Source organism: Stylophora pistillata, chromosome 8 (assembly GCF_964205215.1).
Source record: "Stylophora pistillata chromosome 8, jaStyPist1.2, whole genome shotgun sequence".
NCBI classification, from domain to species: Eukaryota; Metazoa; Cnidaria; class Anthozoa; order Scleractinia; family Pocilloporidae; genus Stylophora; species Stylophora pistillata.
In genome coordinates, this window is record NC_142526.1 from 2,067,048 (window position 1) to 2,139,136 (window position 72,089).

Consider the following 72,089-nt stretch of genomic DNA (forward strand, 5'->3'; position numbering starts at 1 on the left):
TTTTGACGAGTTCTATTTATTTCTAGTTTATTGTTACATTATTTTTACCATTTATCTTCCAGAAATCGATGAATGCAAGAATGATATCTTGCTCTGTGACGCCAATGCAATTTGTTCAAACACTTATGGCTCGTATAAATGCACGTGCAAGGAGGGATACAATGGAACTGGACATGAATGTATAGGTATCATTCACTTACTTCGGTTTGTGCAATTTTTTTCATTTGTTCTTCTATTCTCTGAAAGGAAAGATATAAATAATGAACATGGTGTGATGCTTAGATGTTTCTATATTTTCAAACATTCACCCTGATATCGATGAATGCAGAAATGGCAGCCATCTTTGTGACGCAAATGCCTATTGTACCAACATCCATGGCTCTTATAACTGTACATGCAAGAAAGGCTTTTTGGGAAATGGACAGATATGTTCAGGTATCTTTCGTCAGTAAACCGAAAAAAAAAAGTTAAAACAAATTTTCTGTAAAGTTGGCTAGAAGATATCTATCATCAAACTTTGAAATAGTCTTTCCATGACTTACTTATTGGCTTTTGTCCTGTAGATGTTGACGAATGTGTAAATGACAGGTTCATTTGTGGTGTGAATGCGACTTGTGTAAACACTAATGGCTCTTATGGTTGTACTTGCAAGGAGGAAGGATCAGTTGGAGATGGAAGTGTTTGTTCAGGTGCGTTAGGTGTGCTCAGTAAAAGGTATTACATTTGGTTACTATCCAAGTATTACACTCGAAGAGAAAGAAGAACAATCTTAATAAAGGAGAGCTTTCCCAGCGACCAGATGACTGCTCCCTACCTTCAGGGCAACATTAACACTGTGTTGATGTCCAAACCGGAACAAAAGCTTCCCACTGGTATCTGCCCCATGATATAATCTGATATTTCTCATAACGAGGTGAAAAATGTGTTTGGCGAGATGCCCACCTTACTACCTTGATGTCTTTCCTCATCGTAACCAAATTTGTTAAGGAAGCAATTTCAACCTTTGGAATTTTGTAGTTGATATGGTACCATCAGCTTTACTGTCCAAAAACAGGTAAGTCGTTCTTCATGTCAGAGACTTCTATTCAGACAAATTCGACTCAATGGTAGGCTTTTGTTTCTAAAAATCGTGCGCAGTCTGGATGACGGTGAAGTGCTAGAGGGAGTAACATATACATGAAAAGTTGCCAGTCTCTTAGGCCAAGATATTCAAATTGTCTTAACTAACAATTGCATCAATTGGAAACAAAGAAAGAACACCAAGGTTTCCGAACATAACATTTTCAGCTCAACAAATGCATCCATTGGAATGGACTTAGAGTGGGATGTAAATTGTTTGCTTTCCTCTTTGACGGGTAACTCGCCGCTGGTTCTCACGCCCTCATTCAGTGCACGTTAAAAAGTCAAACGGTAAAATCACAGAGATGCCTGATGAGCTTGTTTTATTATTTGCAAACCAAATAGGTGAAGAATGTCGATCCATTATCTTCAAAGAACCCATACAGGACAGAGTCATGAAATATCATTCAATCAGGCTTGTAGAGGTGCCCCATCAAGGCAGTTGTAATGTGCTGTGTTATATGGAGCCCAATTGTGTGTCCATAAATGTTGGGCTTTCACAAAGAGGGAACTACATTTGTGAATTGAACAACGCTTCGGACGAAAGTCCAAGCTCGTCCGACCTTCAGAGTAAACAAGATTACACCCATCTCAGTATCGAGGTAAAGTGACTTTTTTTAGACGATGAACAATTATTGTGGGCGATCAGTTTGAGAGATTACCTCTTAAACTACTCTTGAAATTCTTGTGCATCTATTGAATTGAAATGAAATGATTCCTTAGTACTGCATTGTGTATCCTTAGGAACGTTTTTTCCTGATTTCGATGGTGTGAAATTGAGAGATCTTTCCATACATAGTATTAATATTACATTGTTATAAACATTAGAGACTGTATACTTATCTATAAAATGTTATTTGTTTAAGTGTTCATTTATAAAACTATCGAGAAATACTTTGTAAAGCTATGAAATAACCCACGTGATTAGTACTAGTTTCGGTATAAATAGGTCAAGATTGGCCTATCTATCTCTTTGGTGAGCTTTCCTTCGTATGGTAGTTCTAGAAACAGAGATTGGAGGAGACCTTTCAAAGAAAATCTCAATCAAAAAAATCCTTCGACAACTTTTATTTATTTATGAGTTGTCACCTGAGGGGAGAATACCAAAGCTAAGATACACCAGTGGTGTCACAGTATAGTTTATAGTTTAGTTTATTAGCTTCGCCGATAGGCAGGGACACCGCAACAGCTTGCCCCAATTACTGCGGGCCCAGTAAACCCACCCATCCCAGCCCAGGGGAGGACCTCCATCACACAGTAATCTCGTGCGTGGGAAATTAACATCTCCTGCCCCTAACCCTACAGTAGACGGGACCTCCATTTCTTCGTCCCTATCCGAGAAGACTTGAATATCTAACCTTTCTTGATGTTATAGAAAAAATGTTAGAAAAAATGTTAAAAAAAATGAAATAACAAGATACACGTGGCTAAAATAAAGGGACCCATTCAAAATCGAGTACCGCGATTGACATATTTTACTGGTTTATTACATCCATTTTGAAATCACTGGTGGTCCCTATAATCTGATTGGCTCTTATTGATGCGATTTATTCACAAATCGCACCGTCTTTTGCTCTAAATTGTACATTTTACGCTTGACTGAGTTTTTGACACATGACGTCAAAGTCTTTCTGTTTTGCATACAAAATAAGATGTAAAAGCGTTCCCGGTTTCGCTTTTTATTTAAAAACCGGCTCAGTACTGCCTCAGTAAAATATTTCAATTCACCAAGTCCTGTATTTGGGCAATTTCAAAATGGATGTAATAAAGTGGTAATTGAACCTTGTGTCGTGCAATTTTGGTCTGAAATCATACTTGTGATTTCAAATCGAACTCGCGCTGCGCGCTCGTTCGATTTTGAAATAACGCGTATGATTTCAGCCCAAATTGCACTCCACTCAGTTCAATTACCATTATTTAATGACTGATAAAGTGTAATTAATTCTTGTCTTCTCTTAATTTATAAAAAAAAAGCTCAAGAAGGTACCGTTCCAGCAAGAATGTGTTCATTTGAGATTACATGATAACCCCGGGAAAGTAAGCTAAACTATGATTTTGTCCTCAACATTTTTGTCTTGAACAGAATCCCTGCAGCAGCAGTCCCTGTTTCAACAATGGCACATGTCAAGCTGGATACACTGATAAAGGATTTCGTTGTAAATGTCCTTTAGGATTTACTGGTGTATACTGCAAGAAGGGTAATTAAATAAAAAACCGTAGAGTGGAATTAACACCGAATGATAATCAGGGGAATAAAAGATCTAGGGTTCTTTTTTTTTTTTTTTTTAATGTAGCCTGCAGCTTTGACTTTGAAGATGGAATCGGCGGGTGGAAAATGACCGGCAGAGCTTTCATTTACCAGCCAACATTTGGTGACAATCCATTCCCACGCGGTAAAACCGCCCAGCTTCAAGGGGACTGGTGGGTAGGGGGAGCTGAGAAACGGCCAAATGAAAGCGTTCCCGCCGGAGGAATGCATCCAGATGGAGCCGACCAACCCCATGGAACTCTCACTTCGCCTTGTTTTCGTATCATCGGAAAGAATATCTCGTTTCTCATTGGTGGAGGATGTAAAGTAAATGAAGTTCGTGCGGAGCTTATTGTCAACAACCAGGTGAGATTATTCACTTTGATCATTATGTGTCCTTTGATTCCTTTAAAACAGCTTAGGTGCATTGATCAAGGTATCAGAGATTTGGTCTTTCAAAATTGCTAAACCGTTTTGAGCCTCGTGATATCCATAAAGTTCGCTGCGGTTTAAAATGAGATATTTAGAGGGATAATATATCTAAAAAGTAAAATCTAAACATTATTGACCCTTGGTCACCATCTGCGTAAGTGATGATAACCCTTATAACAAATAAATGTCGAAAATGTTTGGTTTTACTTTTGAAATATTTTTTGACTTAGAAATGGCTTATGTTGAGCTTACTTAGGGAAGAGTCTGCGAGATAACCAATTTCGCGTCTGACACTCTGCATAACCTTTTTATTCTTTAGCTCACCCTCATTCGAAGATATAGTTTTCCCCAAGTTCAAAGCATTGCAAGTGCATTAATCAGCAATCATCAAAACAAAGGTTTAAAAACTGTTTATGTTTGTCGTTACGTTTAGGTCGTCAGAACTGAGACAGGAAACTGTCGGGAGAATATGTACCGTAAGAGCTGGAACGTAGAGGAGTATATTGGTCAATACGCGCAAGTCAGACTTGTAGATGAGAGTTCTGGTAGATGGGCTCACATCAATTTTGATGACCTTAAAGGAGATATCATTTGTCCTCACGATTTAGACGAGAAAAAATGAGGAGAAAGTGGCATTAAAAAACTAAGTTATCAACTCAAGTCACCTTGAAAGTAGGGTGCAGCAGCCTTTGACGTAGCATAGTACTTGCTTTGTGCTGGCATAGATAGGCACAATCACTGTGTTTTTGGTCAACAGTACAAAAAATTATGAAACAGTTTTATGTACGTGACTGAGAAGGCTATAATTATACAATACAATCGTTATGTCTCACTGGTCTGCCTCCTGCCAGTGGGGATTTTTAAGCTCATAGCACTGAAAAAGGATAGGTGCTATATAAACATTTTAATTTATTATTGTTATTATTATTATTATCATTATAATTATTATTATTAATATTATTATTATTATTACTATCATTATTATTATTATAAGCTCTTAGTTAGTATACATTGTGGTTGAAAAGCATCTAAGGGGGAGCTTCAATTAACGTATATTATGACGCAGTTTATTGAACTTCAGCATGCCAGGGAAAGAAAGTTTCATAGGGCGCACGGCGTAACCTGTGAAACTACACATCGTTGCACTTATAAAAAATATAAAAACCTATTTGGTAGCAGGGAAAATCATTTAAGATACACCTAATACTAGTATGACATCGCTAATTTACAATCTATCATCAATATACATAACAACAACTAAGTCACGTTCTGTGAATAAGATTGCTGTAAAACTTATTAACTTAATTCTCTAAATAAATCGATTAACCTTCTAATATACAGAACTCAATATTTAAAGCTCCTTCAACATTTAAAAATATCCTTCAGTTTAATATTCATGCGTGGGAATAAACTTCATGTTTATATGATGTTCTTATAATGTTCAACCATTCAAAATTGTTTTGGTAGTTTTACTATTCATGTTATCATCTTAAAAAGTCCTTGCAATGTTTAACGTACTTGACACTAAAGACTTAAAACTAAAATTCGATAAAATACTTGCTTCGAGACACTAGCTTGCCTTTTTTATCCAGCGACAAATGCAGGTGAACGTTAATTAACTTTTAAACTGCGTTTAGTGCTCAAGCTCGGCCTGCTCTCAGTACAAACACTTACTCTAGCGGGCACCAAGGTATAACGTCCGACCTACTTGCCGCCATATTATTATTACTATTATAATTATTATTATTATTATAATTATGCAGTTTAAAACTTTTGTATGCTCTATATAGTAAGAATAGTATGACGGGGCGCATGAGCGTAGGCCATTAACTATATAATTATTATTATTACTATCATTATTAGTTTAGTTTAGTTTAGTTTAGTTTAATTTGTTCGCCACAGGAATGGCAGGAGAAAGGAACAGAAATTTCGTTCCAAGTGACACCTAACCCATTTTTTTTACCCACCCATCCCACCCTGCGGAGGACATCTATCACATAGCAATCTCGTGTGTGGGAAATTACCCAACCCTGCAGGAGACGGGACCTCCATTTATCGTCCCTATCCGAGAAGACTAGAAAGTCTAACCACTTGCAGATATTATTACAAAGGCAGCAGTTTCTTCTCAGTTAATTAAAGACCCCGAGTGTTGGTCCGGCCGGATTGAACTTACGGCCTCCCGCACATTATTATTACTATTATTATTATTATTATTATTATTATTATTACTATTATCGGTTTGCTGCTATGATGAGGATAGTCAATTGCCTTAGATGCTACAACCCCGGAAAAAACTGTTGAGACATTTCAATGCAATTTTTAATTTCCCGCCATGCAACAATCGCTTCCAAGAGGAACAAACTTGCCCCCCTCCCCACCCCTGGTACAATGTTGTTGGGGCTTAACAACTCGAGCATGTATTTCTTGTGTTACTGCAAACAACATTGCAATAGGGGAGGGGGGAAATAATCTTTGAATTTGCGACGGTAAGCATTTTTGTCAGGGTGAGTGCAAAAAAATAGGTACTTTTGTAATGTGTCTCAATAGGTTTTGTCCGAGGTTGTAGCAATCGCGTCCTGTTTACTTTTCTTAATATTTGCTTTGCAAAAGCCACATCTGTAAAATTTCTTAGTAGATTCTGTTCAGGATTAGAGGTTGAAGTCATTTTTGAGTAACTGCATCCAAACCAGGTTTCAAAATAGTGGAATATGGATGTTTTATTTGACTCTTGCAATGCTTAATCTTCGGTTATTATACAGAAGCACTTAAAAATTTATTATGTTCATCTTATAACTACCCACTTGAAAATAAGTGCTGGTCGTGCTGCTTTGCCTGAGCTCTGTTTGCTGGACCACGCGTCAATAAGCAAGCCAAAGTTGAACGTAAAGGACTATGGGTAAAAACCCAAAGCCAGTTTAATAAGTAAAATAAGTTCAATCCAGTAACAACATTAAAAATTGAACTTGCTTGAATTTGGCCAAGGAAGGTGAGGGCCAAACAAACGCCAACTGCATCTGGAAAAGGAGTTGCAGCTTCCCCTCCAGGCAGAATGAAACCATCCTTATAAGTTCTGAGACATAAGCATATAACTCACTTCTGCCCTTACAAGAAAGTGAAGTTAAAATATACAATATAAAGTTGTAAAATGTAATATACAATATAAAGCTGTAAAATGTAATGAACACATGACTCACAAAATTGTCAACTGAAATAAACAAATAACTCGTTTCTGCCCCTGCTAGAAGATGAAGTGAAAATATATAAAAAGTTGTTAAATGTAAGTAACACATAACTCACTTCTTCCCTTGCTAGAAAGTGAAGTTAAAATATACAATATAAAGTTGTCAAAGGTAAGTAACGCATAACCCACTTCTACCCTGACTAGAAAGTGAAGTTAACATATGTATGTATAAACATGGACGTCTTCCTTCATTAGGAAGTCCTATTATGGAGCTACAGGTAGGAAACATAATGACTAACTTCTGCCTTTGCTAAAGAGTGATCTAAAATTATCTCAAAACTACAAACATAGCACACTTTTGGGGGGGATACTATGATGTCGAATGCTAATGCAAAGTACAACTGCTGCCCTTGCTAGACAGTTGCACAGTGAGAAGGTCGTCATATTAGTACTAGGTAGGCTAATGTTTCAAGGCTGACAAAATATTCACTCGTATGTATTTGTGGAAAGCATTTAATTTCCAGCGGCCAAACATTCTTATCTGTGCATCGGTAAAACCTAAGGCGGCTGCGTGGAAAGCAGCACCGATACGGAAACTATGCCCTTTATAGCATGCTGGATCTAACCCACATTCTTTTATAGCCAATGACAAATAGTACGAAAAGGTGCTTCTAGGCACAGGTGCACCACTCTGGAGCTTGAAGAGTGGTCCATGGGCATAGTTACAGTCATTGAGGTATTCGAGAAGGCACGTTACAGGACAATAGCCTTCAGTTTGGCGATGTATAATGACTGAGAAGGGGTGCTCCTTGTAGTGGTGATTGTAGTCGCCAAAAGAAATCTTACATATGATGCACGATCCTCGCAGTAGATAGCGCTATTTAAGCAATAGTGAAAATCAGACCTGAAAAAAATCAGGCCTGTACGGGATTCGAACCACTGACCTCTGCGATACTAGTGCAGCGCTCTACCAATTGAGCTAACAAGCCAACTGGGAGCAGGCCGTTAAGTTGATTCGTAATAAACCCGTGAAAGTGATAAATGAGATACAATTAAATACATGAAGTTTATATATTTTGTACTGCGGTATTAGATACATATGATGCACGATCCTCGCAGTAGATAGCGCTATTTAAGCAATAGCGAAAATCAGACTTGAAAAAAATCAGGCCTGTACGGGATTCTCCCAGTTGGCTTGTTAGCTCAATTGGTAGAGCGCTGCACTAGTATCGCAGAGGTCAGTGGTTCCAATCCCGTACAGGCCCGATTTTTTTCAGGTCTGATTTTCGCTATTCCTTAAATAGCGCTATCTACTGCGAGGATCGTGCATCATATGTATCTAATACCGCAGTACAAAATATATGAACTTCATGTATTTAATTGTATCTCAAAAGAAATCTTAATTGGCTAAACTACATGGGATCTATTGCAAAGTCCGGTGACTTGTTGGAATTGCAAGGGGGGATTAGAAACTTTTTTTACCATTGACTGCCATCTGGCCTACCCTCAAAAAGGCTTAGAAGGCAACCACACGCATTGCTCGAAACAGATATGCATCGTAATGGGAAGAAGTGACTCTATGTGCTATTGATAAGAGGCGTTCAAGAATAGGCTGGGAGTCTGCTGTCTAATTGAAACCCTTTCTTGCCATATCCATTGAGCATTTGTACAATAAAGAAAACTTTTGTAGGGTCCTCCACACCCACTAGCTTATGGGAGTAACCTAAAGCTGACATAGGTATTGACCGTTGAAGACGCATATTGTGTGTCATATAGATAAGCAATGAACAAGGTTAAAACAGAGGGTGATATTGGGAAACAATGCAGAAGGCTGTAAGGAAAGACCAGGCCATAGAACTGGGGAAAAAAAGACCATGCCCTCCTAAATGTGGGAAACGAAGATGGCTGCAGGCTAGAATGCACAAGATCTTTAACTATCCTTGCCAATATTGTGGCTGAAGGTGTGGGGGGGATTGCTGTTGGCATTTAGTCCATGTGGGTTGGAGCAAGGTTCTTGAATTGTTGCACCTGCAAGCGAGACAAACTGTCGGCTAAGGTATTGCTGACCCCAGGAATGTGCTTGGCTCTAAAAAGAACGTTGTGAGTAGGGCAAATAGCAACTAATTTGCGGACAAAGGATATAAGAGGCTTATCCTGGCAAGATTGATTGTTTATAACATGGACGAGAGCCCCATTGTCTGTGAAGAAGAGAGAATACAACGGTTCTGCATCTCTCTCCCCCAAAGGTACAAGCTCAGGACAATGGGGCAAAATTTGAGGAAGGCAATGTTTCTTCCTAGCCATTCATATGGCCACTGACCATAGCACTTATGATTGCCAAATATAGCACCAAAACCTAGGGAGCCTGCTGAGTCAGTGTAAAGCTGCAGCTTGTGGGAGTTTGACCAGGTATCGTCAACAAACTGATTTCCCATTAAATTCCTCCAAAAAATTGAGCCACACACAGAAGTCATCCTTAAATTGCGAAGTAATCCTTATTCTATAATGAGGCGCCCTTATTCCGAGTGTAAGATCAATGAATCGCCGGAGGAAAGCCCTCCAAGCACTTTAAAACTCATTAATACATATTATTTAATAACAAACTCTCTCGTAAAGAGATATCCAATAACTCTCTTTTGATATAAATATTATTTTACGTTGCGGACAAAATAGTTTGGTTTTAACCTTCAAATACCACATTAAAATTTGCAATTTAAATGTTCTTCAGAAATGCTTACTCTGAACTTGTAAACACAGTGTCTTTTGGTAAAGAGAAAAAGTTAATGAGAATAGAGAAAATCACACACGAAACCATTTACAAATGAAAGTTAATTTCTTTTCATTCCTAAAGTAATCCCTCAGTAATTTTCCTTCTGCCTCGTGTTAGCAACCATTTTTTCTTGAATTCGAATTATGAAACTCTCATATTTCTAATCTGAATTCCACATTCTAAATTTCTTCATATTTTTTTTAAATGAAATAATAAGTAATAATCACTCATAACACTCAAGAAAAACAGCTTGAAACTTAGCTTAACAGAGTTTCACGTAAATATGAGCTAAATTTAAGAATATTCATAGCTTAAATCTAACGGGACAGAACACATGCTTCATTTGGCAACTTGTCGCACGAAACGATGTCAAATGACAGGTTATGTGTTGATAGACAATCAAGGAGTTTATATAAATTGAAGTTTTCTATGAATCGTCGGCTTTTTCGTGCTTGATATGTGCTCTTAGCCTTTATCTTGCGCCAAAATCTCTCAGATAAACAAGAATTTCCCGATGCATCTAAATTCGAAGAGAGTACCTCTAAACGCTATAAGTTGCTTAAAAGCTGCCGAGCACAATCAAGATGGACCTTGCAGGTTTTAAATTTTATTAATGAACGCGCTAATAAAGGTCGTGGGAAGAAAGAAATCCATTACTCTCCAACAAATGTGACTTGATTTCCCAGAGGAAATGCCAAAGATAAGAATATATTATTTTGCGCGCACATTTCTCAGATATATAAAAATATCACAGTGTTGTTAGACCCAAAAAAATTGCTTAAAAGTTCCCGGCCACAGTCGGGAAGGGTGTTAATTTTACTAAAGAAGACAGTAAGAAAGGTCGTGGTCGTTAATTGATATTTTTTAAGGGTTCCTTGGAAAAACAGATCCGGAACTCCTATTGTGAATGCAGAATTGTAAAGCTAATAGTGTTTTCAGTTTCCAAAGGGGCCTCAGGTGACCTTTTTTTATGAGCCTGTTAACAATTTATGTCGTCGTGGTATTACATTATCGTCAATCTAAACTGATCCCGAACGATCTGAGTGCGAAGAATCATGCGATTTACTCAGAATCATTTAGCTTAAATATTTGGAGAATTCTAGCCAAGATAATGATGTTGCTCTTAGAAGTTAAGAACTCCCAGTGGAGGTGTAATTGGACTGGTAAGTTTAGCGTCTACTGTTGAGCGCGCCTATGGAATTTATTCATCACCTTGTTATTAATCAAAGCAGCATCGTCCCACACATTCTAGAAAAAGTATATGAATATGCAAAATTGCAATCATGTTTTCTAGCCATTTCTGCCAACTTGTAAAAGAATAAACAATGACAAAACAAAGTTTAGTCATCAAACAGATAATCATAAATTATTTAAGGAGGCCTTAACCGAGTGGTCAACATTTTCGATGCGTATTTTGCTCAAGTATAAAGAAATACAAGAGTTCGTTCTTTAAAATTTGATCAGGGAAAAGTAATGATAATTTGTAGTTAGGAAAACATTAGAGTTAACCAAGCCCCGGTCAAAGAACTACTTATTAACTGTTCTAAATTTCTAAATAAATTTCTCTTTGTATTGACACTCAGTACGTCTGTGAAGAATGAAATAACAAAAAATTTCTCCGAATGCGTCCCAAGAGTAGAAAAAAACAAAGCTTTTTGAAAAGAAACTATTTTTTGTGCTGTCAAATATCATAAGGGATGTTGAACACCTAGCCGGAAAGGCATGATATTTCAAGTCCGTGGGGATCCGGGCTTCTGTCAAATTTTCATTCCCCTGGTGTTATCTTTTACAATTCACGATCATATTAGTATTAATCGAAGCTGTATTGTATTCATTATAGTTTCCCAAAAAGCACAGGCTCAAGCTGTCAGGCTTGCCTTTTAGTAAGGCAGAGGAAATGATTCAAGTATAGGTCCGTAATTTTTCTAGATTTAAACTATAGCTGTATAACGACAACCAACAACTTTGAGATATAAACTTACCGGATGGTAGTCAGCGTTAAAGAACACTCCAAACGACTGAGTGTTTGTATCCTCTTTAAAGGTAAGAGACCTTTCTAGTCTTCAGTTTTGATATGAAGTCGAGGAAAAATGGTGGGAAACCCGCACATGATTTTATCATGAGCCATTCATATGCTTCAATCTCACGACAATCTCTGCCCAACAATCGCTCGAACAGTTAAAAATGTTAACAACCGACAAATAAAGAGAAAAAGTAGATTCTCTGACACCTTTTTTTTGTTTACCGGTAATTGTTTAGTAGTGTAGCAATTGCTTGCATAGAACATTCTCAATTTCTCATACAGTGCAACAGCGAAACAAGAAGTTTGAGCCAAAGGGCACTCTGATCCATCTTTCGTTTTCTCTAAACTCACAGTATGGTTGATCTCTTTATAGACGTATACTGACGCACGAACCACTGAATTGTTATTCTTACAGAAAAGATGCCATGGCCCATTTTTGGTTTCTTCATCTTAGTTCATGTCGTGAACTGCGTATTTGCTAATGAACAATGCAAGATGGAGATCAACTTTCAAGGGATGAGACTTCAAAAGTTCATCTTTTAAAGGATGTCAGCATCAGCTCCTCATATCTGTGACATCCAATGTAAACAAGAAATCACCTGCCAAAGCTACAACTACAACAGAAAGGAGGAGATCTGCGAACTGAACAACCGCACCAAAGAGGCGAGGCCTGAAAACTTTCGCTCGGCCTCCACTTGGTTCTATAGCGGGCGTTTGAACGGAAGTGGTATGATTTTATTTCAAAAGAAAATTGAAAAAGAGGGATTTACAGACATTGTATTTTTCAGAGCGTAGTATGTAGTTACTGATGTTGTGAGAATGCCTTACTTGTACTACATACTTTGTCGTCTCAGTCAGCAGACATTTATCCCATGAAAGCCCTCACGCGGGTATATTTTGAAAGAAAATAGCGCGCGGGACTTTTTTTATTCTCCATTTTTTTCTTCATCTTATCGTGTTTCACCAAGAGAATATAAACTGTTCATTTTCTGTCATTTTACTCGTAGGCTCATGTATTGTCATGATGGGCAACTTTGACAGCAGCTTCTTTCTGCAATCCAGGTTTTGTTTTAAAAACTTCCATATTCAAGTTCCCTATTGTGTGAGATTTTTTTAACAACCTATCTAACTGTTCCTGCGTTGCCTGAGAAAATGAAAGTGTGACAAAAAATGAGTTGAATACGAGGAAACTGAAAGGTATTCATAAATACTATTTCTCGGTGATATTATATAGGGTATTCTTCCAATGTTTTTGATAATGATAAAATTGCTACTTTACCTTTAGCTATCCGAGGAAGGTAATGAAAGATTTCAAAGGAGATAGTCCACCACACTTAAGTTGATCCTCTTAAGTTTCTCACCTTTTTCAAGAAGAGATTTTAGGAAATCAACCAAGTAGTCATCTTCAGAATTTATTCTTTAACTTATTATCTGTTGCAGCACCCTTGGGTTCCATTCTGCAATTACCAGCACTTTCTTGCCAAGAAATGAAGGCAAGTGAGGGAAAAGATGCTATCAGCAACAAGTACTGGCTGAATCCAACTGGTAATGGAAAGACACAGTTGATGTATTGTGATCTGAACTTGGGAGCTAGGGGTAAGCTTGGTTCATTTGACCTCAGCCTATTTCCATCAAATAATTTGGATATATCAACCAAGTTGAAATGGTAAATTGGCCACCGTAACGATTACAAAAGCTGACGTTTCGAGCGTTAGCCCTTCGTCGGAGCGAATAGAGGAATTGTGGATTGTGTGTGCTTTTAAAGGCAGAAGATGGAGCTACGTTATTGGTGGGAGCATGGCAACGAGAAAAACAAGAGTAAATTAGTGGAATGAAAAGCGTTCGTTGATCCCTGTGGCATCCAGACTGTCGGTTTGAAAGATGAGTTGTTGTTCAAGATTTTTACGGCTTTTCGCGCTACTAAGTGTAAGGAAAGACCGCAGATTGCCATATGTTGCTTAGAATGATTAGGTTAATTAAAATGTCGAGCGACTGGTTTCGATGTGTCCTTGTCATTCCATTCCACGTCTCGAAGGTGTTCTCGGAATCGGTCACCTGGTCTTCTGCCTGTTTCGCCGATGTATATCTTTTCGCAATAAGTGCAAGTTATGCAATAGATTACATTGGCGGAGGTGCACGTGAAGTGATTGGTGATCTTAATGGATCGTTTAGGTCCCGATATTTTATCAGTGTTGTAAATGAAAGGACTGGTTTTGCATCGTGCACGAGCGCATTTAAAAGTGCCTGGTTGGTCATTAGTCTGAAAAGAACTTCTGACCGAAAAAATTGCCTATGTTTTTGTCGCGTTTGAATGAAATGAGCGGAGGCTGCGAAAAGATTGTGCTTGTCTCTGGATCGTTTTGAAATAATTTAAACTTTTTAAGAATGATGGATTTAACTGAGTGGTTGTGGGGGTGCAACGTGAGAGTGAATGGAATGCGGTCGGAATCTTCCTTATGCGACGTTTGTAGTGCTGAATGTCGAGCAATAAGTTGGGCGCGGTGGTAACCCGCTTGAAGGACAGAAACATGGTAGCCACGTTTATCGAAAAACTGGCACATTGACTTCGATTTGTGGTGGAAATCAGAGTCATCACTACATAAACGACGAAGTCTTAGAAACTGAGCGAAAGGAACGGAATTCTTAACGTGAGATGGATGCGAAGACGAATATAACAAGTAATTATGCGAGTCTGTAGGTTTGCAATACACACTGGTGCATCAACCGTTACCTTCAATTGAAACTTTGATGTCTAAAAAGGATAAGGAATTGTCAGAGATTTCCCAGGTATATCTCAAAGCCGGGTGAAAAGAATTGACTGTGATTATCAATTGGGTGAGCTCCTCTCTGGTAGAGGAGGTAGCACCGATACAGTCGTCGATGTAGCGACCGTAGAGTTCAGGTTTGGACCCGTTGTGTTGGCTGAGAAATTGATGTTCGACAAAACCTACAAAAAGATTGGCATAGCTAGGTCCCATTTTGGTGCCCATCGCTACACCATTGGTTTGTTTGAAGAAGTTTTTTCCGAATGAAAAACAGTTGAGTGTGAGCACTAGTTCGGCTAAGCGTAGTAGTGTTTCAGTTTTAGGTTCCTTAACAAAAAAAAATGTTTAAGGGCCAGAAGGCCTTCGTCATTAGGAAAGACAGTGTAAAGACACGTAATATCCATGGTGAAAAGAAGTTTGTTTTGGCCAAGGAAATTAAAGTCTCGAAGAATTTTAAGAGCGTGTTGGCTGCCTTTAATATATGATGGTAAAGTTTTAAACATGGGAGCCATCATTTTGTCTAGATAGCTGGAGATAAGTTCGGTAGGGCAACTGCAAGCCGAGACAATGGGCCGACCCGGGCTGTTAGGTTTGTGAATTTTAGGTAAAAAGTAAATACGAGAGGTTCTAGGAGGGGTTATCATGAGATTTTTTGCTGTGGCCGGCAATTCTTGTTTAGTTGAGTTGGTGCACAAAACGTGGCTCGTGCACAAAAGCTTTGAAGAGAAATCAAAGCAGGGCGACGTGCTCGTTATGCCTCAAGATCTTTCATTTAAGATGCTTTGACTCGGATTTCGGTGAATCTCTTTGCAATTCATGCTACCTTTCCAACCGCGACGGGCAAGTTAATTTTTGATCAAACGCGACAGGAAGACTCTCAACGGTATGATATCCCCGATCTTCGTGAATTTTCTTTGAAGAAAGGCCTTAAAATTCTGCACCAAAACATCAGAGGTCTGTTAACAAATAAAAATAATATCTGTCAAATATTGGATGGCTTTAAGAATCTACATATTTTCTCGCGTAGTGAAACTCATCTCTCTGCCGAGGACGAGGTTGAAGCACAAATTGACGGATACACGTTTATTGGAAAGTGTAGGAGTTCAGGTAAAGGTGGAGGTGCTGGAGTTTATATCTCCACGTCTGTGCCCTTCCACAGACGAACGGATCTGGAAGATGAGGTTATAGAATGCATTTGGATTGAGATTTTATTTCCAAAAACTAAAAGTTTTCTTATTGGAATTGTTTACCGTCCCCCGGATTCTTCAAAAAATCTTTGCGCAGATTTTAATTGCAAATTTGATTCAATGCTTTTGACAGTGTCATCAGAAGACAAATAATGCATTCCTACTGGTGATATAAACTGTAACTACCCGGCGCCATCGGACCACAAAGAAGTTGAATCGATCTTCGCCTCTTTTGGACTAAAACAGCTTATTTCAACCCCCACGAGAATTACACGCGAATCCAAGACCCTGATTGACATTATTTGCAGTAAAGAACCCGAGAACATTTATTCTGTGAAAGCTATCTCGGCTGGTTTGAGTGACCATGAATTGATCTGCTGTTCTCGAAAAGCAAACAACGTGAAAAACCATCCCAGAATCATCACCTGCCGAAATTTTGCAAATTACGATCAGAAGTTATTTTGCGAACAACTTGAATCCATGAACTTTAACCAAGTCTTTGCATCGTCATGTGTTAACACTGCTTGGAGTCTATTAAAGAACATTTTGCAGCATTGTATCGATAAACATGCGACGCTCCTTGAAAAGAAGGTTAAAGGGCGACTCTGTCCATGGTTAACTCAAGAGGTCAAACAGGAAATGAACTTAAGGGATGGTTTACTCAGGAAAGTTCGCAGGACCAGCTGTGAACATGACTAGTCTACGTACAAACGTCAGCGTAACAGAGTGACAGGTCTTGTTAAAAGAGGTAAGAGTAAATATCATCAAGATATTCTCAGAGACAGTGCTGACTCTCCTGATAAATTTAGGTCTGCCATTAAAAAGCTGTACCCTACGAAGTTAGCCTCAGAGCAAGGATCGGTATTTCAAGTAAACGGAACGAAGACAACTGATAAGAAATCCATTGCTGAGATTTTCTGTGACTATTTTACTAATGTTAAAACTGAAAAAGAAGTCGTTTTTGCTTCGTAACCTTGTTTGGAGCAACCCTAGCGGAATGACACTCCCACAAGTAAAAGAGAAATTCCCTTTTAGAGCTGTGAAAGAAGAAGAGATCCTTACCGAGCTGAAAAAACTTAAACGGAAGAAAGCGACTGGTTTAGATAATCTCCCTCCTGGATTACCTCAAGATGCACCAGGAGTCATCGCAAAGCCTTTAACATTTATAATTAATTCATCCCTTGCAACTGGAGTAGTCCCTACTGAATGGAAAATGGCCAAGATGATTCCCATCATTAAGTCTGGTTACATGGCAGAAATTGACAGCTATAGACCAATATCGATTCTCCCTACTATGTCAAAGATTTTAAAGAAAACGGTGCGCAAACAATTAATGAAATATCTCGAATTCAACGGTTTTCTCTCTAAACATCAGTTTGGATTTCGCTGCACTCGCTCGACGGAATTAGCAGTAACTCTCTTTACAGACCTTATCTGGAAGGAAGCGTACGGAGGTAAAGCTACAGGGGCGATCTTCATTGTCTTATCTAAATCGTTTGACACCATCAGCCATTCCGTTTTGTTACAAAAACTGTCTCGCTATGGAATACAGGATAATGAACTGAACTGGTTTACGGACTATTTATTCCTCCGAAACCAGATCGCTCAATTTAAGGGAGTATTAGAGACCTTTAGATTCGACGACGACTTCGAGGACGAGTGCAAGCTTTGGCCGCGCGGAGGCGGGCACTATTGACTGGCCCTCATAGTCGCTCTCGTCAAATTGCAACATTTAAATGTAGCAACGAGTGCGAGTTTTTTTGTTTACTTAGTTTCGTTCGCAATGTTAGGTCTCCTATGCCTATTTTTACCTTCCAAAAAATACCTTTTTTGCCAAGGACATCACAGACTAGGTAATCTCTAAGCTGTTCATAAAAGCTAAGGTTAAAGAATTATGTAAAACTCACCTTTGCAAACTCGTCGTAGAGAGGACGACTTCTGCCAGAAATCTCGTAGTCGACGACAAGCCGGCGACGAGTTGACCGACTTGCGTGACGGCGTGATGGCTAGTGCGCATGCTCAGTAGCCGCGCGCGGTAAATCTCGTACTCATCCTCGAAGTCGTCGTCGAATCTAAAGGTCTCTATTGTCAGAACCTAACCCTGTTTTCACAGGTGTTCCCCAAGGAAGTATTATCGGGCCGTTATTGTTTGTAATTCATTTTAACGATGTCCACAAGTCGCTCCGTTATTCTAAGATTATCACCTACGCAGATGGCTCAGTAATTTTCACATCCTCGAAAGACTTGGATATTATTCAAAACAACCTCAGCGAAGACATCAATAGCCTCGCCTCTCGGTTTGGAGATAACGAACTTATCATTAATCTCAAAAAAGGAAAAACTGAAGTAATGCTAATCGGAACAGCTAAAAGACTACGTGGTTTTGATTGCAAATAACTAAACCTCTCAGTAAATGGATCTCGCATCGACACGACTACAAATTACAAGTACCTAGGTGTCTATCTGGACCCTACATTGAATCTTGACAAGCACTTTTACAAAACATACAAGAAATCTGCAGGAAGAGTGAATTTATTACGACGAATCCGTTCTAACACTGACTCCTTAAGCGCTGAAGGAATCTACAGAGCAATGATAATGCCCACATTCACTTATTGCGGTCAAATTACGCTTGGTTGGCCAGAGACACGAAGGTGCCAAATAAGAAACCTGGAACAACGTAGTCACAGGATTATTCTGCAAAACTCAAAATGTCTAAACTGTGAAATCGGTCTACTCACAATTGAGATTTTCTTAAAGAAAAAGGCCTGTTTATTTCTTTTTGATTGCCTAAAAGGCAATGTTTGTAGTCCTTTCAAAGAATATTTTAAATTGTTAACCCACGATTTTAATACGAGGAACAGAGGGACCACCGTTGCTCTGCCGAAGGTGAGACTTGACTTTGCTCGGAAAGTTTTCATTTTTTAGGAGCATCAGCTTTTAATTTTCACCTTTAAAAATCAAGAAAATTAGCAGTGGGGTACCATTTAGGGAGTCTTCAGATCAATTTTTTGCATAGGGCATTTAGTTAGGTGCGTAGTCATTCTTACCTTATTCTAGTTTTTATCCTTAGATTATGTTATTTAGACAGGACCCCATTGATAACAATGCTCCTGCACTGAAGGGCTATCCTGTATAAATATTCGTTATTATTATTATTATGCAGTATACACGTTTGGATGCTAGTGAGCTAAGTAAGATAGGGCGAGAATTCGTAGCCTATCTGCATGATAGGACTGTTAACTATAATAATATCTAATACTACTTAAATATAAATGATCAATATAAAAAGATAAAAGTGTCAATTGGCCCAATACTAAGATGTGTTTTTTTTAAATGTTCATGATTTACTGTTCGGTTCTTAAAATATCCTTAACTTAAAATGTTCATAAAATCCTGTTCATAAAAACCAAATCATAATGTCCTTAAAATTCTTACGCTGTAACCAGTTTAAATGTTCTTGCAATGTTCAGAGTGCTACTTAATACAGCTTTCTGCATTCTCAGCAATACTTCTTTGTATCTTGTGCCAAAGAAGCCCTTCATTTCAGTTTCCATGGCTTTAGACCATCCTCCAAGTACATCTATAATGACGTTTACTTATGAGATCTTGAATCCTGGGTGTTGTTTTGTCAGCTCAAGTCTAAGTGATCCATACTTCTTGGTCTTTTCTTTGTCTTTCTTGTCTCCGTTGTTGATCCAAGGGCAGCTCATATCCACCATAAATACCTTCTTGTTTTTGTGGTCGATGAAACGTGCATCTACACCATTAGATTGTACATATGTATGATCAGCATCTACTGGTAAATCCCAGTATGCCTCAGCATCAGGTGACTTATAAAGAGGTTTGGGCTTCACATCTGAGAACCATGGCGGAGTAAAATCAGCGAGCTTTAGGTCTTTGAGCATCTCAAAGAAGAACACTTTGAAAGCAAAATTGTGCCTTTCTAAGTACTTGGACTGAGCTAATGATGGACATCCAGCAAGTACATGTGCCATGCTCTCAGGACCTTCGCCACACATTCTACATTTGACATCGTTCTTGTCCGTTATTCCAGTCTTGTAGGCCATGTAGACCTTTGTTGGTGTGAGCTGTTCGTACAGTTCCATGATGCCTGCGATACAGTGGGTAGGAGCACAGTGCCATTTATTAAGCCATGCCAAACAATTTTCAAGGCTCAGTTGATTATCTTGCCATCTTGCTTTTAAAAGACCTCCTTGCCACTGTTGATCTTCGACTTTCTTGACTAGTTTCTCATTTACAACTTTCTTTATATGCTTCTTGAGTGCATATCTTTGGTAGCTATCTCTGGTTCTTCTGTTGGGCTGCATGATGGTTCAGGGGTATTCAAGTTTAGACTTCTATCCAGTTCTTGTGAAAACTTCTTCGAGTCAGTTATAAGAGAGGAGAATCCCTTGACTATAGCACATTCTTCAAACTGTTGCACAGATTTCATCTTGGGGTCTAGACTTTCATAGAATTTAACTGCTGCTTTGATCTTGATCAGCTTATACTCTTGTTCAATGGCTCGTAGTCCTCGTCCTCCTTTCTCCCTAGGTAGATATAGCACCGCTATGGAGCTAAGTGGATGACGCCCTCCATTTTCGCAGATGATCTTTCTTGTTTGTCTGTCGATGTCACGCAACTCAGCAAGTGGCCAATGCTGGGTCCACATGGGGTATGTGAGTGCTGGAAGAGCAAACTGGTTTGTAGCAAGGACGCGGTTAAAATCAGGTAGTGGGCTCGTCCAGATCACGGATAGTCTTCTGAAATACACCTTTGCTGCCTCTGTGAGTGCTTGCTTCTCGTCTTGCATAACTGATTCTTTAATCCCCAGAAACTTGTAGTTGGATCCTGACTCGAGATTCTTTACCACTGACGTCTCGTTGAGTTTGACGTCTTTGGCATGTTGGACTTGTTGACTTCTACGCACATGAATAGCGCTACACTTTTTTGGGTTCCAGTGAAGTCCCATATCTTGCATTGCAGTGCAGGTTGATCGAGGTACCTGATTTAGTTTAGTTTCAGAGGCAGCAAACACTTTCAGATCGTCTATATAAAGTAAGTGTGTTATTCGAGCTGATAAGGGCTTAGACAGTCTGTATCCCTCTGTAGCATTCAATATCCAAGCAACAGGGTTAAGGCACAGTGTGAAAAGGCGTGGGCATAGGGCGTCGCCCTGAGGCAGTCCCTTGTGAAATCTGACGGTGGTAGACGTTTCGCTTCCTTGCTTTGTAGTTGCTACGATCTTGGTATTCCAGCTTGCACTCAGGTGTTTTATCCCTTTACCAATCCAGGCGGGTACCCTGTGTACTTCCATCATCTCAATCAACCAGTTATGATCAACAGAATCATACGCTTTCCGAACATCAACCCAGGCCATGCTTAAATTGCGTTTACCTCGATGACAGTCCTGAGTGACCATCCTATCGATCATAAGGTTGACAGTCGTTCCACTACAGCCAGACTTCGCTCCCCTCTGTTCGCCTTCCATAGGGTCATAGTCATTCAGGTGTTTATCCAACGGGGTCTGGAGGCATGAGGTAAACCACTTATAGATGTTATTCAGACAGGTTATGGGTCTTTGGTTTTCACTTGAAAAGTCTCCTGCTTTAGGTATTAAGCGTGTTTTACCCTCCGAGAACCATAGTGGAAAGTCTTCGTTGTATTTAGAGATGGATTCAAATGCACGGGTAACTCCCTCATGTAGTGAACTAGCGCGCTTCCACTAGAAGTTTTCCAATCTGTCTGGGCCAGGTGCGCTGAAGGTTCGTTTCGTGAGTAAAGTCTTGACGGCCAGGGGGGGTTTCTAGATTCCACTCTCGTTCTACGGTAGTTGGTACTTGTTCAGCGATAGCTTCTTTCATATCCAGCAGCCATTCAGTTTTCTCGTTACCAGATCCTCTCTTCTCCCACAAGCTCTGCCAGAATCTGCTTGCCTCGAAGGTGTTAGTGTTACTATCAGGATTAATGTTTTTGCCAACTCTTTGGTATGTAGGGCGATCTTGTCTATCATCCATCATCTCTGTAAACTTTGCATAGATCTGTCCTGCATCTTGCTTGAATTGGTTGTTCAGTGATCTTGCTTCATGTTGTTTCTTTTCTCTAAGGTACTTTGCCTTTAACTTTCTCAGCTGCGATTTTTTCTTTTCCATGTAGTTGACAAGTTCATCCGATGAGATTACTTTACATTCTTCTAGTAGGGTTGATCTATTCCGTTTCCCTTGCTTGGTCAATTTTCTGTTTTCTCTTAGCCTTTCTAACTCCGCCTTGGCGATAGATATTTTATTCCTTGAGTATCTAGGTTTGCCCTGAAATTCTCTCTTTTTTTCCTTCGGAGTTTTGTTTCCTCGGTGCGCCTTGTACAGTAGATCTTTTCCATCGTTTTAACAGTAGAAAAGCGGCTTTGGTTGAATAAAGTGCACAATTAACCATCCATAAATAAATAAATGGGTCTTCAGTCAGTGATACATTATGTTGATTAATTATTTTCAATGTCTTTCTTCGTTGGTTTTTCTTTAGTTCTGGTGTCGATTTCCCGATTTTCATAGTTACCTGGATCGATATGCAGTAGATCAAACATTTGCGACGACTTTTCTATCTTCGCGCGTGCCTCATCACTTAGTTGTCTTTGTGTCGGTCCCAGTGGAGTTGTATCTTGGTCGATATGCAAATGTTTTCCTTGTTCAGGCTTATTAGCATTTTGATCATTCGAAATATTGTCAATGCTTTCATTCTTTTCAGCAAAATCTCTTTCGATTACGCTCCTCTGCCGTTTTCCAACCTTATCCATAATATTGTTCATTGCGTTGCCCAGCGATTTCTCTATTCGAGCAGCTTGATTTGGTAGACTGTTTCTGAGTATTGCGAGATGTTCATAGCCTTGTTGATCCCAGAGTTCCTTCATCACTTCCATGTAACCTTTTTTTACGATTTCCATCCATAACTTCGGGCGCATTAGATTTAACCATTTGTTGGGCTTTCCTTTTACAATCGAGTAATGCTGAATTCATTTCGTCCGCCCACTTGAGCCTCTGTTTGCATGGAGGTTGTTGTAAGTTATCTTCCATATTGTCGTCAGTTAACATTATTGAAATTGTAAAGTTTGAGACTTTGACTGATTTTCCTGCGTTTAGAGACACCAAACATCTCCCTGTTCGGTTATTATTATTATTGCTATTATTATCATTATTATTATTATTATTATTGTTATTTTTACTATTATTATTATTATTATCATTACTGGTTGATCGTAATCTTGACGGAGTTTTCATTGCTGGCAGTGAGGTCTTTGTCGTCCTTTTGATAAAAAGAGGTGTCAGAAAGTTGCCGCAAAGCTTCTTTTTGGTAGAGGTCGGTGCGCCAAACAACGACTGAGCCGCCCTTATCGGCCGCTTTGATAACTATGTCTTTGCGTTTTCTAAGACTTTTTAGAGCCGACCACTCTTCAGAAGAGAGATTAGAAAATTTGATAATACGTTTGAAATTGAGTTTGTTGATATCGTGGTGGCATTTTTGATAAAAAAGTCTAATGATGCCAATTAGCCCTCTTGGGGAGTCCATTTAGACTTTCGAGTCTGAAGTGTTTCGAAAGTGTCTTTCTTCGAGGTGTTAGAATCATCCTCTTTGTTTTGCGAAACAGGCAGAAGACAAGGTGACCGATTCCGAGAACACCTTCGAGACGTGGAAAGGAATGACAAGGACACATCGAAACCAGTCGCTACACATTTTAATTTACCTAATCATTCTAAGCAACATATGGCAATCTGCGGTCTTTCCTTACACTTAGGTAACACGAAAAGCCGTAAAAATCTTAAACAAAAGCTCATCTTTCAAACCGACAGTCTAAATCCCACAGGGATCAACGAACGCTTTTCATTCCACTAATTTACTCTTGTTTTTCTCGTTACCATGCTCCCACCAATAACGTAGCTCCATTTTCTGCCTTTAAAAGCAGACACAACCCACAACTCCTCTATTCGCTCCGACGAAGGGCTAACGCTCGAAACGTTAGCTTTTGTAATCGTTATGGTGGCCAATTTACCATTTCAACTTTGTTGATATGTCCAAATTATTTCGTTACTCCCACCGACGCAGCCCCAAATAGTTTCTTTCAAAACTATCAGCCTTTATTTCCCTCAAAGATTATTTATTTAAATACTTCAATTGGCTTTGTCTATTTCTATTTTATCTATTCTTACACTATTTATCATTTATCCTCCAGACATTGATAAATGCAAGAGTGATATCTTGCCCTGTGACGTTAATGCAAACTGTTTTAACACTTAGGGTTTGTATAAATGCACATGCAAGAAGGGGTACAATGGAACTGGACATTCATTTGCAGGTATAATGAACTTAATTCGCTTATGTAAGAGTTTCACCTATGTTTCATCCTCACCTATGTTCTCCCACTGCAGTCTTTCAGCATTCGTTTCCATGAGCTCGAGTGTTGAGCTAAGGACGTTAGCCCCCATCTATACACTAGAGTATTCCTCTTTTATAGCCTGACTCACTTCCTGCAAAAAGATTGACAGTTTTCTCAAGACCTCAGAATTGTGAGGTCCGAAGGAGTTCTACTCTCTGCGAGAGAGGATGTCATTAATGAACAATATTTGATGCTCCGATACCTCTGTATTTTCAGATCTTTACTCAGATATCGATGGATGTAGGAATTTCACCTTTGTGACACAAATGCCGACTGCATCAATACCAATGGCTTTTAGAATTGTACACGCCGGAAGTGAAGATGGCTAGCAAATATCCATCATCAAGTTTTTACATTGTTTTCTTAGAGTTTACTTACTGGCTTTTGTCCTGTAGATCTTAACGAATGTGTAAATGACCGCTTCATTTGTGGTGTAAATGCGACCTTTGTAAACACTAATGGTTCCTATGGTTGTAATTGCAAGGCAGGATCAGTTGGAGTTAGAAGTGTTTGTTCAGATGCATCAAGTTTTCTTTAGAAAAAGAATGGGAATAAACCAAAATATCGAAAGCTCATTAAATGATATTACATTTCCCTGCTGTCCAAGTTGTAAAATCCATGAGTAAGGAGAACAATCTTGATAAAGAAGATTTTCCCTAGCAATCAGATGATTGCTATCTGCGCTAAGGGCAGCAATAATACTGTGTTAATGTCCAAACCAGAGCTGTAGTTTCTCATTGGTATCTGCCCCATGATATTATCTGATTTTTCTTACGACGGGGTGGAAATGTCTTTTGTAAGATATTCCCCTCTTCCCCCTCTCCTGTTCCTTCCCAACAAAAGTGGGGTCTAAAGTGGGGACTGTTGCTCTCCATGTCTTTGTAAAAACCGATAAAGTAAAGAATGGCAAGGAAAATATACAAATCATAAGAATGAATCATATAAAAATACAAGGAATGTTTTAATTACCAAGAGTAGTTTGACCGATGTGCCTGTACAGGCGAACCATGATTTCCACTCCTATTTCATATTTTCTTGCTGCAAAATACCCATTGGTGCTGTTGTTGGCGACACCTATACACACTGATTAAATATCTAATAGACTTATGCAACGGACATACGAAGAACAGTGGGTTTCTTTGTCGCTTTCAATGGTAGCCGGTCATTTCGCTAACGAGTCGGCTCGCCAACGTCAGTTCGCCAAGGTATAAGGTCGATTCGCATACTTATAATGTGAAACCGCCAACGTCCAAAATAATTGTAATTACAAATGACCATAGGTATAAAATTTTACTTTCGATGTATTCACTGGTGTTCGTAAGTTAGTATCATTTGAAACTGTCCGTTTCACTCTCTCCAATCTCTCATTTCCTCGACGGCTGATTATGTTTGAAATAGACTTTGAAAACCATCCCAGGCTTTTACCCAGTAGGGTATAAACATATACTGCAAAAAGTTTTTTTTTTTAAGTTGACTCCCAATATATTTCTTTGATTACGCGTGAAGAAGCCGTTGTTTATTATTCACTTGTTGTATTCGCAAAGCAACAAAGTCAAGGGGTCGATATATTTAATGATTACCTATGAATCTAGCTCTAGGCTTCCTATCTCTTTTCATAGATAGGTTCTTAGATTGTGTATGCGGCTTCTGCAATTTTTAAACTCTTTTTTTTCCCCGCAGGACCCATGTTGATAGCAGTTGTTTTATAACTAAATTGGTCATCCTGCATAAATATGTTGTTATTATTATTATCGCAGAGAAATCAACTGAATGCTACATTCTAATCAGGCAGCACAGGGCTTAAACCGTAACCTGTGAGCCATGGAGTAAAAAATAAGTGTACAGTAACTAATCCTGAAAAAACTTTTCCGTTGTGCATACGGTCCTCCTTCTAACAGGAACTCAAACTGCCACCATGAAAGTCCGGGCAATATTCAGCGTGCCCGAGAGCACTGCCCTCTGCATCTTTCGCAGTACGTCTGTGCTCCTGCCTCCCACCAGCTCGTGAACCATGACATCCAGCTCCCGTAACCACACCCCGAGGGCATCCATTGTGATTATTATTATCATTGTTATTATTATTATTATTATTATTATTATTATTATTATAATTATCATGGCATCCAGCTCCCGTGACTACCCACCGAGGGCCTCCATTATACAATGAATATATGAAGTTCATATATTTTGAACTGCGGTTATACATACGTATGATGCACGATCCCCGCAGTAGAGAGCGCTATTTATGCATTAGCGAAAATCAGACCTGAAAAAAATCAGGCCTGTTCGGGATTCGAACCACTGACCTCTGCGATACTAGTGCAGCGCTCTACCAATTGAGCTAACAAGCCAACTGGGAGCAGTTAAGTTGATTCGTAATAAACCCGTGATGATAAATCAGATACAATGAATACATGAAGTTCATATATTTGTTATCCTGTATTTTTACTGATTTTGTGAAATAAAAGTTATCATATATATTGTTATTATTATTATATTTATTTATCGTTATTATTATTATTATTATTATTATTATTATTATTATTATTATAAACAAAGTCCGTTGATCGATCGACGGCCGATTGTAAAACCTTTAAAGTCGTGAATCGATCGACGGCCGATCGTGTTTGGAAAAAATTCGAAAACCATCCACGGCTTTTACCCAGGAGATCTCCTGTAAAACTGTTTCATTAAACATCTGCTTAGTTAAATAGCCATTGACTCTAGGTACATTTCTTTGACCACGCGTGAAGAAGTGTTGTTCATCATTCCCATATTGCACTCGCATAGCAACAAAGTCGAATAAAGTCCGCTGATGATCGGCGGCCGATCGTGTTTGAAAAAAAATCGAAAACCATCCACAGCGTTGTTTACTCTTCACTTGTTGAATTCGCATAGCAGCAGAGTCAAACAAAATCCGTTGGATGTTTTTTAAAGTCTTTTCCAAACAAGATCGGCCGTCGAGGAAATGAGAGATTAGCAGGAGTGAAACGAACGATTTCAAACGATACTAACCTACGAGCACCCGTGAATACATCAAAAGTGAAATTTTATTCCAATGGTCATTTGTAATTACACTATTTCGGACGTTAGCAAACTGACATATAAGCGTTGGCGGAGACATTAGACGTGGACGAATCGACCTCATACGTTGGCGAACTGACGTTTGTGAACTGACACGTTGGCGAAACGACCGTCATTCCTTTCAATAGTTCTTTCCATCGGGATCGGCTTCAAAAGGGATGTAAATTATTTGATTTTTTTTTTTGAGGAATAACTCACCTGCAGTTCTCACAACTTGATTTAGTGCACTTTCAAAATCTAACGGTAAAATCACAGAGGTACCTGCTAAGGCAAGTCCTTTCCTTGGAAAAAAAAAACTGACAAGCAGAAGTTTCAATCTCGTGGTATACCTTAGCAGGGAAAACTTTTAAAGTTAAAAAAAGGCAGCAACAAACCATTAATCAGTGTCTCTCGAGCCAACTTAATTTCTAAAGGATATTACCCCGGCCTGCTATCATCTTATTCTAAACCAAAACTGTTTTGTTATTTGAAAACCAAATTGGTGAAGAATGCCGATCCATTGTTTTCAAAGAACCCATACAGGAGAAAGTCATGAAAGGCCACCTAATCAGGCTTGTAGAGGTACCCCATCAAGGCAGTTGTAATGTGCTGTGTTATATGGAGCCCAATTGTGTGTCCATAAATGTTGGGCCTTCACAAGGGGGGAACTACATTTGTGAGTTAAACAACGCTTCGGACGAAAGTCCAGGCTCGTCCAACCTTCAGAGTAAACAAGATTACACCCATCTCAGTACCGAGGTAATGTGACCCATTTTAAACGATGAACAATTATTCTGGGCTATCAGTTTGACAGATTACTTCTTAAACTAGCCTAACAATTCTTGTACAAGTATTGAATTGAAGTGATCTCTCAGTATTGCATTGCGCATCGTAAGGAACGTTTTGACCTGATTTCCGAAATCAAGTCAAAACGTTCCTCGAGATGTTCCTTATACTGTATGAGATGCTCTGAGCACCATTTCGTTCCAGAGTTTTTACTAATCTACCAAATGTTCTTCTTTTTTAAGTATTATACAATGTACTAGATAAAACTATCGAGAAGTATGCTGTGAAACGATGAAATGACTCTCGTGATTAGTATTAGTACGGGCATAAGTAGGGAAAGATTGGCCTATCTATCTCTTTGGTCACCCTTCCTTTGTATGGTACTTCTAGAAACAGAGATTGGTGGAAATGGCTAAGATGAAGGGACCCATTCACTTCTCAACAATCCAAATATTGAGTACCACGATTGGTAGATTCTGCGTTTTAATGACAGATAAAGTGTTGTTATTTCTTGCCTGCTCTTACTTTATCAAAAAGCCTCGAGGAGTTATCGTTCCATCTAGAATGTGTGCCTTGAGATTACTCGATAACCTGGAAGGGTAAACTAACCATGGATGCTTATGATACGCAGTCATTTTGTCTTGAACAGAATCCCTGCGGCAGCAGTCCCTGTTTCAACAATGGCACATGTCAAGCTGGATACACCGATAGAGGATTTCGTTGTAAATGTCCTCCAGGATTCACTGGTGTATACTGTGAGAAAGCTACTCAAAGACAAAACTGTAAAGTGGAATTCATATCGAATGATAATCAAAGAGTGTTAAGGAGGATGAAAAATTCTGTTTTTTTTTAATGTAGCCTGCAGCTTTGACTTTGAAGATGGAATCGGTAAGTGGGAAAAGACAGGAAGAGCTTTCATTTACCAACCAACATTTGGTGACAATCCGGTCGCGCGCAAAAGAGAAAGCGCCCAACTGCAAGGGTACTGGTGGGTGGGAGGAGCTGAGAAACGGCCCAAAGATAGCGATCCCGCAGGATGGCAGCATCCAGATGGAGCCGACGTACCCCTAGGAACTCTCACCTCACCTTTTTGGTATCTTTGGCAAGAATATCTCGTTTCTCATTGGTGGGGGATGTAAAGTAAATGAAGTTCGTGCGGAGCTTATTATCAACAACCAGGTGAGACTATATAACACTTTAACCATTATTTTTCCTTTAATTCTTGTAAAACCGCCTAAATAGATTGATCAGAGTATCAAAGATTTGTTCTTTCAAAATTGCGAAACCATTTTTAGCTTCGTGATGTCCATAAAGTTTGCTTATTTTCGGCTTACTCAATGGAGGGTTCAACTATGAGTCTGTCACACTATATATATTTTATTTTATTTGTCTTTGGCTTACCCTCGTTCGAAACGACAGTGTTTTTATCCTAAGTTCAAAGCATTGCCAGTCAATATATGATGTAGTCATGTTAGGTAGGTCAGCAATCGTCGAAACAAAGGTTTAAAAACTTTTTGTGTTTTTTGCTACGCTTAGGTCGTCAGAAAAGAGACAGGAAACTGTTCTGAGACAATGTACCCCAAGAGCTGGGACGTAGAGGAGTTTATTGGTCAATACGCCCAAGTCAGATTCGTTGACGAGAAGAGCTGCTGTTGGAGCCACATCAACTTTGATAACCTGAAAGGAGATATCATTTGTCCTCACGATTTAGACGAGAAAAACTGAAGAAACAGCGGCTTTTGAAACTAGCTTATCACGTCATATCAGGCTTTTTGCAAATAGTCACCTTGAAATTAGGATTAAACTGCTTTTGACGTAGTATAGTACTTGCTTTGTGCTGGTATAAATAGGCACAAATCACTCTGGTTTCGTCAACAACAGCAAAGCATTTTGAAACTATTTTATGCACATGTCTGTGAAGGCTATGGTCATATAATCCAACCGCTATATCGGTTTACTGCGATAGTAAGGAGGGTCCGCCATTACATATTAAAGTGCTTTTTCTCGTTCAAACGTCTGTTGAAGGCATTGAAGATCACACGACATTTAATTTCTAAACTCCATATCTGTAAAAGCTCCTAGCAGATTCTGTTCGTGATCAGATCTGTTAAATTAGGTCATTTGACAGTTGAAGGTTGATTTTTTGAAATGTCGTTTATAACACGAAATAAACGGGCGAATTTGGCTGTAATTTTGCATAATCGGCTACAATTTTCCAATAATCTAATAGCCGGGTTAATCCTATAATTTGTGCGTTAAATACTTGGGTTTTGGTCTTCAGCTATGTGTCTCATTAGCGTAATCACATCATATCTGCTACCGCTGGACGCATTAATAACCTGCTCAACCAAGTTATGTACTTGTGTGAGGAGTCACATGAGGATCTCAAACTCCTTGCTTACCAGAGATTAAATCTCATCGATGCTTTTATCGGTCTCCCCGATCTTGTTATGGAACTTTTTCATTCTCGTACACAGCTGGCGGAAGAGTGCCTGCTTTGTCTTTCGTAGTCTTCCTTCCAACGGTTCTCTACCTCCCTAGTCTGTAAATTTTTATCCATTCTATCCGATTTCCACCTCTTTTGGAATATTCTCTGCTGTCAAAGAGGTCATAAATTTAGCGGCACTGAATGGCATACTAGAGGAACAGGGTAGTACGCCACCGGATGTGTAAAATAACTGGCTGGCCACTTTGTAATCCGTATAAAGGACTCCTTTGAGATAGTTTCAAATTCCATAGCATACTGAGGTACACTAAATATCTTATGTTTGAAAATTCTGGATTTATGGTATTGATGTTTTCTATGAGACGTTTAATGCCTCTAAAAAGAAGCTGAACAGACCGTTACGTCTTTTGTGATACTATCCCCTGAGGACCTTTTCTGTTTGCCATTTCTTTCAGATTGTACTTCCTTGGAAACTTTTGATTTGAAATGTTTTATTTTTCTACTCACACTTTCCCGAAATTTTTGTGCTCAGCAATGCGTTGATGAAGGAGTCGGGCTGTGTATCTGACATAATCTGCATCATACAAAGGTCACATAAAAAAGATAACCAACACACTGCCTATTGACAATTGATAACTTATTAATTTCTATGGGTCTAAGATCTTGCCTCAATTTCTTGCTCACGAAAACTGGCTGCAAAGTAGGGCCAATCTTAAGGCTAAGATCGTGCAACTGCTTCCGAACCGCATTAGCGGCCACTTGACCTTTAAATGGAAGACTAATTCTTACTATGCTTCTTTCGTCATTGTTTCTTTCTGCTTTGTTAGCTGAAGTACTTTGAAAAAGAAAATTGTGGATAGTAGAATCAATAAGACTCATCGGAGAGTCAAGGTGACTAAATATAGAGCGCAACTTGGCACAGTCTCCATTGAAAGCTTCTGTTGTGGACGACAAGGCATAGGCACGATATATCATTGTCTTTAATAAAGAGTCTATAGCGTTTATCAGTGTGACTTTGTTAATAGGCAGTGTGTTTTTTTTTTCACGTGATCTGTGGGATGCAGATTATGTCGGATACACAGTCCGACACCTTCATCAACGCATGGCTAATCACAGAAAATTCGGCAATCGGTAGACATTTCATAGAAACTCACGGTAACAACAACCTCTTGAAAGAAAACCAATTCACAGTTTTAAGAAAGTGCCAGGGCAAATTCGATTGTTTAGTATTTGAAATGCTCTTCATCAAGAATCTTAAGCCTAATTTAGATATCCAGACGGACTCCATAGGTGCGAAACTTTTTGTTTAATATTTTTAATCATCTTTTACTCACGTTACAGCTTTTAATTACAGACTGGAACTCACAAACATATTTTGACTTGATAATAACGTTTGGCTAACGTCGAAACGTCGTCGTCTTTTTGCAATTTTTTAATCTTAAATGATTTTAAGAAATGTTTTATCGCAATTCTTTTTTATTAGATTCCGAAAAAAAGGCTAAAAAATGGAAAATCTCACATAACATGCTAATTGTTAACTCGGGTAACACAACGTGTCACGGTCACGCAATTATTCGTGTCTTAACAGATATTTTAAAGAGAAACGATTCGTCTGATATTGAGCTCATCTTCTGCCATTGGACGCTAACTTTTAAGTGCGTGTTGAAACGCGGAGCTGCGGAACTGGTAAAGTGTAAACTGGAAAATATTTGCCTTGTTATCAAGGGACATTTCTTTATTGGAAGTTGTTTTTTAGCTGCTTTATTGCCCCATGCATATGAAACTTTGTTAAGCCAATAGAAAGCGACTTTCTTACGCTAGATTATACAAGCATCTTTGCAAATTAGTCTACCTGATCATAAGGGTTGAGAAGCAACACTTCGATTCAATACGCTTCTAACGCTTCTCAATATGGCTCCTTCATGCACAGAAGTTTAGTCGCTTGTTAATAGTCCTGTAATAGTCCTGTAATAGCTCCTGAAAAAGTGACGTTTGTTTTACTTGCATTGTCATTTCACATTAGGCTAAATCTAGCTTTACATAAAACGCCGCTCGACACCTGCTCCTCGCTAATTTTTATTTTGTCGACTCGACAAATTCGTGATCGTGAAAAGCCTTGCTTTCAACGATATGTCATCATACTAACTTAATGATGCGTCATTAATTAGATACTTCAGTATTTCCAAGACGTTTGTTATATTGTTAGCCTTTGCTAAAATTGCCCCTCAAAATAAAGAGCTCCTTTTTTACATTAGGCAATCTTCGTCATTCAGTCGGAATAATAGCTTGGACCTTCATTAAGAATTAAGCCGCTATTTAACTTTGGTACGTGACGCTACACCATAAGGTTATATGTTTTGTGAGATGATACCGTATTTAGAGAGACATCCGCAGTTAAGCTTAACATCTTACCACTCATGCGATAAAATAACAGAAAATGGTGTTCACGGATCTTCAAATAGAGCTATTTTGAAGGCAATAACATTGTTTTACTCGTTGCTTTCATCTGATTGGCGGAAGAGCCGGGCTACTGGAGACTCCCCGCTGGCATATTTGTGACCAGAATCGTACATAATCCACAATCGTGCTTTGAAGCAGCACCTTTCTTAGCCATGAACAACAGCACAAATGTCTCCTTGGAAACAGTCCGTTGAAAAAGTCAACTGCAGTCAGTTCAAGTTTTGCGAACATTTCGTAACAAACACGACTGTGTGACACTTCTGCACGGCATCAGATAGTCGTAAATTGGAGCGTCTACAAGAAAGAGCCTTGAGACTAGTGCACAATACTACTACAGAAAGTTACGAAACCTTGCTGAAAAGAGCTAAGTTAACTACTTTACTAGACAGGAGGTTGCAGGATATACTCATTTTGATGTTTAAAGTTAAAAAGAAATTAACTATGGACCAAATTGCAGATATTTTTAACATTAATGAGGAGAATACTAAGAGATATAACCTAAGAAATGCTGATTTTGTCTTACCTCGGTTTAATACTGTTACCTATGGAAGACATTTTCTCAGATTTCTCGGATCACAATTGTGGTCAAAGTTAAGCAAGGGAGAGAGAAATATTGAAAATTTGGCAACCTTTAGGACTATGAGACGTAAGAAGGATGTAACATCATATCTGGAAGGATGTGGGAGGGAATGCCGCTTATTTTTTGCTTAACTTATGTTAGGGTTTAGCTGTAAATGTTAGAGAGGAAATGTAAAACTTACTCTTGTGGTGGCACTGAATGCTTTACTTGAGCGGTGTGGATTTTTTCCTTTTTTAATGTTTTAAAGTATTTATTTTACTTTTTTTTTTAATGATGTTTAGGATGTCCACAATTAGTGCCATTAATTAGTATATTAGTTTTAGAGTATTTATTAATTTTTTCAATGATGTATTGTAGTTTTAGGGTGTTCCAAATTAGTGCCTACAGGCACTAGAACGACTAGACACGTTAATAAAGGTCATGTATGTATGTATGTATGTATGTATGTATGTGAGAAAAATTGTCGAGCTCAAAGTTGCAAAATTATAAAATTGTAAATGTTTTAAACTAAGGGATGAGGGCCGAACTACAACCGGTGATATCTTATATGTAAAGTGATTAAGAGCTCTGACTGGGGGAAGTCAAACAAACATATTGAACGAGTGTACTGGAGGAGTCGCATTCGAGAATTATTTGTCTACCGAGTGGGCGATGGACTCGGGATTTGCAGTAAGAAGTGAATACTAGCACAATGTCTCCATAAATTAACGTACATATAATGGAGAAAAATTATGAGGCTTTGTTGTTTGCCTCCAGTGTCAGTGCTTTTATTTGCCTCTTACAACTGTTAATCTTCAGGGCCAGGTTGTTCAAAGCTGGGTTACGATAATCCAGAGTTAGTGTGAAATCTGATCTCAGATCTAAAATCTCCAAAAGAAAATCAGTATAATTCTTTTCGTCTTGAATTTGATGATTGAATGCTGTAATTAAAAGAATAGAGAAATTTATTCCAAGAAGACTTTTGCACAAAGGAATAAAGAAACCCGGTTAAAATTTAACCTTGGATTAGCGCTAATCGGCATTCGAAAAACTGGGCCCAGTACATCATACAGTGGCGCTTCAATATTTATTAGTACTTATCATTTAGCTTTAAAAACCTTCCCGCATGAAGAGATATTCAGTTTTTCATCTTTTTGATATATCATTTTAAACTGTGGACATAATAGTTTGGTTTTAACCATCAAAATAGCACATTATAATTTTCATTTTAAACGTTGTTCGGGAATATTTGCATGAACTTGTATGCCCAGAGTGTGTTATGAGTGAGTTAAAGCTCATGAGAATAGAGAATATCACACACGAGACCATGGACATCCTAAAATTAATTTCTTCAGTATTTTTTACCTTTCGGTGTTGTTAGCAGTTTTTTTTTATATCAGGTAGATGATGTAGGTAATCTTTTTAAGTGTACAAAAGATTGGGATACGATAAAAATGGTACCTTAGTGATAAAAAAACAATTTTCACAGAAATCCAAGAGTGTGTCGAGGAAATAAAATGTCTTTATGCTTTACCCCCTTTTCAAAACCACAATTTCTTAAAAGTAGTACTGCATATCCTAGAGCTTGCTTTACTGGGCCTTAAGACAATCACAAACCCAAGGTTTGAGTTAAATGGCTATGAACAAAGGCCCATAGCCGCTTTAATAAAAACTTTTATAATTTCCAACTTAACTTAACTTACACTGGAAAAATCTTTCCTGGCCCAGAAAGGGTGAGGGCCCAAAACACGCCAAACAGCATGATGATTTCCTCAAATCATGATGATTGCCCCACCCAAAGGAAATGCAGCTCCACTATAGCCACTAGGAAAGGAGGTAACTAATGATAACATTAGAATTACAGAAAAGGAAGTGTATGTAAATGCCAGAAAAAGACTGCTGCCCTTGCAAGTCAGACCTTGATGGTACACAACCTTTTGGATGGACTGCCGCCCTTGCTAGTCAGCCCTCTATCCTACAGCAAAATTAAGCCTAAGCATATATACACAACTCTGAGGCTGATCATAACCACTGCCCTTGCAAGTCGAATTCTCAGCCCAGAGTTATGGTACAAGTAACTTCCCCCGCAAGCCACCTGTGTACATATGAGAATATGAAATGAAATTAAGATGATATGGAAGGAATCCGAATATATTTTTGAAAAGCATTGGACTTCCAACGGCCCAAATCCCTGATCTGGGCATGGCAATGCTTCAGACATTCCAGCCTCTGCAGCATAAGAAGCCGCCCTTATCCGAAAACTGTAACCCTTATATCTAGATGGATTGAGACCACAATAATTAAAGACAATGGAGAGATGCTCGGTAAACTGTGTTCTACTGACAGCGGAACCATCAGCTAAAATAAAAAGGGGGCCTGGCGTACGCCCTCTAACAGAAAAATATTCCATCATCAGATGCACTGGACAAAACCGAATTTGATGGTTAATCACCAAAGAAAAGGGTCGCTGGTTATAGTTTTGCTTAAAATCCAAACAAGTGCACTTCAGGGCCACAACTTTTTTATTCTTATCCACCAACTGCACCAGCTGATGAAGTTGTATGGAAGATCCACCCCCTTGGAGCCGGACAAGGTAATTTCGCCAATCCTCAAGTAGGCAAAAAATTCAAAGGAGTACATTGCACGAAACAGACAAATCTCATAAGGTGCGCGACAAAGATGAATGGTGGACTCTAAAAGCCTATGTAGTATGGGCAGAGTGAGTGCCAGCCTACTATCTAAACGAAAACCAAGTTTACCATAGCCCTTGAGCATCTGAATGACAAAAAAGACCTTAGTGGGATCCACAAGCCCAGATAACTTGTGACAATAGCCTAAGGCAGAGACGTAAGTATGCACAGTGGAAGGAGCATAATGATGGTTATACAGATAAGCAATAAAAAGGGCTAAGATGGAAGGGGAAATTGGAAAACTTGTTAAAACACCAGGGAATGTAACATGAAAGAACAAATGAGAAAGCTTCCAGGCACGTTGAGAAGTTGGAAGCGACGAAGGTTGAAGGCTGGATCTCAAAAGCGAAGATATTACGGGTGTCAGTTGTGAGGCTGCAGATGAAGAGGAATATCTGTTGGGCTGTTTTCCATATGGTATGGTGCTAAACGTTGGAAACTCTCGAACTGTAACCAGGAGAGAGAGTCCGCAAGAGTGTTATGCACTCCCCGGACATGTTTTGCTCTGAAAAGGATGTTATTACGTAAACAAACCAAGACCAGTGCTCGCACAAAAACATCAACGCCTTATCTTTGCATGACTGCTTATTCATAGCATGGACGAGGGCCTCACTGTCGGTGCAAAAAAGAATACAGCGGTTTTGCATCTCATGTCCCCAAAGGTGTAAGCCTACCACAATTGGGTAGAATTCCAAAAAAGCAATATTTTTGTGTAACCAATGTGCAAGCCATTTCCCATAGCACCATTTGCTTCCGAAAACTGTACCAAAGCCTAATTTTCCTGCAGCATCTGTATAAAGCTGAAGTTTGTCAGAGCTAGAACAAGTGTCTTCGAGAAAGAAAGTTCGGCCATTACAATTGGTCAAAAAGGATTGCCAAAGCTGTAAATCTAATTTAACCCCCTTAGCTAGCCGTATAAAGTGGTATGGAAACCGGATCCCAGGAGTGAGATCAATCAAGCGGCGTAAAAAGGCCCTACCTGGTACAACCACAGAACAGGAAAAATTCAGGAAACCCGTCAAGCACTGAACTTCCTTTAAAGTAACTTTTTTGCGGGTTAGAAAGTTAGAAATATTGGTACTTGATGATGGACTAAAAGCGAACTTATTCAATCAATACTTCGCAAATATTGGAAAAGAAATTGCTGAAAGCTTTCCTGAGGAGAATCGATCTATACTCCGTAATATCTATAGAGTTACCTCTACTACCTGCTCTACATTGGATCTAGAGATAAGTAACATAACAAAGAGCCTAGGGAAAATCAAGGCAAACAAAGCAGCTGGTCTTGATAATATTTCTTGCACAATTATCCCACCATCAGGTACTGCAATAGTTGAGGAATTGACAAGTGTGTTCAAAAGAAGCTTTGTCTCTAGATCTATACGTGGAAAAGAGCGAAAGTCATATCTTTATTTAAGAAAGGCTCTAAATCTGACATTGGCAACTATAGGCCCATTTCCTTACTTAGCATCCCTAGTAAGATATTGGAGCACCAAGTTTGCGATATATTAGATGATCATGTAGGTAAACACTCTTTAAAAAAATCCAGCACAATGGGGTTTTGCAAAGGGTCTCTTTGCGGAAGGAGTGCTTTTGTCATTGATAAACAGATGGAAGATGGAACTGGATAAAGGTTTGACTGTAGGAGCAATATTTGTAGACTTTAGAAAGGCTTTCGACAGTTTCTCTCACAACATCCTTTCACTCAAGCTACAAGCTGTGGGTATTTGTGGAAACCTCCAAGAATGGTTAATGAATTACTTGAGCGACAGGTATCAATGCACCCTGGTGAATGGTTACATATCCGACTTGACTTTGGTTCAGTATGGAATTCCCAGGGTTCTCTGCTCGGACCAAGACTTTACACTATTTATGTCAACGACCTACCTGATGCTATCACACTTGGAACTGTACTTATGTATGCAGATGACACTACAATATATTGTATAGAGAAAAGCTTTGATGAGGTCTGCCTTGATCTGAACAAAGTCCTTGATGAATTAAGAGTCTGAAGCCTTAGGTCTAAGTTGAGCATCCACCCTATTAAAACTGAGGCCATGATTCTTACAAAGCAGGGTTTTCTTGGTCCTGCTGCCCCAATATTGTTTGGAGACAAGTATGTCAACGTTGTGGATCATACTACTTGTTTAGGACTGACTATTGACAGCTGTTTGTCTTGGTCAAAGCATATTTGCCATTTAAAGAAGCACTTCTCAAAAACATTTGGTGCCTTAAAACGTATGAGGCAATTACCCCCTAAAGTATTAGAGGAAATTTATTTTAAATCCATTATACCAGCAGTGTTATATGGTATAGTTGTGTGGGGGAATTGTAGTTCTACTATGCTCAACTCCTTGAATCCTATACATGATAGAGCAGCTAGGTTAATTCACGATCAAAATGATATTCAAAGTCTCAACTGGCTTCCCTTGTCATACTTTTATAAAGACGCTTACTGCTCTTCATGTTTGATGTTATCAAAGATAATGTTCCTGATGACCTTGCATCTTTATTTACTTGCATCTTTATTTACTATTTACTTATTATCATTAGTTGTTCGAAAAAGGTAAAATGATATTTCAAAGGAAATAGTCCACCCTATCTATGGTCATACTCTTAACTTTTTCACCTTTTCCAAGAAGAAAACTTTTAAGAAATTAGCAAAGTAGTTGTCTACAGAATTTATTCTTTAATCCTTTATCTATTACAGCAACTCTGGGTTCCATTCTCCAATTACCAGCACTATCTTGCCAAGAAATAAAGGCAAGTGAGGTAAAAGATGCTATTAGCAATAAGTACTGGCTAAATCCAACTGGTAATGGAAAGACAACTGATGTACTGTGTAATGAACTTAGGAACTGAAGGATATTTTGGGAAAGAAAGAAATTTATTACTCTTTCCGTGACTCGATTTCCCAGGGGAAATACCAAATATTGGATATTCTTAGGAATAAACAGCGTGTTGGGTTAGTCATGTATTTAAGTCTGTTTATCTAGATGTGATCAGGTGCTGTTTTAAAGTAGAGTTTATTATTTTCTTCGAACATGGCCAAATTTTAGCCTGAAAGCTATAGTGGTACGAGCAAGTCTAAAATTTCTAGAGGTCTGTTAACTACTTTTCCTTGAGCTCAAATTAGGTATTTCTTATTTGTGATCTGAATTCCACCTGTTCCTAATTAAAGAAGCTCTATATCTAGGTTTCTACCTGTGCACACCATCTAAATGCAATTGTTTTAAATAAGTCATAGCAGAAGAAAACAGTTTTTGAAACTCATTTACAATCTTTTAAAAATTTAAAAGGTTTTTTAAAGATTTAAAAATGGTTAACTATTTGCCAATCGGAGTAATTTATATACAACCTCTAGACGAGGTCTTGGCGCCAACGAAATGTTGCTCCGGGGCAGATATTATGCACGTCCCGCTGTGTTCGCAAATTTCTGTAAAGTTGCCTACCAGAATTCCCAAAAGATTGCCAAAAGAGTGCCAAAATCCAAAACGTTGCTACCCAAATTTTAAAAGCTTCTACCTAAATTTCTTGATTTTTTTGGAATAAAAGGTAATCAAAGTTTTTATTGTTCGTTTTCCGCAATAATCACCAACTTTACTCAAGAAAAATAGTTTGAAACTTCCTTTAAAGAAATACACGTAAACATGGGAAAAATTTAAGGATATTCATGACTTCAGTCGAACTGACGAGTTGCGCGTAAATGCGGGCGAAATTTAAGGATATTCATGACTTAAGTCCAACAGAACAAAACACATGCTTCATCTAGTGTCTTGTCGAACCAAACGATGTCCAATGACAGGTTAGGTGTTCAAAAGGTTGAGAAACATTCGAAAAATTTGCATTAATTGAAGTTTCATATGAAATCTTTGACATGTTTCTGCTCAATTGACATGTGCTCTAAACTTTAATTTGCGAAAACATTTCTCGAATATACAAATGCAAAAAATTCTCGCTGTTACCAGAATCGCAAAAAGTTCCTCCAACGCCAAAAGTTGCTTAAAAGTTGCCGAGCACAATAGGGACAGGTACTACATTTTTTTAATGAAGACGCTAAGAAAGGTCGTGGTCGTTAATTGATGTTTATTAAGGATTTCTTGGGGAATGAGATCTTGAACTTTTACTGTGGATGTAGAATAGCTAAAGTTAATAGTGTTTTCGATTTCCAAAGAGGCTTAATGTGGACTTTTTATACGCCTGTTAACAGTGTGTCATTGGTGTCCTGTTATTACCCGGTCAATCTAAACTGATCACGGACGATCTGGGTACAAAGAATCATGTAACTTAAAGACAGGTGGCAGGATTTGGAGAATTCTAGCCAAGGCAATGATATTGCCAAAAAGTTAAACACGAAGGCGCGCTATATAAGGAGCCTTAGGTCCCACTGGACCATTTGTCAATCAACTGTCGTGTGATGTAGAACTCTTAAAGTCAAGTCAGCTTGAGCTACAGCTACTCCAAAGCAGTGAACAGCGGGCGCATTCCTCAAAATTGTTTTATATCTTCGTCACAATACAAGAATTTTTGAGATTTGTATTTCTTTTCTCCAAAAGAAACTGTTTTTATTTGTGGCGGTAGATTTGAGATCGAAGTAGGTGGTTCGCACGTTACCTCATTCCACCATGCTGGTAGAAGTAAACAATAAATATCTCATTACCTCCTTTTGTTCGTCTACCAGCATTTAAATTTGACCCGCACACGTCAACGGTGAGTGACAATGAGCCCAGGTCTTCCCAGGGAAGACTTCCTTATATAGTGCGCCTTGGTGTTTAAGGACTCCCACTTTAGCCTCTACAGTTGAGCGAGCTTATGTCAATTATTCATCATCAGGTTATTAATCAATTTCGTATTGTTCCACACATTCTAGAAAAATTGTGTGAATATGCAAATGCAAGACCGTTGTGTTTGTAGCCATTCCTGTCAACCTGAAGAAGAATAGAAAATGAAAAAACAAAGTTTATGCATCAAACAGATGTTTATAATTATTTAAGGAGGCCTTCATCAGGTGTTCATCAGATTCGATCCATTTTTCTGAATAAAATAGAAATGGGAAGGGGCGTTCTGTTCATTAAAGTTCACCGAAAAGGAGTACGTAGTTCAAATTGTCGTGTTAAAAATATATCACAAAAGATAAAGTTGGAATTGACAAAGCTACAGCCAAAGACGTCGGTTGTTAACTGCTTTCCTTTTTCTACATTTCTAAAATCAAATTCTCTTTGTTTTGAAACGATAGATGAAGTTGTGTGTGAGGAATACGCTAAGAAAACATTTTTGCGAGTGCGTCCCAAGAGTACTAAAAAATAAAGCCTCGTGAACAAAAATAATGTTTTGTATTGTCAATAACAATTAGGTCGAGATGTCGAACACGTTCGCGGGGTTTCGGGCTCCTGTCAAATTGTCATTCACCTTCTGTTACCTTTGGTAATTAAAATTGTTAATTGAGGCTATTTTGTATTCATTAACGTTTACCAAATAGCAGTGGCTCAATCTGTCAAACTAATCTTCATTAAGGCAGGAGAGGGAATTCAGGCGAAGGTTCGGAGTTTTTTTAAGATTTAAATTATTGCTTCACAACATCAACCAACGACTTCGAAATAGAAACTTACCGGGTGGTGGTCAGCATAAAACAACCAAACAAACAAAAAAAGGCTAAGTGGTTTTATACTTTTAAAGGTAAGGGACCTTACTTGTCATCAGTTTTGAAGTGAAGTCGAGGAGAAATGATGGAAACCCGTTTTTATTTTAAGCACAACAATCGCTCGAATAGTTAAGCATGTTAAAAACAGATAAAAAAAAAAGAGAAAAACCACATAAAAGTAGATTCTCTTAATCCGAGACACCCTTATTTCGTTACCGAAAATTTAACATATGGTTCATACGTCAGCGTGCATTCATCGAGATATGAAGCACGCGGGAAGTTTGGACAGCACGAAAGATGCGTAAGAGTTGCTCGAGGCGTAGCCGAGAGCAACTCTAGCTTCTTGAGTGCTCTCCAAAACTTCCCAAGTGCTTCCTATCTCGATGAACGCACAGCTGACGTATGAACCAATTGTTTTATAACATTTTCAACGCTTTAGTTTATGTATAAAGGGCAGAAATTCCCTCTCCTACGCTTCAATGCGTTGTTTATTTTGTTCAGAAAAGTATTTCGCCATGCTTCAATGATCTTGTCTCAAATTGGTCAAAAACTGACAGGTGAATTCATGCGTGGAAATGAGGTTAGAAATCGTTGATTGTTTTGTTTTCCCTTTCTCTGGGTTCTTTCTCGGGAGTTAAAAAATCTATTCCCAAAGAAAAAGTAGGCAGATCTTTATCGGCTTGTTCGCTTGTTGCCATGTCTAGTTTGAATTTTTTACGGAAGTTTTTCCCGTTTTTTTTAATGAAAAATGCTGAAGTCACTCGTGAGAAAAAAATTTTTTTCGCGAGAAATTTGTTTGTTGACGTCAGCAGAGTGCACCATGGAAAATTGAAGCACGCTCTCGCTATTGAATTTGATTGCACGAATTTACAAGCTATGTTATAATGTTTGTTAGAGTTGCTGGCACAAAACATTCCCAATTTTCATGCAATGCAACAGGGAGGCAAGAAGCTTGTGCCAAAGTGCTCTCTGATCCATCTTGTGCTTTCTCTAAACTCACCGTAAGCATGATATCTTTATAAAATTATACTGACGGATATACCAAATATTATTCTTACAGGAAAGATGTTTAGGCTAAGCTTTTGTCTCTTCATCCTGGTTTTTTTCGTGGACTGCGTATCTACTAAGGAAGAGTGCAGGAAGGAGATCAACATTCAAGGCATGGGACTGGGGGGGGGGAGGGGAGCCTGTTTGTCGCTTTCAATAGTTCTTTTTAGTATGAATGACTTAAAAAGAGATGGGAATTAATTGCTTCCTCTTTGACCAGTAACTTGCCTTTGGTTCTCACAACTTCATCCAGTGCACATTCAAAATCTAACGGTAAAATCACAGAGACTGCTGAGACAAGTTCTTTCTTCGGTGAAAAACTAACAAGCAGGAGTTTGAGTCTCTTAGGATACCGTGTCAGGGAAAATTCCTAGATTTCAAAAAGGCAGCGACAAACCATTATCCAGTGTCTCTAGAGGCAAATTAATTTGTTAAGGATACTACCCTGACATTATCTTATTCTAAACCAAAACTGTGCATGAAATTGTTTTGTTATTTGCAAACCAAATAGGTGAAGAATGCCGATCCATTATTTTCAAAGAACCCATACAGGAAAGAGTCTTGAAGGGCCATTTAATCAGGCTTTTAGAGGTGCCCCATCAAGGCAGTTGTAATGTGCTGTGTTATATGGAGCCCAATTGTGTGTCCATAAATGTTGGGCCATCACAAGGAGGGAACTACATTTGTGAGTTGAACAACGCTTCGGATGAAAGTCCAGGCTCGTCCAACCTTCAGAGTAAACAGGATTACACTCATCTCAGTATCGAGGTAAAGTGACTTATTTTAGACGATGAACAATTATTCTGGGCGATCAGTTTGATAGATTACCTCTTAAACTACTCTTGCAATTCGTGTGCATGTATTGAATTGAAATGATTCCTTAGTACTGCATTGTGTACCCTGAGGAACGTTTTGACCTGATTTCGATGGTATGAGATTGAGAGATTTTTCCATATATTATATTAATATCACATTGTTACGAACATTAGAGAACTTTTACTTATCTATAAAATGATTTCTTTTTCAACTGTTACTTTATAAAACTATCGAGAAATACTTTGTGAAGCTATGAAATAACCCACATAAATACGGCAAGATTGACTAACTATCTCTTTAGTAAGTTTTCCTTTGTATGGTAGTTCTAGAAACAGAGATTGATGGAGACCTTTCAAAGCAAACTTCACTAAAAAAATCCTTCGATAACTTTTATTTACTTATGAGGAGTCGCCTGAAGGGAGAATGCCAACGCTAAGATACACCAGTGGTGTCATCTCTACTGACAATAATAAAACTGATAGAACAACAAGATACCCGTGGCTAAAATAAAGGGACCCATTGAAATCCAGTACCGCGATTGATATATTTTACTGGTTTAATGACTGATAAAGTGTAATTAATTCTTGTCTTCTCTTAACTTATAAAAAAGCTTCAAGAAGGTATCGTTCCAGCAACAATGTGCTTATTTGAGATTACATATTGACATATTCACTTATTGACCATCAGATCCTAGTTCAGAAGCTCATTTCATACGATCTTCCAAGCGGAATAATTGACTGGATAGTGGACTTTCTGTCCTGTCGCCGACAGCGTGTTAAACTTAGTCAGGACTGTTACTCGGAGTGGGGGGCCATCCCATCAGGGGTCCCACAGGGCACAAAACTTGGCCCCTGGTTATTTACTATTATGATAAACGACCTCATCATCCCGGGTACAGACATGTGGAAATATGTCGATGACTCCACTATTTCTGAAACAGTCATGAAGTCTCAGGTCAGCAAAGTCCAACAAGCGGTTGACGAACTCGCGACGCAAGCTTCTGCTGACAAGTTCCAATTAAATGAAACCAAGTGCAAGGAACTGCGCATAACATTCAGTCACTCTAGAAAGAACTTTGATCCAATTAAGGTTAATGATCAGGACTTAGAGTGTGTAGAGCAAGCAAAGATCTTAGGTTTGCAGATATCTTGCGATCTCACGTGGAATAATCACGTATCCGAAGTTGTAAAGAAAGTAAACAAGCGCCTGTATTTTTTGCGTCAGCTTAAGCGTGCACAGGTCAAGTCGGAGGAACTTTTGCTCTTCTATTTGACTTGTATTAGGCCTGTCACTGAATATGCATGCCCTGTTTATCATCATAGCCTCCCGCAATACCTTTCAGTAGATCTTGAGAGATGTCAAAGGCGAGCTTTACGTATTATCTATCCAGATTGTTCGTACAATGAGGCGCTTCTTTTGACTGGTCTAGTTCCCTTACACAACCGCCGCGAGTTCTTATGTGATAAGCTTTTTAATTCCATCCTGTCTAATCCCTCGCACAAGCTCTATAGCTTACTACCTCCCAAGAATGAGTGCGAAGTCAATTTAAGGAGTCAGCACTCTTTTACTACACGGCGCCTCCACACCATTCGTACTCGAAATAGTTTTATCCATCACTATGTCCATAAAGCAATGATGTAATATTGTTTTTCTCTTAATTATATATTTTTGTCTTTTTAATTAGTTCTTCTTAGCCATGTATTTTTTGTAGTATATATTTTATTGTAAATCAAACGTAATTCAGCCTGTGGCTGCAAGGTTTTTGATAATAAACTATCTATCTATCTATCCATAATATCCCGGGAAAGTAAACTAAGCGATGATTTTGTCTTCAACATTTTGTCTTGAACAGAATCCTTGCAGAAGCAGTCCCTGTTTCAACAATGGCACATGTCAAGCTGGATACACTGATGAAGGATTTCGTTGTAAATGTCCTTTAGGATTTACTGGTGTAAACTGCAAGAAGGGTAATTAAATACAAAACTGTAGAGTGGAATTAATACCAAATGAGAATCAGGGAAATAAAATATTTCGATTTTTCTTTTTATTAATGTAGCCTGCAGCTTTGACTTTGAAGATGGAATCGGCGGGTGGGAAATGACAGGCAGTGCTTTCATTTACCAGCCAACATTTGGTGACAATCCAGTCGCGCGCAATAAAAGCGCCCAGCCTCAAGGGTACTGGTGGGTGGGGGGAGCTGAGAAACGGCCCAAGGAGAGCGATCCCGCAGGATTGCAGCATCCAGATGGAGCCGACGTACCCAAGGGAACTCTCATCTCACCTTGTTTTCGTATCGTTGGCAAGAATATCTTGTTTCTCATTGGTGGGGGATGTAAAGTAAATAAAATTCGTGCGGAGCTTATTGTCAACAACCAGGTGAGATTATTCACTTTGACTATTATTTATCTTCTGATTCTTTTAAAACAACTTGCTTGATTGATCAAGTTATCACAGATTTGGCTTTCAAAATTGCGAAACCATTTTGAGCTTCGTGATATCCATAAAGCTCGCTTCGGTCTAAAATGACATATTTACAGGGAAAAATAAATTCAAAAAGTAAAACCTAAGCATTTTCGACCCTTAGTCATCATCTGTGGAGGTGATGATGACCCTGATGATAACCAGGTGTCGAAAACGTTTGGTTTTACTTTTGTTGAGCTTACTTAAGGGAGAGTCCGCGAGATAACCAACTTCGCGTCTGGCACACTGTTTCACTTTTTTAGTCTTTAGCTTACCCTCCTTCGAAACAATAGTTTTTTTTTTTTCCCCTAAGTTTAAAGCATTGCAAGTGAATTAATGTGCGATATAGTCATGTTAGATATGTCAGCAATCGTCGATACAAAGGTTTAAAAACTGTTTATGTTTGTCTTTACGTTCAGATCGTTAGAACTGAGACAGGAAACTGTAGGGAGAAAATGTACCGTAAGAGCTGGGACGTGGAGGAGTTTAGTGGTCAATATGCGCAAGTCAGACTAATAGATGAGTCTTCTGATGGTTGGGGTCACATCAACTTTGATTACCTTAAAGGAGATATCATTTGTCCTCACGATTTTGACGGGAAAAACTGAAGAGACACTGACTTTAAAAGTTTAACTTATCAGCTCAAGCCACCTTGAAAGTATGGTGAAGCAGCCCTTGACGTAGTATAGTACTTTCATTGTGCTAGCATAGATAGGCACAATCACTGTGTTTTTGGTCAACAGTAGAATAGCATTATAAAACAACTTTATGATCGTGATTGAGAAGGCTATAAATAGTCGGACGACCGACTATAGGTTTACCACCGGATTTCTCCACAAAACTCCGTCACGTGCAATGGGCAATACCGCAGACACGTAATAATAAAGGCGATACAACAAATAATCATTGGTACAAGCTATTTCTAACATTGTTACAAAGAAACTTAAAACAGGTATTATTCACTGCGAAAAGCAATTTTTGTCTTGCACATCTAACATGGACCTTCATCAAATCAGACACGTGCAAAAACACAGACGAAAATATAGTTATGGTAATTTGGAACCCACTCCAAAAATGAAAAGACTGCAACAGATATATTTTAGAAAAATAATCAAATTCAAAGTTAGACAACAGCAAAAGAGTGAGACAATCCCAACTATTGATATATCTGCATTAATTAATTCAAAGAGAAAATCAGGGAAGGTCCTTACTGGTATGCTGCGTATACAATGTTTTCACGATGAAATATACTTCCTTGCTTTCAGACCATTACGATTACAATTTCATAATATATCTTTTTCAACACACGCATCAATTGGAATGTACTAATCACCCTTGGGAAGGGGGACTCCTTAAATAAAAAGGACTGGGGTGCTTGTTATACCCTTTAGGGGTTAAAAAAAGTGAGCTTGGTATCCCCTTGGCTGTTTAGCTTCAAAAAGTCCCCAGCAGCAGCTCCTATGATACATTTTAGGGTATTGCACCAAAAATATGTGACAGGGCGTTATTGTAGAATTGGTGTCTTTCAGGGATGAAAAAAAAAATTTTGCTACGCCCACAAACCAGGGCTCTGGTACCTCTTAGTATTTCTTTTAGAACCTCTGCGCATCACGAATGGTCAACACTCATAACAGCACGTCGACATCTACTTGTAGCCCGACTTACGATCTTGGATCATCTTGTTATACAATACAATCGTTACATCGCGTTACTACTATAACGAGGATAGTCGATTGCTTTAGATGCCAGCAATCGCATCATATTTACTTTTCTTAATATTTGCTTTACAAAATCCATATCTGTAAAAAATCTTCGCAGATTTTGCTCAAGATTAGGTATTGAAGTCATTTGTGAGTAACGGCATCCAAAACAGGTTCCAAAATAGCGGAATATTGGTGTTTTATATGACTCTGGCAATGCTTAATCTTCGGTTATTATGCAGAAGCACCTTAAATTTATTAATACATATTACTTAGCTTAATAAACCCTCTCTCGTACTGAGAGATATCCAATAACTCTCTTTTGATATAAAAATCATTTTACATTGTGGACAAAATAGTTTGATTTTAACCCTCAAATACCACATTAAAATTTGCAATTTAAATGGTCTTCAGAAATATTTACTCTGAACCTGTGGACACAGTGTCTGTTGTAAGAGAGAAAAGGTTCATTAGAATAGAGAAAATCACACACGACACCATTCACAAATTAAACTTAATTTATTTTCATTCGTGAAGTAATGCCTCATTCATTTTCCTTCTGCCGCGTGTTAGCAAGCATTTTTTCTTGAGCTCGAAATTTGAAATTCTCATATTTGTAATCTGAATTCCAGCTGTTCGTAAAGTAGCTCTATATTTAGTTTCTACGTGTGCACACCATCTGAATGCGATTATTTCAAATTTTGAAGCTCATTTTTTTATCTTTTTAAAGAGTTAAAAAGCTTTTTTTAAAGTTTTAAAATAGCTACCTATCGCCCAATCAGAGGAATTTATAAACAACCTTTAGACGTGGTCTTGGCGCCAACAAAATGTTGCTCCGGGATACATTCAAGAACAATAGCTTGAAACTTAACTTCGAAGAGTTTTACGTAAATATGGGCTAAATTAAAAAATATTTATAACTTCAATCTAACGGAACAAAACATGCGACTTGCCGCACGAAACGATTTGACAGGTTATGTGTTAATACGGTTGATAGACATTCAAGAGGTTTATGTAAATTGAAGTTGTCTATGAAATCTTTGGCTTGTTCCTCCATGATATGTGCTCTTAGCCTTTATATTGCGCCAAAATTTCTCAGATATACAAAACTTTCTCGATGTTTCTGAAATAGAACAAAGTACTTCTAAACGCCAAAAGTTGGTTAAAAGTTGCCGAGCACAATCGGGACGGACCTTGCAGGCATTAAATTTTACAAATGAACGTGCTAATAAAGGTCATGGGAAAAAAAAAGAAATCTATTACTCTTCTACAAATGTGACTCGATCTCCTAGAGGAAATGCCAAATATAAGAATATGTTATTTTTTGCGCACATCTCTCAGATATATAATAATTTCACGATATTGGTAGACTCACAAAAATTTCTTAAAAGTTGCCGGCACAGTCAGGAAAGGTAAAAATTTTACTAATGAAGACGCCCATAAAGGTCGTGGTCGTTCATTGATATTTTTTAAGGGTTCCTTGGAAAAACAGATCTCGAACTCCTATTGTAAATGCAGAATAGTGAAAGCTAATATTGTTTTCGGTTTACAAAGGGGCTTCAGGTGATCTTTTTATGAGCCTGTTAACAGCTTATGATGTCATAGTATTACATTATCGTCAATCTAAACTGATCACGAGCGAATCATGCAACTAACTAAGAATCATTTAGCTTAAATATTTGGAGGATTGTAGCCAAGACAGCGATATTGTCCTGAGAAGTTAAGAAATTCCAGTGGAAGTGTAACAGGGCTGGCAAGTTTAGCGTCTACTGTTGAGCGGGTTTATGTAAATTGTTCATCATCTTGTCATTAATCGAGGCAGTATTGTCCTACACATTCTAGAAAAAATTGTATGAATATGCAAAATTGCAATCATGCTGGATTAAAGCCATTTCTGCCAACTTCTAAGGGAATAAACAATGACAAAACAAAGTTTATGCATCACACTGATAATCGTAAACTATTTAAGGAGGCCTTAACCGAGTGTTCATCATTTTCGCTCCGTATTTTTGCCGAAGTACAAAAAAATATCAGAGTAAGTTCTGTAAATTAAAATACAGTCAAGGAAAAGTAATGATAATTTGTAGCGAGAAAAACGTTGGAGTTAACCAAACCTTAGTGAAGGAAATATTTATTAACTGTTCTAAATTTCTCAATGAATTTCTCTTTGAATTGAAACTATAACGCAGTACGTCTGTGAAGAATGAAGTAACAAAAAATGTTTCCAGATGCGTCCCAAGAGTAGAAAAAAATAAAGCCTCTTGAAAAGAAACATCTTTTTTTGCTGTCTAAAGTCATAAGGGATGTCAAATATCTAGTGGAAAGGCATGATATTTCAGGTTCGCGGGGTTCCGGGCTTCTGTCAAATTGTCATTCACCTAATGTTATCTTTTACAATTAATTCACAATCATATTAGTATTAATCGAAGCTATATTGTATTCATTACACTTTCCCAAAAAGCAGAGGCTCAAGCTATCAGTCTAGCCTTTTAATAAAGCAGAGGGAAATAATTCAAATATAGGTTCGTAGTTCTTTTAGATTTAAACCATAGGTGTATAACGACAGCCAACAACTTTGAGATACAAACTTACCGGATGGTAGTCAACATTGAAGAACACCTCAAAAGGCTGAGTGTTAGTATCCTCTTTAAAGGTAGGAGACCTCTCTTGTCTTCAGTTTTGATGTGAAGTCGAGGAAAAACTCTGGGAAACCCGGACATGATTTTATTATGAGCCATTCATGTGCTTCAATCTCACGACAATCTCTGCACAACAATGGATTCGAATAATTAAAAATGTTAACAACCGACAAATAAAGAGAAAAAGTAGATTCTCCTAATCTGTGACACCCATTTTTTGTTTTACCAGTAATTGTTTTGTAGTGTAGCAAATACTTGCATAGAACATTCTTAATTTTTCATACAATGCAACAGCTAGACAAGAAGCTTGAGCCAAAGGGCACTCTGATCTATCTTTCGTTTTCTCTAAACTCACAGTATGCTTGATCTCTTAATAGACGTATACTGACGCACGAAGCAATTATTATTCTTACAAGAAAGATGCTACGGCCCAATTTTTGTTTCTTCATCTTACTTTTTGTCGTGGACTGCGTATCTGCTAATGAACAGTGCAGGATAGAGATCAACATTCAAGGGAGGATACTTGAAAAGTTCCTTTCAAAAAGGATGTAAGCATCAACTCCCCATATCTGTGATATCCAATGTAAACATTAAATCATCTGCCAAAGCTACAACTACAATAGAAAGGAGATATGCGAACTGAACAACCGCACCAAAGAGGCGAGGCCTGAAAACTTTCGCTCTGCCCCCAGTTGGTTTTATATCAAGCGTTTGAACGGAAGAGGTATGATTTTATTTGGAAAAATGTTGAAAAGAGGGATTTACGGACATTGTATTTTTCAGAGCGTTGTATCTAGTTAATGATGTAGTGAGAAGGCCTTACTTGTGCTACATATTTTTTCGTCGAAAGCCCTCAAATGGGAATTTCTTGGAAGAAAATAGCACGCGGGACTTATATACTCGGAAGTTTAGGTACTGTCATAGGGAGCAACTTTGACAGCAGCATCTTTACGTAGTCCAGAGTTTTTTTTGGAAAACTTCCATATTCAAGTTACCTGATATGTGAGAATTTTATTAATAAACCTAAGGTTAGGGTTAGGGTTAGGGTTTCTCGGTGATATTACATAGAGTATTCTTTCAATGTTTTTCATAATGATATAATTACCACTTTACCTTTAGCTATCCAAGGAAGGTAAAGGAAGAATTCAAAAGGAAATAGTCCACCATATTTAAGCTGATCCTCTTAAGTTTCTCACCTTTTCCGAGTAAAGATTTTAGGAAATTAACGAAGTAGTCGTCCTCAGAATTTATTCTTTAACCTATTATCTACTGCAGCACCCTTGGATTCCATTCTGCAATTACCAGTACTTTCTTGCTAAGGAATAAGGGCAAGTGAGGGAACAGATGCTATTAGCAACAAGTACTGGCTAAATCGAACTGGTTATGGAAAGACACAGTCGATGTAGTGTGATATGATTTTTGGAGCTGGAGGTAAGCCTACCTCATTTGATCTCCTATTTCCATCAAATAAATAAAGGCTGAAAGTTTCTAAAGAAACTGTGGTGCTGCGTCGGTGGGGGTAACAAGGTAATTTGGTTGCATCAACTAAGTTGAAATTGTAAATTGGCCACCGTAAGGAATAAAAAAGCTGACGCTTCGAGCGTTAGCCCTTCGTCAGACCGAATGTTTGAAGTGGTTACATCCTTTTTCAAACACGATCGGCCGTCGAGGAAATGAGAGATTAGGCAAAGTGAAACGAACGATTTCAAACGATACTAACCTACGAGCACCCGTGAATACAACAAAAGTAAGAATTTATTCCAATGGTCATTTGTAATCACAATTATTTTGGACTTTGGCGAACTGATATATAAACGTTGGCGGACTGACATTAGACGTGGACGAATCGACCTCATACGTTGGCGACCTGACGTTTGTGAACTGACACGTTGGCGAAACGACTGTCATTCCTTTCAATAGTTCTTTCCATTGGGATCGGCTTTAAAAGGATGTAAATTAATCGCTTTCCTCTTTGACGGGTAGCTCACCACTGGTTTTCACAACTTGATTCAGTGCACATTCACAATGTAACCGTAAAATCACAGAGATACCTGCTAAGACAAGTTCTTTCTTTGGCAAGAAAAACTGACCAGCAGAATTTTCAATCTCCTGGGATACCTTAGCAGGGAAAACTCTCAGAGTACAGAACGGCAGCAACAAAACATTATCCAAAGTCTCTAGAGGCAAATCAATTTCTTAGGGATATTACCCTGCCATTTTCTTATTCTAAACCAAAACCGTGCATGAACTTGTTTTGTTATTCGAAAACCCAAAAGGTGAAGAACGCCGAATCCATACAGGACAAAGTCATGAAAGGCCACCTGATCAGGCCTGGTGAGGTAGCCCATGAAGGCACCTGTAATGTGCTGTGTTATATGGAGTCCAATTGCGTGTCCATAAATGTTGGGCTTTCACAAAAATGGAACTACATTTGTGAGTTGAACAATGCTTCGGATGAAATTCCAGGCTTGTCCGAGCTTCAGAGTAAACAAGATTACACTCATCTCAGTAACGAAGTAAAGTGACCTATCTGAAACGATGAGCAATTATTCTTGGCGATCAGTTTGACAGATTACTTCTTAAACTAGCCTTAAAATCCTTGTACAAGTATTGAATTGAAGTGATCTCTCAGTATTGCATTGCGCATCCTAAGGAACATTTTGACCTGATTTCCAAAATCAAGTCAAAACGTTCCTCAGGATGTTCCTCATACTGTATGAGATGTTCTGAGCACCATTTCCGTTCTAGATTTTTTGCTAATCTACCAAATGTTTTCATTTTTAAGTATTTTACAATGTACCAGATAAAACTATCGAGAAGTACGCTGTGAAACGATGAAATAACCGTCGTGACTAGTATTAGTATGGGCATAAATAGGGATAGATTGGCCTATCTCTTTGGTGACCTTTCCTTTCTATGATAGTTCTAGAAACAGAGATTGGTGAAAATGATTAAGATGAAGGGACCCACTCACTACTGAACAAACCTAATATTGAGTACCGCGATTGGTAGATTTTCCGGTTTAATGACAGATAAAGTGTTATTATTTCTTGCCTGCTCTTACTTTATCAAAAAGCCTCGAGGAGTTATCGTTCCAGCAAGAATGTGTGTCTTTGAGATTACACGATTAACCAGAAGAGTAAACTAACCATGGATGTTTATGATACGCAGTCATCTTATCTTAAACAGATTTCTTGCGGCAGCAGTCCCTGTTTCAACATTGGCACATGTCGAGTTGGATACACCGATAAAGGATTTCGTTGTAAATATCCTCTAGGATTCACTGGCGTATACTGCGAGAAAGGTACTCGAAGACAAAACTGTAAAGTGGAATCCATACCGAAGGACAATCAAAGAGCATTCAGGGGGATGAAAACTTGTGTGGTTTGTTTGTTTTTGTTTTGTTTTGTTTTGTTTTTTTTTTAATGTAGCCTGCAGCTTTGACTTTAAAGATGGAATCAGTAGGTGGGAAAAGACAGGAAGAGCTTTCGTTTACCAACCAACATTTGGTGACAATCCGGTCGTGCGCAAAAGAGACAGCGCCCAGCTGCAAGGGTACTGGTGGGTGTGGGGAGCTGAAAAACGGCCCAAAGAGAGCGATCTCGCAGGATGACAGCATCCAGATAGAGCCGACGTACCCCTAAGAACTCTCACCTCACCTTGACTTGGTATCGTCGGGAAGAATATTTCGTTTCTCATTGGTGGGGGATGTAAAGTGAATGAAGGTCGTGCAGAACTTATTGTCGACACCAGGTGAGGTTATACGGCACTTTGACCATTATGTTTCCTTTAAGTCTTGTAAAACAGCCCAAGTAGATTGATCAGAGTATCAGAGATTTGTTCTTTCAAACTTGCGAAACGATTTTGAGCTTCGTGATGTCCATAAAGTTTGCTTATTTTGAGCTTCCCGGCAATGGAGGGTTCAACTATGCGTCTGCCACACTAAATTTATTTTACTTTATTTGTGTTTGGCTTACCCTCGTTCGAAACGACAGTTTTTTTTCCTAAGTTCCAAGCATTGCCTGTCAATTAATGTATGATATAGTCATGTTAGATATGTCAGCAATAGTCGAAACAAAGGTTTAAAAACTTTTTGTGTCTTTTGTTATGTTAAGGTCGTCAGAAAAGAGACAGGAAACTGTTCTGAGACAATGTACCCCAAGAGCTGGGACGTAGAGGAGTTTATTGGTGAATACGCCCAAGTCAGACTCGTTCACGAGAAGAGCTGTTGTTGGGGTCACATCAACTTTGATGACCTAAAAGGAGATATGATTTGTTCTCACGATTTGGACGAGAAAAACTGATGAAACAGCGGCTTTTGAAAGTCGCTTACCACCTCAAGTCAGGTTTTTTTCAAATAGTCACCTTGAAATTAGGATTAAACAGCTTTTGACGTAGTGTAGTACTTGCTTTGTGCTGGTATAAATAGGCACAGATCACTCTGTTTTCGTAAACAGCAGCAAAGCATTTTTAAATTTAATGCACATGTCTGTGAAGGCTTTGGTCATATCATCCAACCGCTATATCGGTTTACTGCGATAGTAAGGAGGGTCTATTGCTTTAGATACCCGCCATCACATATTAAAGTGCTTTTTTTCGCTGAAACGTCTGTTGAAGGCATTAAAGGACACACGATATTAATTTCTAAAATCCATATCTGTAAAAGCTTCTACCAGATTCTGTTCGGGATCAGATCGGTTGAATTAGGTCATTTGACGGTTGACGGTAGTTTTTTTGCAGTGTCGTATATAAAGTGAAATAAACGCGCGAATTTGGCAGCAATTTTGCATAACCGGTTACAATTTTCCTATAATCTAATAGTCGGGTTAATCCTATAATTTGCGTGTTAAATACTACGATTTTGGTCTTCAGTTATGTGTCTTATTAGCGCAATTACATCATATTTGCTACCGCTGGACGCATTAATAGCCTGCTCAATCAAGTGGTGTACTTGTGTAAGGAGTCGCATGAGGGTCTCAAACTCCTTGCTTATCAGAGATCAAATCTCATCGATGCTTTTATCGGTCTTCCCGATCTTGTTATGGAACTTTTTCATTCTTGTACACCGGCTGACGGAAGAGCGCCTGCTTTGTCTTTCGTAGTCTTGCTTCGAACGGTTCTCTGCCTCCCTGGGTAATTTTTTACCCATTCTTTCCGATTTCCACCTCTTTTGTAATATTCTCTACTGTCAAAGAGGTCAATAATTTTGCGGCACTGAATGGCATACTAGAGGAACAGGGTAGTACGCCACAGGCTGTCCGCTTTGTAATCCGTTTAAAGGAGTCCTATGAGATAGTTTGAAAGTCCATAGCACACTGAAGTACACTAAACATCTTATGTTTGAAAATTCTGGATTTATGGTATTGATGTTTGCTATGAGACGATTAATGCCTCTAAAAAAGAAGCTGAACAGACTGTTGCGTCTTTTGTGACACTATTCCCTGAGGACCATTTGTGTTTGCCATTTCTTTAGATTGTACTTCTTTGGAAACTGTTGATTTGAAATTTTTTTTTTTTTACTCATATTTTCCCGAATTTCTGTGCTCAGCAATGCGTTGATTGAGGTGTCGGGCTGTGGATCTGATATAATCTGCATCATAGAGATCACATTAAAAAGACAAACAACACACTGCTTATTAACAATTGACGGCTTATTAATTTCTTTGGGTGTAAGATCTTGCCCCAATTTCTTGCTCACGAAAAATGGCTGCAAAGTAGGGCCAACCTTATAGCTAAGATCGCGTAACTGCTTCCGAACCGCATTAGCGGCCGCTTGATCTTTAAATGAAAGACTAGTTTTTAATATGTTACTTTCGTCGCTGAAGTCTACATCTACATATGCTTTATTACTCCTCAACGTTATTACACATCAAGAAGAGATAACAGAATAAAAATATAAACTTAGCAAATAAAAATAATAAATAAATAAATAAATAAAATATGTAATTAACAATATAGCTATACTCAGAAATAATAACTTAAAAAAAATTTGTAGTACAAAAAGATGAATAATTAAGTGATCTAGTCCAGGTGATAAACAGTTCCAGTCTCTTATAGTTCTCGGAAAGAAACTATACTTGTAGTAATCATGATGTACAGGTGGTTGAATAAATGAATTTGTCGCGTAATTTCTAGTTTTCCTAATAGACAATTGATAATAAGACGGGATAGGCAAAGCAATACTATTGTTCACAGATTTATGGAAAATTTGTACACGATGGGATTTTCTTCTCTCGCTTGGTAAATCCAAAGATAGGGATTTCTTCAAATTGGACAGGCTGGTGTTACAACTATAATCATGTTTCATAAATCTCGCTGCGCGATTTTGGATAGCTTCTAGTTTCTCCAGTTGATTTTGTCTTTAAGGATCCCATACTCTCAGACGCATACTCCTAGTGTGGCCTGACAAGTGATACATAAGCTGAACGTTTAGTTTCCTCAAAGCAGGCATACAAGTTCCTTTTCACAAACGCAAGTGAAGTGTTCCCCTTTTCAGCAATCTTGTCCACACGAGAGTTCCACCGCAGATCACTAGACAGCAAAACACCTAAATAAGGATGTTGTCGAACAGATACCAGGGTTTGGTGGTAAAGGGTGTAATCTTTAACTATCGGGGATTTACTACGGAAAACAGACATTCTGTAGCATTTAGAAGGATTGAACAGCATCTGCCACCTATTAGCCCATTGGCCTAGCTTGTCTAGGTCACGCTGTAAAGCCAAGGTGTCATCATGATGAGAGATTTTATGATACAATAAAGCATCACCAGAAAACAATCTTAGTGTACATCCTAGCCCATTTTGCATATCATTAATGAATAATGAAAACAATAATGGACCAAGTACTGTGCCTTGAGGTACCCATTAAGTCACATAGACATATTTTGAACACACGCCATCAATTATGACACTCTGAGATCTACTAGTGAGCCAAGGTTTAATCCAAGTAAGAGTACCTCCTTGAATGCCATAAAACTACAATTTCTGATGTGGCGTTGATGGAGAACTTTGTCAAAAGCTTTACTGAAATCCAAAATGATCATGTCCATTTGATCTCCATGATCTAAGTTCTTGGCCAGGTCTTCGACAGTCAGAATCAATTGAGATTCACATGAATGATTTTTTCGAGATCCATGTTGGTTCGCAAATAAGATGTCATTGTCCTCGAGATGGTGCATAATGTGCCTATAAATAATTTGTTCATGATTTTACATAATACAGCAGTAAGGGAAAAGGTCTATAATTAAATGGGTCATGTTTTTCACCTTTCTTAAAAACTGGTACTACATGAGCATTTTTCCAGTCATTGGGGAGTTGACCTGACTCATATGACTGGAAGAAAAGGAAAGAAACAACTTCAGCTATTTCTGATACAGTTATCTTAAGGAGAGTAGTAGGCGATTTATCTGGGCCATTGGCTTTCTTGCTATCTATGTTCCTAATAAGATTAATTATACCCTCTCTGTTGAAAATTATGGACTCCATAGCTGGAATGTCATTGCAGCCTATGTTCAGCGTGGACGAAGAATCCTCTTCAGTGAAAATCTGTTGAAAATGATTGATTAAAGCTTCAGCTTTACTTCTACTTTCAGTCAACACCTTACCATTAGCATATAATGAGGGAATGCCAATTTGATCTTGTTTTTTAGATTTAATATAGGACCAAAATTTCTTTGGTTTCTCCTTCATGGTACTATCAAAAGTATTTGCTATGTATTGATCTTGTGCTGGTCTAAACTTTGTTTTTAATGGTTTATGGAGACTCCGATACTTCAGCTTATCACTAGCTTTCCCTGATTTCTTGTAGATGTTACAAGGCCTCTTCTTTTTTCTCAATAGTTTCTTGAGATCCCTAGTCATCCAAGAGGAATCATTTCATTATCCGATCTTTTTTTTTGGGACTCTACTATGGAGAATTGACAATAATCCTGACTTGAAGAACTGCCAGTTATCCTCGATGTTTATATTCTCTGGGTCTATTTGGAAGAAGTTCTTACTGAGGGTTTCTACATCATGGTGTATATCGTCAAGATTTGCCTTAATAAACTTGTATACTGTTCTATGTTTCTTCTTGCCAATTTTGACTGTAAGATTCAACTCAAAGGTCACAGCGATGTGATCATTAATGCCACTGATGCCATCAGAAATCATTAAGTTGCCCACCAGATCTGGATGGCTGGTAACCACTAAGTCAAGCGCTGATGCCTGCCTTGTAGGAAAGGACACAAGTTGAGTGAGACCATGATCGTCAATAACGTTGAGGAATGTCTGATTCACTAAAACACCATATTGTGGATCATTACTTACAGTATTTGTAATGAACGCTAAATTTAAACCTTTGTTTGAAGTGATTAGCCTCTACTCTTTCTGATTCGCTAATTCGTTGCTTAGCAATACGTCACTAGCCCTTACACGTGCACGGTAGAGTTAAAGTTCATCGTGCACAGTATATGTGTCAAGTAAATTAAAGCTTAAGCTACCCTTCGCTATTTAGAGTGCAATCGGGAACCGATCTGTGAGTATAAACCGTTTTCGTTTGTCTTAGTGTTAAACCGTATAGTTATACCTCTCTAGCTTAGATTTTTGCCTAGCGATTTCCTACAAGAATATCTGGTAATGTAATGTAAGTTGTTTTCTTGCTCAGTTGTTCCCTAATCGCTTGCAATTGCGCTCATACAAACACGTTTTATAACATTGTGCAATTTTATTTCCTTCAAGATCTTAGCGTTTATCGTAACTAGGAGTGTTAGCAGTATCTACACCTGTCTAGAATCATTCATGTTCTTGATCGTTAATCATTCAAAAGCTGGTTTTATAAACGTTGTCACACAGTAATAATGATTGGAATGTTTATAACTATTGACTCGTGACTTGCAGTCTTCAGCGAAATCCCTTATTACCAAGAATTAATTTGCTGCATTGTATTTCAGTTTACGTTTGATTATTGCCAATAAATTCAACGTCAACTACAGTTGGTTTTCCGTGATCTCAGGCACTGTTCAATCAGTAAAGCATCCCCTCACACGCGCTCTATTCACCGAGACACGTTGTCTCGCAAGTGACCTTCGGTCTTTCAGCAATCGCCGTGAATCCGGCGTTACAGTATTATTGGACCAATCTATGTCAAGAACATTCATGTCACCAGCAATGATAATTCTAGGAAAGGATCCATTAGCATGCAAACAATCCAATGGATGGTTGAGAGAGAGCATGAAGTTGTTGTACGTCGCTTCCTGGTGGACGATAAAAAGAAGCTATATACAAGGGCTTCTGATTAGCCATTTCAATCTTGATCCATTGAGCTTCACTTGACAATCAAGTTGGGCTTGACGTATTGCAATAATAAGATCATGCACAGCGATAAAAACCCCACCTCCAGGATTGGCATCCATTCGATATTTACGAAATACATCGTAGTCGCAGGGGAAGACCTCAGAGTTTTTGATTGACTCATCAAGTTTAGACTCAGTTCCTAAAATGATATGAGGTTTCTCGTCCTCGACCTTAGCTTTGAAGAGGCCACTTTTTGTTGACTCTTGATACTGTTGCAATTGAGATTTAAAACTCTCAGTTTTCTCAAGTTTCGTTTTCTCCCTCGTCGAGAAGAGATATAATCACATTTCGAGTTGGGAGTGAAATGATCTGACAGGTTTGAGTCAATGGATGAAAGCGAAGAGAAGGAGTTATTATTAAGGTTACTTTCCATGGACGAGTTAAATAGTGAATCAGAGAAGTTCGGTAGCCCGCAGTCGCAACATATCCACAAACAGGACGAATTTGCCAGGATATCGTACATATGATCGCCAATTAGACAGCAACGAGTGTGATACCATCGGTCGCACGAATCACAGCAAATGCCCCTCTGGTTTATCTTAACAGGTTTGCTACAAATTCCACAAGGGAACTTTATCGGGCTGGCCAGGGTTTTGATGAGTATCTCTGCCTAGGAGAAGAGGAAGAAAAACACTCTTGTCGTCGTGACCTTTCTTGGCGAGCCCAAATGGCGGTCAGGCGGCGAGTTGGACTTGTACAAGAGTAAAACGCTTCCAGGCCAGATTCAGGTGGCGGCATGATGTTGTCTCCTAAGAACGAGTAACGTGGAGACTAATCATCTCCCAGTTCAGGGTAGCATGAGAGCCAAGAGTAAAAAAGGGAAGCAAACAGGAGAGGAAAAACGAGAGCATAATGAAACGTGACCGCCATTACATGCACCTTAGGATGTAGTATTTCGAAACAGAAAATTTTTGATAGCAGAATCAACAAGACTCATTGGAGAGTCAAGTTGACTAAATATAGAGCGCAACTTACCACATTCTGCATTGAGAGCTTCTGTTGTGGACGACAAGGCATAGGCACGATGTATTATTGTCTTTAATAAAGAGTCTTTACAGCGTTTATCAGTGTGACTTTGTTAATAGGCAGTGTGTTGTTTATCTTTTTTCACGTGATCTGTGCGATGCAGATTATGACGGATACACAGCCCGAAGCCTTCATCAACGCATTGCTGAGCACAAAAAACTCAACAATCGGTAGACATTTCATAGAAACTCACGGTAACAACAACCTCTTGAAAGAAAACCAATTCAAAGTTTTAGGAAAGTGTCAGGGCAAATTCGATTCTTTTGTATTTGAAATGCTCTTAATCAAGAATGTTAATGAAGCCTAATTTAAATATTCAGACGGACTCCATACGTGCGAAACTTTTTGTTTAATATTTTGAATCATCTTTTACTTAAGTTACAGGTTTTAATCAGCTATTGTTTTTTAAGTATTTATAGACTGGAACTCACAAACATATTTTGACTTGATATTGACGTTTAGCTAACGTCGAAACTTCGTCTTTTAGCAATTTTTTAATCTTAAAATGATTTTAAGAAATGTTTTATCGCAGTTTTTTATTGTCAGACTTCAAAAAAGACTTAAAAATGGAAAATCTCACATAACATGTTAATTGTTAACTCGGGTAACACAACGTGCCACGGTCACGCAATTATTCGCTTTCCTTGCATTTCGCATTTCGCGTTCTAAATCTAGCCTCAACTAAAACGCCGCTAGACTCCTGCTCTCGCTAATTTTTATTTTGTCGACTCGACAAATTCGTGATCGTGAAAAGCCTTGCTGTCAACGATATGTCATCATACTAACTTAATAATGCGTCATTAATTAGATACTTCAGTATTTCCAAGAAGTCTGTTATATTGTTAGCCTTTGCTAAAATTGCCCGTCAAAATAAAGAGTTCTTGTTTCACATTAGGAAATCTTCGTTATTCAATCGGAATAATAGGTTGGAAGTTCATTAAGAGATAAGCCGCTATTTAACTTTGGTACGTGACGCTATACCATAAGGTTATATGTTTTGTGAAGTGATAGTGCATTTAGAGAAACAGCCGCAGTTGAGCTTAACATTCTACCTCTCAAGCGATAAAATAACAGAAAATGGTGTTCACGGATCCTAAAATAGAGCTATTTTGAAGGCAATAAAATTGTTTTACTCATTGCTTTCGTCTGATTGGCTAAATAGCTACTGGATATTCCCTGCTGGCATCTTTGTGACCAGAATCGTACATAAACCATAATCTTTGAAGCAGCACCTGTCTTAGCCACGAACAACAGCACGAATATCTCCTTGAAAACATTTTGTTGAAAAAGCCAACTGCAGTGAGCTCAAGTTTTCGAACATTTCGTAAACACATTGTCATATACAGCAATTTTTCACCTTAAGCAGGACAGAGATGGCTGTTGTTAAAATAATGCAAACTGCTGTTTCAAGGCTTAGCTGGTAACTTCTTATCCTAGAAAACAAACGAATGGCAGAAACGTGTAGAACGAAACTCGAAGCTGCCGTTTTAATTTTAAGCTTCTTCTTTCAAAGCGGTATCATTATTCCGATTTCCTCTGAATGTTCTGGTAAGTCAATTTTGCAATTTGTAAGCGATGGATTTGCTTTGTCTAGTTTTAGGAGGCTTCTGTGAAAATTAATGTCAATTATAATATTATTGTTACATCTTCTCGCTGAAAAATACCCATTATTGTCGCTGTGGGCAAAACCCGACGCAGTGATTAAATTTCCAGTGGACTTTTGAACCGACATATAGAGTATAGCATAGTTCTATCTGCCAAGATCGACTATAGAAGGGATGTAGATTAATTGCTTTCTTCTTTGACGAGTAGCTCTTTTCTGGTTTTTACAACTTGATTCAGTGTACATTCAAAATCTAATGGTGAAATCACAGATATAATACCTGCTAAGAAAAGTTCTTTCTTCAGTACAAAGCTGACATGCAGAAGTTTCAAACTCCTGGGATAACGTGGCAGAGAAACCTCTCAGAGCACAATAAGGCAGCAACAAACCGTTATCGAGTGTCTCTCGAGGCAAATTAATTTGTTAAGGATATTACCCTGACATTATCTTATTCTAAACCAAAACTGTGCTTGAACTTGTTTTGTCATTTGCAAACCAAAAAGGTGAAGAATGCCGATCCATTGTTTTCAAAGAACCCATACAGGACAAAGTCATGAGGGGTCACTTGATCAGGCTTGAAGAGGTGCCCCATCAAGGCAGCTGTAATGTGCTGTGTTATATGGAGCCAAGTTGTGTGTCCATAAATGTTGGGCCTTCACAAGCTAAAGGAGGGAACTACATTTGTGAGTTGAACAATGCTTCGGACGAAAGTCCAGGCTCGTCCTACCTTCAGAGTAAAGAAGATTATAGCCATCTCAGTATCGAGGTAAAGTGACTTATTTAGACAATGAACAATTGTTGTTGGTCTAATGAAAGATAAAGTGTAATTATTTCTTGCCCGCTCTTACTTTGTCAAAAAGTCACGAGAAGTTATCGTTCCAGCAAGAATGTGTCCCTGTCATGAGATCGTTCCAGCAAGAATGTGTCCCTGTCATGAGATTGTTCCAGCAAGAATGTGTCCCTGTCATGAGATCGTTCCAGCAAGAATGTGTCCCTGTTATGAGATCACATGATAACCCGGGAAAGTAAACTAGCCATGAATGTTTATGATACGAGGTCATTTTGTCTTCAACAGAATCCCTGTAGTAACATTCCCTGTTTCAACAATGGCACATGTCGAGCTGGATACACTGATAAAGGATTCCGTTGTAAATGTCCTTTAGGACTCACTGGTGCATACTGCGAGAAAGGTAACTATGTACAAAACTGTCAAGTGGAATGAATAACGAATAATAATCATCGGGAGGATGAAAATTTCTGTGTTTTTTTTTGTCTTTGTTTTCATTTTTGTTGTTGTTGTTGTCTCTTTTTTTTTAATATAGCCTGCAGCCTTGACTTTGAAGATGGAATCGGTGGTTGGGAATTGACAGGCAGAGCTTTCATTTACCAGCCAACATTCGGTGACAATCCAGCAGCTCGCGGAAGAGAAAGCGCCAATCTACAAGGGGACTGGTGGATAGGGGGAGCTGAGAAACGGCCCAGTGAGAGCGATCCCGCAAGAGGGCAGCATCCAGATGGAGCTGACGTACCCCACGGAACTCTCACCTCACCTTGTTTTGGTATCGTTAACAATAATATCTCGTTTCTCATTGGAGGGGGATGTAACGTAAATGAAGTTTATGTGGAGCTTATTGTCAACAACCAGGTGAGATTATTCCCTTTGACTATTATTTATCTTTTGATTCTTTTAAAACAACTTACTTGATTGATCAAGGTATCACAGATTTGGCTTTCAAAATTGCGAAACCATTTTGAGCTTTGTGATATCCATAAAGTTCGCTTAGGTTTAAAATGATAAATTTACAGGGAAGAAATATATTTAAAAAGTAAAATCTAAACATTTTCGACACTGATAACAACCAAGTGTCGAAAACGTTTGGTTTTACTTTCCAAATATTTTTTGACTTAGAAATGGCTTATTTTGAACTAACTTAAGGGAGTGTACGCGAGATAACCAATTTGGCGTCTGGCTCTCCATATTTCACATTTTTAGTTTTTGGCTTACCCCCTTCCAAATAGCATTTTTCCCCTAAGATTAAAGCATTGTAAGTAAATTAATGTATGATATAGTCGTGTTAGATATTTCAGCAATCGTCGAGACAAAGGTTTAATAACTGTTTATGTTTGTCGTTACGTTTAGGTCGTCAGAAAGGAGACAGGAAACTGCTGGGAGACAATGTACCGTAAGAGCTGGGAGCTGGGACGTAGAGGAGTTTATTGGTCAATACGCCCAAGTCAGACTTGTAGATGAGAGTTCTGGTAGTTGGGGTCACATCAACTTTGATGACCTTAAAGGAGATATCATTTGTCCTCACTATTAAAAAGAGAAAACTGAAGAGAAAGCGGATTTAAAAACTAACTTATCAGGTCAAGTCACCTTGAAAGTATGGTGAAACAGCTTTTGACGTAGCATAGTATTTTCTTTGTGCTATCGCAGATGAGCACAATCACTGTGTTTTTTTTTTTTTTTTCGAAAATCCGAATATGAAACAGTTTTATGCACGTGACTGAGAAGGCCTTAATCATATAATACAATCGTTAGGTCGGTTTAATGCGATGATGAGGACAGTCGATTGCTTTAGATGCTAGCAATCGCATCATATTTACTTTTCTTTTATTTGCTTTACAAAATCCATATCTGTAAAAACTGCTTAGTAGATTCTGTTCGGGATTAGATATTAAAGTCTTTTTTGAGTAACAGCTTCCAAAACAGGTTCCAGAATAGTGGAATATTGATCTTTTATTTGACTCTTGCAGTGCTCAATCTTTAGTTATTATACAGAAGGACTTTAAAATTTATTAATACATATTATTTAGCTTAACAAACGTTCTCGCGCACAGAGATATCCAATAATTCTCTTTTGATATAAATATCATTTTACGTTGCGGACAAAATAGTTTGGTTTTAACCCTAAAATACCACATTTAATTACAGCCAAACCCAAGGTCGTCTACAGAAAATAAAATGTTTCCAAGGCTTCTTGAACTAAGCAAACACAAATACTTGACTGATTATAAATTACACAAATTCACTTTCGGTTTTAAAGCAAATGAAGTGATGAAGCCTGAGCGCTTCCCTATAAAATCTTACAGTAACTAGTGAATCGTATTGATGTAAGAAGTTAGCTATAGCAGGCTGAAGATTTTTTGCGTAACTGTTGACGTTTTTGTAGAAGTAAGAAGTTTGGAAAGGTTTTTGATAATTCTTCTTTGCTCGAAAAGTCACTTTGAATTGAAAGTGTATATGTTTACACGAATAAAGGCAGTCGTTCACCTCCAATGAAATATAAAGCGCCAAAAAAATATTTTTAAGCTTTGTTTAATCTCTTGGTGCTTGATAAAGGGGAGATGAAATAACGTTACTTTGTTTGGAAAATTTTAATGTAGCCTCGTTAATGCTTATAATAAGTGAATGAAGCACTCGATTCGAAAAGCCATAGTGATGGGCTTGCAAAAGGAAGACAGTTGCAATAAATACGAACAAAACGTTTTTGCTCAAATTTCTTTGGTTTACCAGCACAAGCAGGTTGGGAAAGAAAGATTGCTATCACCCTTTCTGTGACTCGATCTCCCAGGCGAAATGCCAATTATTAGACATCCTTAGAAGTAAACAGCGTACTCGCTTATTCATGTATTTATGTGTGTTTATCTGGGTGTAATCAGGCGCTAATTCAAAGTAAACTTTATTATTTCCTCGAAAATGGTCATAATTGTGGGAATTATGACCATTTAGTATAGTGGTACATGAGCAAAACGAACAATTTTAGAGGTCTGTTGACCATTTTTCCTTGAGCTCAAATTATGTATTTCTTATTTGTGATCTGAATTCCACCGTTTCTTAAAGTAGCTCTATATTTAGATTTATACGTGTGCACACCACCTGAATGCGAATTTTTAAAATAAGTCAAAACAAAAGAAAACCGTTAGACTCGTAAGTGAGAAGAGCTGTTGTTGGGGTCACATCAACTTTGATGACCTTAAAGGAGATATCATTTGTCCTCACGATTTAGACAAGAAAAACAGAAGACAGAGCGGCTTGGGTAAGTAGCTTACCACCTCAAGTCAGGTTTTCCACAAATAGTTACTTTGAAAGTATGGTTAAACAGCTTTTGACCAAGTATAGTACTTGCTTTGTGTTAGCAAAGATACGCACAGTCACTGTGTCAGACTCGTTGATGAAATTTGTTATTGTAGTATGTTATGTAGTATGTAACCGCCTCCCAGTTAGCTCAATGGATAGAGCGCTGGACTGTTGGGCGGGAGGTCGAGGGTTCGAGCCCCGGCCGGACCAACACTCAAGGTCTTAAAACAGACTCGTTGATGAATTTTGTTATTGCAATATGTTATGTAGTATGTAACCGCCTCCCAGTTAGCTCAATGGATGGAGAGCTGGACTGTTGTGCGGGAGGTCTAGGGTTCGAGCCCGGCAGGACCAACACTCAAGCTCTTAAAACAAGATTCGTTGATGAATTTTGCTATTGTAGTATGTTGTGTAGTATGTAACCGCCTTCCAGTTAGCTCAATGGATAGAGCGCTGGACTTTTGTGCGGGAGGTCGAAGGTTCGAGCCCCGGCTGGAACAACACTCAAGGTCTTAAAACAAGTGAGAAGAATGAGCTACCTTTCTACAACGTAAAGAAATGGTTAGATATTCTGGTCTTCTCGGATAGGGACGAATAAATGGAGATCCCGTCTCCTGCAGGGTAAGGGGTAGGAGACGTTAATTTCCCACACAGAGATCACTGTGTGATGGCTGTCCTCCCCTGGGGTGGTTGCTGGGTGGGAGCCGGCCCTGAAAAGCCCCCTTGGTGAGTGGTCAATTAATATAGGTATGTATGTATGTTATAAGAGGTTCTTTCATATTAGAATATAGATTCTCCCTCATTGTTCTTAACCTCGGAACTTCATCAGGTAATTTCTCCAAAGATTTGTAGAACTAGTGGAGGTTCTTACAATTATCGGTTTATTGCGGTTGGAGATCTCCTCTTTGTAAGAAAAATACTTAAGCTTAAAGTTGGAAAATTCTAAAAACTACTTTTGTAAATTTTCAAAGGGATCAGTGCCTAGCACTAGCTAGTTAGATCAAACGAAAAGTGATTATGAAAATGACTGGCGTGGGTAAAACAAGCCTTTAACAAATGTGGTGGAGGAGAACGATAAAGAACAAATGTTTTTTAGTCTACAGAGGGAGAAACGAACTCATGATTTGCAGAATGAAGTAAATCTGATTAGAGCGCCTCTAAAACCTTACATAGAAAACTTTATCCCATCTCATATACCACTTTCATAAATGGCGCCTGCCGGATTAAAATTTTTTTGTTTACATATAAATTTGCCTGGGTGGCCTCGTTCTCCAGTACAAAATTCAAAAGAATACATTATCTCAAGCGAGGCCACTAGGGCAAATTGAAATTTAAACAAAAGAATATTAATCCGGCAGCCATTTATGAAAGTGGTCTATTGTTTGCTTCCTTGTCAGTGTCACACATATATCACTGATATATTAGGAACTATTGGCCATATATTACTTGTACTTCCTAAGTTGCGCAAGCAATATACATATACTTAATTCATTTTCGTAACAGCGGCAACTCTGTAATACTCTTATACCCTTCAATGGAGGAAATACATGATTAAATAATAATTGAAACATTTTTAACAGAATTTCACCTGCTCCACAAGTAGCTTTATTTTGAGGGGTATGGCTGGTTTTGCCTGCCAACTGTATGCAAATGCTTTAAATATTCCATAAAAGAGAGCGACTAGCCAAAAGGGTAAAAAACGTTTTGGTTTTTGTTTTTAGTCATTACTGAAAGCCAAACTCCAAAATAAGGGATTCACTTTTGGCGGGCTCGTCAAGTTATCATTCACCTGGTGGGATCAATCGTTTACAATGATGATAATGACAAAAACATAAAAATTGTCTGCATTATCTGATTATTTGATGATAAATAATGCTATTTCAATATTTTTTGTCTAAAATTTACCTTTAGGCCATGATTAAAGCAGTGAATTTCTGCTTGTCCAGCATTTGAGGCAGGAGAAAGGAATTCGAGTGTACCTCAATGGGGAAAGACTTTTTTTTTCTCCAAGTACGTGATAATTTCTCAGAAATGTAATTTAACTACAGCGGAAATTCAAACATTGATTTATTACGTCAACTAACGATTAAACAAAAAAAAGGGACAAAATATCTTTCTACATGCAGCTGCTCCATGCAAAACAGTACATGTGGAATGTGAATTGCCTTTCATATGGTAAGAACCTCTTTTTCTTATCATGAAATTATATTCGAGCAACAGTGTTTTTTATCATGCACCGGTGAACTTTAAATCCTTATAATTATTGTGTTTTAGCCGAAAATTGAACAGTGGCTGGGCAAGAGAAGAATCAAGAAAAGGGCTTCAAATGCCAATCACTCGGGGTGTTAAAAATTTCTTCGATTCCGTTGATCTGTGCCACAAATTATTTCCCTGAGAAGTGTATAATAAGGTGGAATTGCTCGTATAATCAAGATTTCTATAACTACTCTTGCAAACGAAATGAGAGCATGATTGCATTATTGTTACGATTTTTGCAATTCCCTGGCATTCCCCATAAAAAATGCCATCCTCCATGACAAATGCCATCTTCTCCAGCCATAAATCAACGCTTTCAGGTTGTCAAACGTACACGCTTTGGTAGATCCTCGAGGTAACATGGAAAATTGATCGATGATCTTTTAGACAATATTTTACCAATCCAACTCCTTTCAAGTCCGTGAAATGTACCGTAGATTTAAAACGTTAGAAGCCTTGAAAATCAAATCATAAACCAACTTGAACTTCCATTGGAAAGAGGAGGGAAAGTGCTAGTCAGGAATCAACCAACTTCGAAGCAATGTACGTGAGTAATATCGAAATCGCCAAATGGAAAGCGTCACCAGCTTTCACATGAAGACGGCCATGACAAGATGAAGGACGTCATGTTTACATAAAATTTCACATTTCCCCGACTTCTTTCAAATATGTAAATTTTTTGAGTGAAAGTAAATTCCCAATTTCTTGACGTCCTTGAGGTAATTCGTTTTTCCTTGACATATTACTGATCTGTGGACACCATGGAGTGACTAGAAATTTTCCAAAATGCTGCAAGGGAACGCAATGCAGATTTACGGTTTTATATATCCATGGTTGAAACTGCACGAATTGTATGGAGTCAAACATCTTAGCCAATGGAGGTTTTTTTTAAATTGAAATGTTAATTCTTAAGTGTATTTTAATGCACGAAAATAATCGAATGATCTAAAGTTTGATATCGAGTTGTGCACAAGTAGCCTTTTATCTCAGATTTGTAACACACAAACGGTAAATGGTGTCACTAAACTCAGAAACTAACCATAATTCAAGTGGAAAAGAAGGAGCGAGTGGGGGGGAACCGCATTTTCTTTTAAATCTTCTTTTCTTTTTTGAATCGATTAAAGCTGGCCGGCAATTACTACAAGACTAAACGATCTTACTTTTTTCAGAAAACAGCTCAGCTTTATAATTGGCAGATACAAGTCCTTCGTTAATCCTTTGATTTCAAAGGGTGACTAGCTTCTAATTTCTTTCCGAAGGTATCGCTGCGTTGTTGCTGGACCAAACGTATAAGGAACAGCATGAAGCAGATACATACTGATGCTGAGTTGTAAAGGGTTAAAAGAAAGCATATCTCATCATTTCGTTGAGTATTCTTAAAATATTTTGATCAGGAAAAATGCAGGGAGACATGATTCGTCTCGTAATCTTCGCTTCAATTCTGGACTGCGCATCTGCCAATGGCCAGTGCAGGACAGAGATCAACATTCAAGGTATGAGACTTGAAGGATTCGTGTTTTCAAGGATGTCCGCATCAGCTCCCCATATCTGTGATGTCCGATGCGAACGAGAAATCGCCTGCCAAAGCTTTAACTACAACAGGAAGGAGAAGATCTGCGAATTGAACAACCGCACCAAAGAGGCGAGGTCTGGACGTTTACGCTTAGATCCTGCTTGGTTCTATATTAAGCGTTTGAACGAAAGAGGTTTGTAGTCATTTGGGAGTGGAACTTTGTGTTGAGATTTCTTTTATTCTTTTTTGCACAAGCACCCACGAAAACTGCTGTCTAATTATATCCAAAAAAAGTGAAGAAAGTTTTAACCAGCCTTAACAATCCTACTTTTACCTTTTTAAGTGTTCTTGCAACTTTAACAAGATCTAAAGTTTTCATCGAAGTGTGTTCGTTGAAGTTTTAAGTTATAAAACCAGCAGTTAACAGCATGATTAAAAAATTCGATTTAGTTTGATTTTGGCGTTTTCCTTCTAATTGTTTTCGTTTATTTTCAATTATTGTGATTTTTTTTTCTGTTTATATCGCGCAGCCTGCAACTTTGACTTTGAAGATGGAATCGGCGGATGGGAAACGACAGGCACAGCTTTCATTTACCAGCCAACATTTGGTGACAATCCCATCGCACGCGGTAGAGAAAGCGCCAAGCTGCAAGGGGACTGGTGGGTAGGTGGAGCTGAGAATCGACCCAGGAAAAGTTCTCCTCCAGGAGGGCAGCACCCAGACGGAAGCGACCCACCTCGGGGAACTCTGACTTCTCCTTGTTTCCGTATCGTTGGCAAAGATATCTCGTTTCTCATTGGTGGGGGCTGTAACGTAAGCGTTATTCGGGTGGAGCTAATTGTCAACAACCAGGTGAGTACGATTAGATTATGTAGAATTAGTTCTTTCCACCTCTTTTGGCTTTGTTTTCTTCGTTTTGTTGTTGCTGTTTTCTTAACTATTGGCCTTCGGCCTTCACTGCAAATCCTTTAAGATCAAAGCTTTGTTTGCGTTATTTATAGGTGTGGCCTATATAGACTAAAATTAATTTAAGAAAAAGTGATCTTCTCGTCTCGTGCAAAAACGCATGAAGATACCGTATATCCTTGAATAAACGTCCATATTCTGATAAGCGACTTTCCTTGACTAAGTGCCCATCCCATGGGCCGTAATGTCAAACAACCGCCCCTCTTTTTCCCTCACTCTCTTAAATAGCAAGCATACAAGGAAAACCTATATCTGTTACTACTTTATTTGTAAATTTTTAAGCTTCAGTCTCACAGTAGCTGAGACAAGATTATTTCCCTGCTTTCACCTTTGAAGCTGTTTGTGTTTTTTGCTAGACCGTCAGAAAAGAGACAGGCAACTGTGAGGAGACAATGTACCGCAAGAGCTGGGACGTGGAAGAATATATTGGTCAAATAGCTCGCGTCAGACTATTGGACGAGACGGCTTGTTGTTGGGGCCACATCAACTTTGATGACCTTAAAGGAGATATTATTTGTCCGCGTGATTTAGACAAAGAAAAGTATGAAGAGGTAGAAAGAGCATGAAGGATCATCGGCTCTTAAAACCTAAATGTAGCAAATCATCGGCTCTTAAAACGTTTCTGTAGCAAATCTTTCCCAAATAAACCATGGAGATTCGAATCTATTTAATGACGTCACAATTGATTGCGGGGAGCTCAGGGACCGCGTACCTGTAAGATCAATTGTGACGATGTTCATTTTTCGTCGAGCTCCAGTTGAAAATTATAACAGCGAACCAATCAGGGCTGCCAAAATAAAGAGAATGGCTTTAGCAGTACAGCTTTAAAATGTTTGTTTTGGAAGGTAAAC

General features: G+C 38.4%; 5 protein-coding genes and 2 pseudogenes across 5 annotated transcripts in view; 5 read left to right on the forward strand and 2 right to left on the reverse strand.

The window, feature by feature from the left end:
- The window catches only part of LOC111339170 (uncharacterized), a 5,048-nt gene extending 3,318 nt beyond the window's left edge, over positions 1–1,730 (forward strand). Inside the window, exons 4-6 of the mRNA XM_088730202.1 lie at positions 63–185; positions 564–689; positions 1,465–1,730. Coding sequence (XP_088586328.1) covers positions 63–185; positions 564–689; positions 1,465–1,730 — 515 coding nt within the window. The remainder of the gene's footprint in view (positions 1–62; positions 186–563; positions 690–1,464) is intronic.
- Positions 1,731–2,111: 381 nt separating this feature from the next.
- LOC148724413 (pikachurin-like) lies at positions 2,112–7,035 on the forward strand. Its single transcript, XM_088730203.1, has 4 exons — positions 2,112–2,252; positions 3,203–3,317; positions 3,414–3,733; positions 4,233–7,035. The coding sequence occupies exons 1-4, from the start codon at positions 2,112–2,114 to the stop codon at positions 4,419–4,421; spliced, it is 765 nt and encodes a 254-aa protein (XP_088586329.1). The 3' UTR covers positions 4,422–7,035.
- A 20,667-nt stretch (positions 7,036–27,702) lies between these two features.
- LOC148724414 (uncharacterized) lies at positions 27,703–29,727 on the forward strand (annotated as a pseudogene).
- Positions 29,728–35,591: 5,864 nt separating this feature from the next.
- LOC148724415 (uncharacterized) lies at positions 35,592–38,216 on the reverse strand (annotated as a pseudogene).
- A 7,260-nt stretch (positions 38,217–45,476) lies between these two features.
- On the forward strand, positions 45,477–47,024 carry LOC148724416 (uncharacterized). The gene is made up of 3 exons (XM_088729286.1): positions 45,477–45,628; positions 45,718–46,037; positions 46,541–47,024. Exons 1-3 carry the CDS (start codon positions 45,481–45,483, stop codon positions 46,727–46,729), a joined length of 657 nt encoding a protein of 218 aa, XP_088585412.1. The 5' UTR covers positions 45,477–45,480; the 3' UTR covers positions 46,730–47,024.
- Positions 47,025–62,007: 14,983 nt separating this feature from the next.
- Positions 62,008–72,089, forward strand: part of LOC111325822 (uncharacterized) — an 11,706-nt gene continuing 1,624 nt past the window's right edge. Inside the window, 10 exon segments of the mRNA XM_088730332.1 lie at positions 62,008–62,366; positions 62,925–63,187; positions 63,497–63,611; positions 63,744–64,066; positions 64,562–64,624; positions 64,626–64,728; positions 66,432–66,461; positions 70,153–70,464; positions 70,802–71,124; positions 71,595–72,089. The exon segment at positions 71,595–72,089 is cut by the window's right edge and continues 1,624 nt beyond it. Coding sequence (XP_088586458.1) covers positions 62,267–62,366; positions 62,925–63,187; positions 63,497–63,611; positions 63,744–64,066; positions 64,562–64,624; positions 64,626–64,728; positions 66,432–66,461; positions 70,153–70,464; positions 70,802–71,124; positions 71,595–71,804 — 1,842 coding nt within the window. The 5' untranslated portion in view covers positions 62,008–62,266 and the 3' untranslated portion in view covers positions 71,805–72,089.
- The window catches only part of LOC111325844 (histamine H2 receptor-like), a 1,500-nt gene continuing 893 nt past the window's right edge, over positions 71,483–72,089 (reverse strand). The window contains exon 1 of the mRNA XM_022929761.2: positions 71,483–72,089. This exon is cut by the window's right edge and continues 893 nt beyond it. Within this exon, the coding sequence (XP_022785496.2) occupies positions 72,020–72,089 (70 nt within the window). The 3' untranslated portion in view covers positions 71,483–72,019.

Coding starts and splice junctions, on each gene's coding strand:
- LOC148724413 (XM_088730203.1), top strand. CDS start 2,112: ATGGTAGTTCTAGAAACAGAGATTGGAGGAGACCTTTCAAAGAAAATC. Junction 3,318..3,413: donor TGGTGTATACTGCAAGAAGG/GTAATTAAATAA, acceptor TTTTTAATGTAG/CCTGCAGCTTTGACTTTGAA. Junction 3,734..4,232: donor AGCTTATTGTCAACAACCAG/GTGAGATTATTC, acceptor CGTTACGTTTAG/GTCGTCAGAACTGAGACAGG.
- LOC148724416 (XM_088729286.1), top strand. CDS start 45,481: ATGATTTTGTCTTCAACATTTTGTCTTGAACAGAATCCTTGCAGAAGC. Junction 45,629..45,717: donor TGGTGTAAACTGCAAGAAGG/GTAATTAAATAC, acceptor TTATTAATGTAG/CCTGCAGCTTTGACTTTGAA. Junction 46,038..46,540: donor AGCTTATTGTCAACAACCAG/GTGAGATTATTC, acceptor CTTTACGTTCAG/ATCGTTAGAACTGAGACAGG.